Genomic DNA, 72089 nt, shown 5'->3' with positions numbered 1-72089 from the left:
GTGTTTCCCTACAGGGCTCAACAGGCTCAAAATTGTCCATGTAGATACTACAAAAAGAGTGTTTCCAAACTTGTAACTCAAAACAGAAGTTCCATCCTATGAGATGAATCCACACATTACAAAGTATTTTCTCAGATAGCTTGTATCTAATTATCGCAAGATTTCAGTTTTTCGCTATGGGACCCAAGGGACTCAAAGACATCTTTTCGTAGATAGTACAAGAAGTGTGTTTCCTGCCTGATGAATAAAAAAAAAAAACAGTTGCATTCTGTGAAATGAATCCACTCACCACAAAGCATTTTCAAAGGCAGCTTGTTTCAAATTTTTATGTCTGGATATTTGGTTTTTCACTATAGGCTTCAATAGACTTGGAAATGTTTTACGTAGGTACTACAAGAAGAGTGTTTCCAACCTAGTGAATAAATTCCAGGTTTCATTCTGTAAGATAAACACACACATCTCAAAGCATTTTCACAGAAAGCTTCCTTCTAGCTTTTATTGCTCAATATTTGGTTTTTCACCATAGGCCATAATGGGCTCGGAAATGTCCATTTATAGATACTACAAATAGGGCGTTTCCAACTAGGTGAATCTAAACGCAGATTCTATTCTGTAAGATGAATTCACACATCACAAAGCATTTTCAAAGACAGCTTATTTCAAGTTTTTATCACACAGGATACTGGGTTTTTCACTATTGGCTTCAATGGGCTGAAAAATGTTTCACTTAGATAGTACGAAAAGAGTGTTTCAAACCAGGTGAATCAAATTACAGGTTTTATTCTGTGAGATGAATCCACACATCACAAAGAATTTTCACAGGTAGCTTGTTTCTAGTTTTCAACACGGGATATTCAGTTTTTACTATAGACCTCAATAAGCTCAGAAATATCCCACGTAGGTACTACAAAAAGAGTGTTTGCAACCTGGAAAATCACATCCCAGGTTTCACTCAGTGACATGAATCCAAAGCATTTTTACACAAAACATTTTTAAAAAGTGCTTGTTTCTGGTTTATACTGCACGATACTTGTGCAGGCTCTGAAATGTCCATTCATAGCTATACAAAAGGAGTGTTTTCAACCAGGTGAATCAAAATAAAGGTTCCATTCTGTGAGATAAATCTGTACATCACAAAGCATTTTCACAGATAACTTTTTCTAGTTTTTATCGCACGATATTCCGGTTTTCACTATATGCCACAATGGGCTCAGAAATGCCCTTTGTAGATTCTACAAAAAGAGTGTTTCCAACCTGCTGAATCGAAACACAGGTTCCGTTCTGTGAGATGAATCCATATATCACAAAGCATTCGACAGATAGTTTGTTTTTAGTTTTTATGGAGGGATATTCAGTTTTTCACTGTAGGTTTCAATGGGCACAGAAATGTCCCATTGCAGATTCTACAAAAATAGTGTATTGAAACTGATGAATCAAAACACAGGTTCCATTCTGTGAGATGAACGCATATATCACAACACACTTTCACATAGAGCTTGTTTCTAGTTTTCATTGTGGGATTTTCTGTTTTTCACTCTTTTCTGAATAGGCTTAGAAACGTCCCTTCATAGATTCTACAAAAAGAGTACTTCAACCAGGTGAATCAAAATACATGTTCTATTCTGTGAGATGAATGCACACATCACAAAACGATTTAACAGATAGCTTCTTTCTAGTTTTTATTTTGGAATATTCTATTTTTTACTATAGGCCTCTGTGGGTAAGGAAATGTTGCTTCATAGATTTTACAAATAGAGTTTCCAACCTGGTGAATCAATGCACAGGTTCCACTCTGTGAAATGAATCCACACATCACAAAGCATTTTCAGAGATATCTTCTTTCTAGTTTTCATCACTTGATATTAGATTTTTTCTTATCAGCCTCAATGGGTTCAGAATGTTCCATCGTATATTCTACAAAAAGAGTGTTTCCAACTTGGTGAATCAAAACACAGTTTCCATTCTATGTGATGAATCCATACACCACAAAACATTTCACAGAGAGCTTATTTCTAGTTTTTATCACGAGATATTCGATTTTTTAATACAGGCCTCCGTTGCCTCAGAAATATCCCTTCGTACATTCTATAAAAAGTGTTTCCAACCTGGTGAATCAAAACACAGGTTGCATTTGTGAGATGAATCCACATATCAAAAGGCATTTTCAGAGATATCTTCTTTCTAGTTTTAATCACTTGATATTTGATTTTTCCTTATCATTCAAAATAAGTTGAGGAATGTCCCCTTCGTAGAATCTACAAAAAGGGTGTTTCCGATATGGTGAATCAAAACACAGGTTCCACTCTGTGAGATGAATCTATATATCACAAAGCATTTTCACAGATAGCTTGTTTCTAGTTTTTATCATGGGATATTTTTTTTTTCACTGTAGGCATCAATGGGCTCTGAAATTTCCCATCATAGAGTCTACAAAAGGAATGTTTCCAACCTGGTGAATACAAACATGGGTTCCATTCACTGAAATAAATACACACATGACAAAGTATTTTCATAGATATCTTGTTTCTAGTGTTTATCCCAAGATTTTCGATTTTTCACTGTAGGCCTCCAGAGGCTTAGAAATATTCCTTTGTAGATGCTACAGAAACTGTTTCCAATCTGGTGAATCAAAACACAGATTCCATTCTATGAGATTTAACCACACAGGATGAAGTATTCTCACAGATATCTTGTTCTAGTTTTTATCATGCAATATTCGATTTCTCACTATAGGTCTCATCAGGCTCAGAAATTTCCTTTCATATATTCTATAAAAGTGTGTTTCAAACCTGGTGAATGAAAACCCAGGTTCCATTCTGTGAGATGAATCCACACAACACAAAGCACTTTTACAGATAGCACGTTTCTAGTTTTTATCACGGGATATTCGATTTTTCACTATAGGCTTCATTGTGCTCAGGAATTTCCCTTTGTAGATTCCACAAAAAAAGTGTTTCCAACCTGCAGAATCAAGCCATGGATTCATTATGAGTGATGAATCCACACATCAGACAGCATTTTCACAGATAGCTTGTTTCTAGTTTTTATTACCAGGTATTCGATTTTTCCTTATGGCCCTCAATGACCTTAGAAATGTCCCCTCAAAGATTCTACGAAAAGAGTGTTCCCAACCTGGTTAATCAAAATACAGGTGCATTATGTGAGATGAATCCACACATAACAAAGCATTTGCAGAGATACCTTCTTTCTAGTTTTTATCAAGAGATACTTGGTTTTTCACCATACGCCTCAATGGGCTCAGAAATGTCCCTTTGTAGATTCTACAAAAAGAGTTTTTCCAACCTGGTGAATCAATACACAAGTTCCATTCTGTGAGATGAATCTGTACATCACAAAGCTTTTTCACAGACAGCTTGTGTTTAGTTTTTATTGTGGAATATTCAATTTTTCACTATGGGCCTCAACGGCCTCAGAAATTTCCCTTCACAGATTCCACTAAAAGTTTGTTTCCTACCTGTTGAATGAAAACCCAGGTTCATTCTGTGAGATGAATCCACACATCACAAAGCATTTTCACAGATAGCTTGTTTCTAGTTTTTATTGCAGAATATTCGTTTTTTCATTATAGGCCCCAGTGGGCTCAGAAATATCCCTTTGTAAATTATACAAAAAGAGTATTTCCAACCTGGTAAATCCAAAAACAGGTTCCATTCTGTGAGATAAACTTACACATGACAAAGCATTTACACAGCTTCTTTCTAATTTCTATCCTGGGGCATTAGATTTTTCACTGTAGACTTCAAAGGCTCAAAAACATCCTTTCATAGATTCTCCAAAAAAGTGTTTCCAACATGGTGAATGAAAACACAGGCTTCATTCTGTTTGATGAATCCACACATCTTGAAGCATTTTCAGAGCTGGCTTGTTTCTAGATTTTATCGCAGGATGTTCGATATTTCCTTATGGGCCTCAATTTGTTCAGAAATGTCTCTTTGTAGATTCCATAAAAAGAGTGTTTCCAACTTGGTAAATCCAAAAACAGGTTTCATTCTGTGAGAGGAATTCACCCATCACAAAGCATCTTCACAGATAGCTTATCTCTAGTTTTGTTTCTAGTTTCTATCACAGGATATTTGATTTTTCACTATAGATCTCAAGGGGCTCAGAAATTTCCCTTCATATATTCTACAAGAAGAGGGTTTCCAACCTGGCAAATCAAAGGACACGTTCCATTCTGTGAGATTAATCCACACATCAAAATGCATTTTCACAGATAGCTTCTTTCTAGTTTTTTCTCAGGATATTCTATTTTTCTTTAGGGGTCTCAATGGGCTCAGAAATGTCCCCGTAGATTCTTTAAAAAGAGTGTTTCAGCCTGGTGAATCAAAACACAGGTTCCATTCTACGAGATGAATTCACACATCACAAAACTTTCTTACAGAGAGCTTGTTTTTTGTGGTCATTGCTTGATATTTGATTTTTTCTTATCGACCTCAACTGGTTCAAAAATGTGTATTTGTAGATTCTACAGAAAAAATGTTTTTAACCAAGTGAATCAAATACTAGTTCCATTGTGAGATAAATTTATACATCACAAAGCATTTTCACAGATAGCTTGTTTCTAGTTTTATCACAGGATATTCAGTTTTTCCTTATGGGCCTCAATGAGCTCAGAAATGTCCCTTCATAGATTCTACAAAAAGAGTGTTTCTCACTGGTGAATCAAACACAGGTTCCATTCTGTGAGATGTATCCACACATCACAAAGCATTTTGACAGATAGCTTTTTTCTAGTTTTTTTTCACAAGATATTCTTTGTTTGCTTATTTTTTTATAAATATATTTAAAATTTTATCAAAACCTTTCCCTTAATTTAAATTGTAAAATAATTTTTTCATTTATTTCTATTGAAGCGGTTAATTATTGTGATTTTTGATTTCTAAACTATTCTTGTATTTCTGAATTAAATTCCAGTTTATACATATTTCTGGGTTTGATTTACGAATATTTTGTTTGGAATATTTACATCTATATAATGATAGATACATTAGTCTGTATCTTTTTTATAGTAATGTGTTTGCCACCTTATAATGGTAAGGTTATATTACCCAAATAACGAATTGAGAAGTGTTCTTTATTTTTTCTGTTTGCTGGAATAGCTGAATGATATTGACTCTTCCCTCTGGAAGAATATACTGTTGAAACTGTTTGACTCTGTAGTTTCCTTCATGGGGAGGTTTTCAAATAACACCTTTTATTTCTCTAATAGATACGTAATTATTCAGACCTAACGTTTATTTTATGTCAGCATCTATAAGTCGTATTTATTTTATATAATATTGTTCCAATTCATCTAAATAGTAAATATTTTATTTATTTATTATTTTTAATTTATTTTTACTTTTAAGTCGGGGTACATGTGCAGATTTGTTACATTGGTAAATGGGGTCATGGGGGTTTGCTGTACAGATTATTTCATCAGGTATTAAGCCTAGTACCCATTAGTTATTTTTCCTAATCTTCTCCCTCCTCCCACTTTACAACCCTTGATAGGCCCCACTGTGTGTTGTTCTCCTCTATTTGTCCATGTGTTCTCATTATCTAGCTCCCACTTACAAGTGTGAACTTGCAGTATTTGGTGTTCTGATCCTGTATTAGTTTGCTAAGGATAATGGCCTTCATCTCCATCCATGTCCCTGCAAAGTACATAATATCATTCTTTTTTATGGCTGCAGAGTATTCTATATGTACTCATTTTCTTTATCCAGTCTATTGTTGATTGACATTTAGGTTTATTATGTTTTCTTATAGGCAAGGTTTTGCTCTGTCATGCAGGCTGGATGCAGTGGCACAATCTTAGCTTACTAAAACCTCGAACAACTGGGCTTAAACAATCCTCTTGCCTCAGCCTCCTGAGTAGCTGGGACTACAGGTATGTGCCACTACAGTTACAGATTCCTGGCAAAGGTCCCACCCTCAAGCCTGGAAACTTACAGTCCTAAATGGGAACAGGCATTCCTGTTTTTGTGTCCGTAATTCCCATTTGGTTCACTACGCCCCCTATCCTGTACCCATGTAAACCCCAGACCCCAGGCTCCAGAAGCAGATCAACAGATGAAGAGATGAACAGAGGAGCACAAGAATGCCAGAAAAGAATGGCACAGCAGAGAGAAGAGAAGGAACATATGAATGCCGAGAGGAGTTCAGCTGGGGATGGTTGGAGAGGTAATCAGCTGCTGGACAGCCAAACTCCAGGGGAAGATCATCTTCCCACTCCACCTGCCCTCCAACTCCCCGTCATCCCACTGAGAGCCACTTCCACCACTCAGTAAAACCCTCACATTCATCCTTCAAGTCCACATGTGACCTGATTTTTCTTAAATGCTGGACAAGGACCTGGGTCCCAAGAGCACACTGAGCTGGTTAACACTTAAGCTCTCCGTGGATGGCAAAGCTAAGAGAGTGTGCTGTAACACATGCTCACTTGGGTTTCAGGAGCAAAAGGCACACACCCCCCAGACTCTGCTGTGGGCCTGGAGCCCAGGGGCACTTGCCCTGGCTCCTGCACCTGCCCATCTGCATGCTCCCCTTTCTATAATGGGTTTGAGCAGCAGCGGTGGGCAAACAGACAAGCCACACCCCTGTCACATGTCCTGAGAGGGGATTCGAGGAACTCTCCTGTTTCGACACCTGGCTAATATTTTACAAAAATTTTTTTTTATAGATAGAGAATCTCATTATGTTGCCAAACCTGGTGTTGCACTGCTGGCCTCAAGCAATCCTTTTGTCTTGGCCTCCCAAAGTGCTGGAATTACAGGTGTGGGACACTTTGCCCTGCCATTAGTAGTAAAAATTTTAGTGCAAACTTATTCATAATATCATCTTAATATGTTGCTATCCTTTTAGCTTGACAGTGAAGTTTAGCTCGTTCATTTTCAGTATTTATTTCTAACAAATGCTTTAAGGTTGATTTTGATAATTTATGTCTTCATGATTTTTCCATTCAAAAATTTTTTTTAATTTCTGTTGAGATTTATTGTTGTTGTTAATTCTGGTTTAATTAGAAGCATATTTCTAAGGAGTTGAACACTTCCTAATTATGTTTTGTGTGTGTGTCAGTTATATTCTTTTAGCTTACTTTTACACTTTAAAAAAAAATCTTTGAAAGAATTTATCCTTTGAAATTAGTTAATAACTTCTTTATAACCCAGCATATGGCCAATATTGATAAATGATTCATGCACACATGAAAAGAACTTGTATTTTGTCACTGTTGGATACAACGTAACAGGCTTCGTTAACACACTGTGATAATTGTGTTGTCTACATCTTTCATATCTTACTGTTTTTTCTTTTGTTGTTGTTGCTTTATCAGTTTTTGAGAGATGTGTTAAAGTTTCCCAGTTTGATTTTGGATATATTTATCTCCAATCTCCATTTTTATGTGTGCTTTTTTTTTTCTTTTTTGCTTTTTTGCTTTAGGTCCATGGATGTCTACTTTGGGTGTATATGGATTGGAAATGTTATATCTTCACTGTGAATTAATTCTTTCATTAATAAGACATGCCCATTTTTATCTATAATAATATATATTGTTACAAAAAGTTACTTTGTCTGATAGTTAGTTATAATAGCTTTGTTTTAGTTGATATTTGCATGGCAAGTATTTTTGCTTTCAATAGCTTGTGTCTTTATTTTGAAGATGTGTTTCTTTATAGCAGAATACATTTGACTTTTAAAAATTAATTCAGTGTTGATATACAGTGTGAAAGAAAGATTTCTGTGGTCATATTTGGAAGATGTTATATTTCAACTTTACTAGGAAATTTCTAATACCCATTAGCATATTAATGGTGCTAAGAAGTTTTGCAGTAACAAAATCTATTTCACTTTGTACAACCCAGCATTTCCAAGAATTTCCTGGAGACAAGACCCTTTTATTTTGTAATATTGATTAAAATGAAAAAACTGCTGTCCCAAATAGACACTCTGAGAAAATTTGTGCTGTGTCTTTCCAGACTCATTTAACTTTTCTTGCTGAACTCATTGGTCTCATTAACTGTCCGGTGGAGCACAGAGGAACCAGGCAACATGTTCCTTAACTGGTCCCTTCTATTCCTGGAATATACTCCATTCTCAATAACCTGTTTTTCTTAGTTCTGAGAGTACCACAGAGTTATCAACTCACATTGCGTACCATTATTTGTTAGGGCAATAGTCACTGCTATAATAAAATAGCTAATGTGGTAGAAGTTAGTGTTTATGAGCATATAATACGAAACACGTTTTCTTGAGTAGTACATGGCTCTCTTCCAAGGGGATTCAAGGACCTAGAGTCCTTCAGTCTTGAAGCACTACTGTTGTTAGCATTGGCTTACTGGGTCACCATGATTATGTGCTTCAAGTAGGCTGAAGAGAAAGAATGAAAGTAGGAACGCATACTAATCTTGATCCAGAAATAATAATACTTTTGCTCCATTTCCTATCATTATGTAGGACTTGGACAGATAATGGAGGGAAAATACAAATGAAGAGAAATAATCAACAAATTGAAAAGCATGTTAGAGACTTGAAAGGTTTATAGTAAAAGCAGAACTGCAGGTTACTGAAGTGAGGGGATGGGTAAGACTGATGAGATATAAGAAATTGATTAAGTCAAGCAATAGGTAATAAGGACCAGTGAAGAGCTTTGAGTTAGAAAGAAACAGGATCAGAGGTGCATTTAAAAAATTAATTTGATACCAGTATTTTACATGAATTGAAGCTAAGAGAAACTGAGACCAAGACACGTCATAGTGTCTGCTTAGTTTTTCTTCGGTGTCAACACTGTTCCAGACATTGTGATAGGAACGTTTGATTTATCAGTTAATCTCCACAATAATTTCAACGGGTAGACATTGTCTTTTTTTTTTTTTTCTAATAATCATAGTATTAACAAAGTAAATTGCCCAGAAGCATACAGGTACATTATGCTGCTGATAGATAGTTAACTAGTTAAGATCTCATGACCAATGTCCCATTAATATATAATTAAGCATCTACTGGCTGTAGTCAAATTGGGAATGGAAATAGGTGAAATACATGAAGATACAAAGCAGACGTAGAAAAGAACAGGCTTGTCAGGATGGATTAGAATATGTTTTTTTAGTCTCCCGTCTCAAAGCTCTTTCCATTTTACCAAACATCTCTTCAGCAACTCCTGGGGTCAGTTCCAATCCTATCGCTTTATGATTCTTGAACTGAAAACAGATTTATGCCAGCTGAATAATAGCAATTATTCAGAATTCATTTCACCACTGAAATGTTCCTGTGGTCTGCACGATTATGTCATGCTCATGTAAGGAGCGATACATCAACATGGATGAACCACAAAGACAGGAAAATAAAATCAGATTGAAAAGTGTAATAGCCCAGCTGTTCCATGAAAATATCAGTTTTCTTTCCAAGGGTTTTTTTAGACAGTTTTTTTTTTCAACATTGATAAGGCAAAAATTATTTTTGCTAGGATGTTGATAGTTTCTTTTCAACATTGATAAGGCAAAAATTATTTTTGCTAGGATGTTCAGAAGACCAAAATCTATTTCTTGCTGTCTACCAGGAAGGTTTGCCAGTACCACCTGCAGGGTCAGATAAAAGTCAGAATTTAAGTCAAACTATTTATACAATCCCCCAAAGATGAAGAATTAGGGGGTGATGTGTCTGTCATAAAAGAATTAAAACTCTACTTCCCTCAGTACTGTTTGAATAGAGATTCATAAGCCCCATATATTTTACCTCTAATGATAGTGCTTTAGTATTCAAATAGCTTTTCTTCTTCCTTCCTCTTCTAACCTCTCCAACACATTTACGAGGTGTTAAGGCACAGATCATTTTCCCATTCTGAAGATGAGAAATAGAAAGTTTCAGAGGAGTTAAAATACTTGCCTCTCACAACATGTATAATTGATGATGGAGAATGTGTATTAGTTCCTGCCTTACTCCTCTTGAGAAAAGGTTTTGTCATTTAATTGTCTGCTATCCATACCTTGCACCTTGTATTCTTGAGTGAGCTCCCTGCACTCTGGAATCTTGATGGTCGTAGAGTTTTCTAGTGCTAGGAATGCTGAGGATTTTACGAAGACTAAGGCAATACAGTAGCCCTGGGAGGGGTGAAGGGTGGGAATTGCAAGATGAAGAAGGATCTGAGTTTTAATCCATGCTCTATTTTCATGTGATCTTATTCATAATGCAGGGAAATATAGCTTTGGTAGGCTGGATAATGACCCAGGACCTAATTCCAGAAATCTGTGAGTGTAACCTTATATGGCAAAAAAAAAAAAAAAAAAAAAAAAAAAAAAATCTGCAGACATGATTAATTTAAAAATCTTGGGGAGGTTAGCCTGGATTAGCCAGGTGGGCCTTGATTTCAATTGCAAGTGTTTTGAAGGAGCCAAATAAGGTTGTAGAGAGAAGAAGAAGGCAACATAATCACTGAAGCAAAATACTGTGTTAATGGCCTTGAAAATGGAGAAAGAACCCCTGAGCCAAGGAAAGCATAGTATGCAGTTCTTGATTCTGGAAAAGACAAAGAAACAGATTATCCCCTAAACATTAAGAGAGAGCCTGGTCCTAATGACACCTTGATTTCAACTCAGAGCAACAGATTGTTGACATCTGACCTCTAAAAAATTTAAGATAATATGTTGATGGTAATCTGTTACGACAGTAGGAAACCAATACAATGGCTTTTCAGGACTGTCATTGGGATTAAATGACCTCTTGCAAGTAAACGATGGGCAGAGTGCAGGTGCCAGACCTCACATTTTCATCTAGTCATATTGCTCTGAAAAATCTAGAACATAGCAGAAACTTTAGGTAAATATATTCTCTTTATCGCTATTTTCTCCCAGAAATTTATCTTTAATTTTCTACCCTTGAGAACTTGTGTATCATAACAAAAATCAAAAGTTTCTTCTAATCTTTGCTGAAACATCCTAAAAGAAAATCAATCTCAGATTGTCCAGTCTACACTTCTTTTGTTTGATCTATACTGATCTTATTAAACCTTCCAAAGACATGAGTAACTTCGAGGCCCTGTAGAACTCCCGCAGAATTATGACTTGGAGAGGGAAAACTGTAAAAACAGAAACAGACATTGGACTTCTCAGTTACTCCTCATCCTGATCCAGGACAGTAGCTAAATTTAATGGCTTATCTATATTCTTAACCTCTATCAGATACGGTTTTCATAAGAATGGAACTACACAAGATGGAATGAAGGAAGCCGGAAGAAATCTTGTGGTAACTCAGAGAAAGCAACACCTAGTACAATGTGAATGTTAGCAATACTCATCACTTCCTTCTTTCCTATCTGCTTCCTGCAAAACATCTAGATGAACACTATGAGAACCAGATAAACACTATGAAGCTCAGTTAGTTTGAATTCAACTCTTTGTCCTGCCATGCTATGCACTTTTCCATGTCAATAGAATTGAATGTCGATGCCAATACATCCCAAGATGTTGTCCTTTTATGAATGGACATATGTCTTGGCATTCCTGTGCTGTTGTGTATCAGTCTTGGAACATAAATTGTCAACTATGCTACCCCTGCTTCTATACCCTATCAAACAGAATGAATATGTTTTCGACAGTCTACTCCAAGCAAATTACTGTGACCTTGATAGACTCTTTGGACATTGTATGTTGGGCAGCTACCTTCTCTTGTCAGGATTAGTCTCTTTAATAGGATCAAGTTCCCTAGCTTCTTTTTTCATACTGTAAGCTTTCTCTGCCCTTCCACTTTTTTTTTTTTTTTCCTGAGACATTCTCACTCTGTTGTCCAGGCTCTAGTGCAGTGGTGTTATAATAGCTCTACCTTGTTTTTAACTAGCCTTCATGATGTTTTTTATGCCTTATAATAACGCACCCGCTTCATTTTGCCAAGTTGAAATCAGATCTTCTACCTTAATTTGTAATTCAAAATGTCCTATTAGCAAAACTACCCTGGGATGCCACTTGGGGAAAGACTGATTTTAATCTCAGTCTCTCTACTTGCTCTCTATGTAATATTGAACATATTCTCTAAAATCACAAATTTAACAATTACTCCTGATACACTGTGATAACTAACAGCAGTCCCAATTTCTTTGGTGTATATTGTTAGAAATATATGGAAAATTGTGTGTACTCATTTTTTGTAAAGTCTGACAAATTGTAATCGGTGATAATCATCATTCCCCTTTACTACCAGAGAAATCCCAAACAGAAGCTCTCCTTTCTGCTAGATATTAGACCTAGAATAAAAACATTATATGATTCAAGTAGATACACCTCCTCTGTCTTTTGCTTTGTCTCATCACTAAGTCACTACTTCTCAAGTACTACTTACTGCTTATATTAGTCATGGTTCTCTAGAAGAATAGAACTAATAGGCTAGATGTGTAGGTGAAGGGGAGTTTATTAAGAAGTATTGACTCATACAATCACAAAGTGAAGTCCCACAATAGACCATCTGCAAGCTGGGGAGCAAGGAAGCCAGTTTGTGTCCCAAAACCTCAAAAGTATGGAAACTGACAGCACAGCTTTCAATCTGAGGCTGAAAGCCTGAGTGCCCCTGGCAAACCACTGGTGTAAGTCCAAGAGTCCAAAAGCTGAGGAACTTGGAGTCTGATGTTCGAGGGCAAGAAGCAACCAGTACAGGAGAAAGATGAAGGCTGGAAAACTCAGCAAGTTGGCTTCTTCAACCGTCTTCTGCCAGCTCTATTCTAGCCCTGCTGACAGTTGATGAGATGGTGCCCACCCACATTAAGGGTGGGTCTGCCTCTTCCATTCCAAGGACTCAAATGTTCATCTCCTTTGGGAACACCCTCACAGACACACCCAGGAATAATGCTTTACATCTTTCAATCCAATCAAATTGATATTTAATATTAACCATCCCATTGCTCATCACTAAAACTTGAACTCTTTTCTTAGAATAAACTTCATTGAGAATGACTTATATTAGGGGTAGAGTTAGAATAATCATAGCTTTAAATCTTAATTATATGCTGTGTTTGCTGTGGCAATATATTAAAAAATGATCCCAAAACCCTTTAACATTTTTCTCACTGAAATGTAAGTTCTATTAATTTCTCCTGTTACCACTGCTACTACTGCCTTGCATTCATAGACACATAATTGAGCATGCTCAGCTTCTCCTACTCTGCTTAAGGTTGCCTATTTACAGAAAACCTCCTACCTGACTAGTCACTCCCCATCCCTTGAATTTGAGATCCGTGACTACTTGACCAATAGAATGCAATAGAAATGGTGACTTTTTGGGCCCAGGCTGTAAGAAAGTGGCAGCTTCCTCTTTTAGCCTTTTGAGATGCCCACTCTCAGACCACAGCTGCCGTGCTTTGTGGAAACCGGAAACACAAGTATTCTGGACCACAGTTATGTGAATGGGTGAACCACTCTGTGATTTCAGCCTCTAACACTGCATGGTCCTTAGCCTTACACTGGTCAAGCCAATGGCGCAAGGAGCAGAGATCAGTTGCTCTTTGCAAGCCATTGCTAAAATTGCAAATACATAATGTCAATGAAAAGAGTCAAATGCTGTAAAATATTTGAAGAGATTGATTCTGAGTCAAATATGAGTGACTATGGCCAGTGACACAAACCTCAGGAGGTTCCGAGAACATGTGCCCAAGGTGGTTGGGGAGCAGTTTGGTTTCATACATTTTAGGGAAGCATGAGACATCAATCAAATACATTTAAGAAAAACATTGGTTTGTTCCGGAAAGGACAACTCAAAGTTAGGGGTGGGGGTTCAGCTACAGGTAAATTTAAACATTTTCTACTTGACAATTGAGTTGTCTAAAGACCTGGGATCAATAGAAAGGAAAAGTTCAGGTTAAGATAAAAGGTTTTGGAGACCAAGGTTCTTTTGAAGTCTTATAGTTGCTGCCTTTAGAGACAATAGATGGCAAATGTTTCCTATTCAGACCTTTAAAAGGTGCTATATTCTTAGTTAATCTCTTTAGAATTAGGGGGGCCTAGAAGAACAAGATCTAGCTATGTTAATAGAACTTCTTTACTCCCTCACAAAGGACGTTTTTGCAGGACCATTTCAAGATATGGCAAATAAACATGTTTTGAGATAAAATATTTTTATTTTCTCCCTTGTCTCATAATGTTATGCCAGAGTCAGTTTGGAAAGTAAGTCACTATATATAGGGTTAAATAAAAGCCATCTGAGGAGAATTTATGGATTGTAGGGCATGACTCCCCAGATCCCTCAGGTAGGAATTTGGGCAAGATAAAAAAAAAATCAGAGCTTAGTTCTCAATGATAAAAGTAAATGATGACAGTTATTTTAAACCACTACATTTGGAGTTTTTTCTTTTAACATAGTAATACAAAATTAGAGCAAAAGGTTGTATTAAAAAGACCAACAATCTGCCCATTTTCTTAGGACAGGAGGACTTTTCTGTTTTAGTAGTTGCCTGCAGGACTCTCAGAGGCAGTGAAAGCAGAATTTAACAATTTTGTGTGTTTGTGTGTATAGATAGGGGAAATAGCGAAATTGTGTTAAAAGGAATGGTGTTGGACTTAAAGTTGAGGAAGTATACTTCAAACCAAAAACAACCTTAAGAAGAGAAACAGAGCCAAGAGGTGGTCAAGTCAAAGTAAGCCAGAAGACATGAAATAAGGTTAAAATCAGCTAGTTGAAGTGTCACTTAAGCAAATAACAGAAATGACAATTTCTTGCCAATGTTCCTCTTTTACATGTTTCTCATGCCTTTTGTGTTGGCAGGACAGATGAGATTCATAAAAACAATCTTAACTGACGTGTCTTTAATGTTCAAGGTATGCTATAATGTGCATAACCTAAGAATGCCCATTGTGCTAGCCCCAACCTGGTAACTTTGCAGGAAACAATTGTTCTTTACAGTCCAATCTACATTTTTCAACAACACAGCAGGGATACTGACCTATAAAAGTGTGCCCCAGAGCAAAATAGATTCACAGTAAAAGGAGAAGATGTTGCACTCAGCAAAGGGATAGTTACAGTTCCCAGAGTTATGGGCTGGACTGAAGTGCAAGATCAGTCTACTCACTACGGTGATAAAAATTGACTTACAAGAAATATTTTCAGTGGATTAAGATTCTGAAGCAGAGTCAAATGTATTTCATGACTTGAGCTGCTTGTTAAAACTGCAGGTTTCTGAGACCGAGCCTCAGAATTCTAGATTTATGATGTGGTGACAGAGATCTACATTTTTGACAATTATCCAGGATGATTTTGACAGACAATGATGTTTGACAAACAATAATTTTGATACTGAATTTTTGTGGGTTACAGGATTTACTTACTCAGGAGGTGACTGTGTGTTTATGTTCATTTTTACTTAGTTCATATCAAAAGTTAATGGGAACCCCTTCTCCTTTTCCTTACTCTATGGCAGACACAGACACACACTTCTAAGATCCCTCTTCAGGAAATAACTTATTGTCAGGCTGTGAGTGTTGTCCTTAGGTGACATTTCCCCAGCTGTTACCTCATTCAGTTCTGCCTCAGATTTTAAGTTGAAGTCACACTTTTCTTAACTGGGAAAGCTTAACTAAGCAAGAAGTGTCCTTGCTGTACACTGATGCCCAAGTGGGAGAGGAAGGATGTTCCTGATGGGTGAGGGGGTGGGGAGTGAGAAGCATGGTGTGAGCCCAGCTGAGTGAGAAGGGCATCTGATCCATGAGGATGTGCATGCCAACTCAAGGACATACCCATCCACTCCTCCACGTGGGTGTGGATACTCTACCATGCAGATGCTCTCATTACCCTGCTTGAGTCTGAAACCCTAAGCCGAGTCATCCACAAACAGGGATGCCCTGTTGGGCTGTTTCTCCATAGCAGTCCATCCTGTACAGATACTCTCTTTCACGTGTTTGGATTTGTGGGAAAAAATCACCTTTAGCCTAGGGTGATGCTTGGAACAGAATTGGTTCTCATTACATGTTAACTGGATCTGAATTTTAGGAGCTCTGAGTATATGTCAGAATAGATGATTGGAATGAACAAATATTGGCTTCATGTTTTTATCTGATGTTATTACCACTCCAGCTCTGCTAACCTTCCAATCAATAGCCTATTAGGCCCTCAGTAGGACTGAAGAAGGTTGATTGACCAGATGTCACCAGGAAGCTTGAGGCCATCAAAAGATGAGGATGCAGCTAGAGCTTATGTTAACAGGAAAGAGACACACTTCGTTTTCTTAATCCTTTCCCTGGGTAAAAAATGATTTTATTTCAAGACTGACACTTGAGCTGCTCATTTAGTGTTCCTCCTACACATTCTGGCCCATCAGACAATCAATCAAAAGCTAATCCACCAACATACTGACTTGCTCAGGCCAAGACCCTCCTGAAAATTCTTGCCTGGTCACTTTGCAGATACGTGAACATCTATCGATTGACTGCAGTATCTGCAAGAAAAATATATAAACCTCCTCAATAGAGGACAAATATGACAGGATACCATCCACCTAGCTTTTAAGATTCCACAATCAAATTTTAAAATCTGGGCAAGTGGTAGCTATTTCTCTCTTTCTTATTGTGCTGAAAACTTTATCATAAATCACAACACCTGAAACATACTTTTGAACTTACCTGGAAGATGGATGATTAGCCTTTTCCCTGAGGGCAAGTGAAAGGTTGAACAATTTTATCTCAAGGAATTAAAAAATGTGTCTCAGCCATAACTCTGCTGCGAAGGTTGGCTAAACTTTCCAAAGTATCATTTGCTAGATTATTTCTGACTTGGGTTTTAAATTTTTTTCAACCATTTACTGATTTACCACTTTCTAGGTTAGAGACACAGGATATAAAATAGAAGCCAATGAATTTCCATTATATGTAAGGTAGTATTCATTGTGGGAATGAGAATGGGATATAGAATGAAATACATTGACTAATTTCATGCAATTAGATAACTGTTAAAAATAATGTATTTAAAAGCACTCTGAATAGGAAGCTTTTTGTTTATCTGTTTGTTTAAAGAAAGGAGTCAGTAAGTTTGTGTTAAGGTATTGAGAATGCTTTTCATTGGATGCAATATTCAATTTCATCAACTAGGATGACTACAATATTATTTTCCTTTCAGAGAGAGCTGTCCATGGTGACTTCCTTATGTACAGAGTGTTTATGCCGAGTTCCAGAAGCAGGTTGCTTTGTTTAAAATCCCAGTTACGCTGCTGCTAGCTATGAGGGTTTGGGCAAGCCCCCTTTCTTGGGCCTCAGTTTTCCACCAGTAATTAGCAGGACAGAAACTTTTTTTTAGGAACAGGGATAATAAGAATTGCTCTTGTTCTCACTTCTTCACATTCGCTATTAGATGGGATGTGTTTTTGTGAAAGGGCAGGATATTCTTTCCCAGAAGCTCTGCAGCAATTCCTCTGCCATTCAGACCTATATTTGAATCTCTTAAAGTACAACCACAAATAGGATATCATTTGTCTTTCTTAAAATCCTCCCAGGGGACAGAAAGCACACACACACACACACACACACACACACACACACACACACACTTCACTTGTCAATACTGTTTACTATTTGGTAGACTAAATGTAAATTTTATGTTTACCCCAGCAGTTGCTGATGGCTTTTCGTGGACAATGACATATCCTTGGACTCTTTGACATTTCATTTTGTGCTCCTGGGGCTGCCAGCTCTTTTCTGTAACTGCCTGTCAAAATAACAAGATTTTGCCTGCTTATTTAGAACAACCTGCTTAATAACTGACAGTCTAATCCTGCCCCAGCCGTTTAGTCGTACAAGCTGGCTTTCACAGCGAGATTGGGATATTTTGTCCCTAGAACATAAGGTGTACACTTAAAATATCCTCAACAATACTGACCTAGAATGGCAACTTGAAAGGTGGGGGTTCTTTGTGAAATCACGACATTGGTATTCTTAGAGCTTTACAGATATAAATAATGAACATGAAATCTTGAAGCGAAAGTAGAATCACAGTGAGAGTCGAACACACCCAAGAAATATTTGGTGTACAAAAATAAACTTCTCCCTAATTCATTCAACTAAAAATATTGTTGAATGACAAAGATGTATACTGTTCTACCACAGAATTTCCTCTTTGAGAGGCGGCTGGAACTAGCAATCGTGGTTAAGGACCAGTCACATAGATTTCAACACCTTCTCTACCTCTCATTTAGCTGTTTTATCTTGGGCTGGTTACCATCTCTGAGCCACAGCTTTTCTAACATAAAATGGGAAAGTCACTCTCCTTACATGCTACTTGAGAATGATAACTAAGAATTCTGCATACAGAATACTTAGCAAAATATTGACACATATGAGGTACACACATTGATTTTTTGTTTGTTTTTTTTTTTTTTTCTGGTAGAGTTATCATCATCATCATTGGCAACATCGATATCATGCTGCCGTTCTCTTCCTCCTCTCAGCCCACACTCGGGTCTAAACGGTGTTTTAGGATTTGGCTCTTAGACCTCAGATCCCACACTCTACCTCCATCATTATTTTCTAACAACACTTGCTTTCTTTCTGGAGGCAACATATTCCTGCCTGCAGGCATCTTCACTAGCTGATGCCAGAGCCTGAGATTCTCTCCCTCGGGTTTTTGCAGAAGTAATTTTTTTCATCATTCAGGCCTTGACTTACAAACCAGCTTCTCTGCAAGGTCTCCTTTGACCATGTAATCTCTTTTAATCATATCCCTGCATTTTACTGGAGCTGAGTCTTCATCCTAATTAATTTGTTTGTTGGTTATTTACACATCCCCGTGCAGTCTCCATGATAGCATTGCTTTTTTACTCATATTTCACTTTGTATTGCCTACGTTTAAAAGTAACTCAGGGTAGAAAAGTTTCAAAAAAGCAGCTTATTAAATGGGTGATACAATGAATCAATCATCAATGAATAAAATGTTTACTTCAGCATAAACTTCAAAGAGATAATACTTCACTGCTATGCGCTATGAAGCTAGTGGTATTTGATTCAAATCTGGATACACGCTAATGGAGAGATTTTGGACTAACGTCTTAATCACTAAAGCTTCGAGATTTCCATCTGTAAAACTGAAAATTTTATAAATCATCACAGAATTTTATGAAGATTAGATGAAAACATGCATGTAAAGCACTCAAAAGATGTCTTGGTACATAAAATTAAAAAGTGTCCACTATTTATTATTGTTAAAATTGAATACTACCTAAAAACACATTCGGCCCAATATCAGCAATTTTCTGTGGATTCCTGGCATCTGTTTGCATCTTTGTATATTTCATATATGTGCTTCCAGGAGACTTTGATTTTGGAGGTCAGTTATTTAGCATTATGTGCTCCCAGCATTTTTAAAAATTGAGATATACTTCATTCTTTTAAAGTTATGATAGTCATCACTTAAAATTGGATAATTCGGTGTTTTTGTTATACTCACAATGTGGTGCACCTATCACCACTATGTAATTCCAGAATATTTTTCTAATAGCAAGAAGACATCCCACATCCATTAGCATTGAACCCCATTCTCCTCTTCCCACAGCCAATGTCAACACTGATCTCTATCAATGGATTTTCCTCTTCTAAACATTTTATGTAAATGAAATCATAATATGTTGCTTTATGGGTTGCTTTTCTTCAACTTGTACTAATGTTTTCAAGGTTTACCTATATGAATTACCATAAATCAGTACTTCATTTCTTTTTATTGCCCAATAATATTCCATTTTGTAGATATAACCATATTTTGCTATTCCTTTCTTCAGATAATAGACATTTAGATTGTTTTTACATTTTAACTATTTTGAATAATGCTGCTATGAACAATAATATATGTTTATGTGCAGATGTAGATGTTCACTCCTCTTGGGTATATATCCAAAAGTGAAATGGTTGGTCATGCGGTGGTCATATTTAATATATTGGAGAACTACAAAACCATTTTCCAAAGTGGCTGAATTATTTGACATTCCAATCAGCACTTTGTGAGAATTCAAATTTCTTTGCATCTTCACCAAAATGTGTTTTGCCCGCCTTTTTTTATTATAGCCATGTAGTGAGTATGAAATGGTATCTCATTGTGGTTTTGAATTTCTTAGTGACTAATGATGCTAAGCAAATTTTCTTCTTTTGCCATTTATTTTTGGTTCAGAAGTACACGTGCAGGTTTGTAATACAGGCGAACTTCTCATCATGAGGATTTCGTGTACAGATCATTTCATCACCCAGGTAAGAAGCATAGCACCCAATAGGCATTTTTCTGATTCTGTCCCTCTTCCCACCTTCCACCTTCAAGTAGGCCCCAGTGTCTGTTCGCCTATTAGTGTCCATGTGTTCTCGTTGATTAGCTTCCACTTGTAAGTGAGAACATGCAGTATTTGGTTTTCTGTTCTTGCATTAGTTTGCTTAGGATAAAGGTCTCAAGACCCATCCATGTTGCTGCAAAGGACATGGTCGCATTCTTTTTTAAACCTGCGTAGTATTCTATGGTGTATATGTACCACCTTTTATATATATAAATAGTCTACCATTGATGGGCATTTAGATTTACTCCATGTCTTTGTTCTTGTGAATAGCACTATAATGAGCATACATGTGCAGGCATCTTTCTGGTAGAACAACTTATATTCTTTCAGGTATATATCCAGATTTTCTATATATATATGCTTCCTTCTAAGAGTTTTAGATTTTTCACCCTTACATTTAGATCTTCAATCCATTTGAATTATTTTATATGGTGTAATGTAGGGGTAGAAATTATAGATAGACAGATAAACACATAGATAGATAGATAGATAGATAGATAGATAGATAGATAGATAGATAGATAGATAGATAGATAGATGCAGTTTTTCCAGCACTATTTGTTAAAACAAAATAATAAAATATTATTTCTTCACTGAATTTTATTGGCACCCCAGGTGAAAATCACTTGACCGTGGAAATACAGGTTTATTTATGGAGTCTTCATCGTATTCCATTGATCTACACATTAAACCTTATACCACTACTACACTGTCTTGACTACCGCAGTTTTTGAGATACGATATCAAGAAGCATGAGTCCTCCAACTTTGTTCTTCTTCAAGATTGTGTCGGCTGCTTTGGTCTCTGGCATTTCTATATATATTTTAAGATCAGCTGGTCAATATCAGCAAAGAAAAAAAGCATATGATATTTAGACAAGGAATATGTTAAAACTGTAGATCTAATTGGAGACTGTCAATCTTCAGAATATAGAGTCTTCCAATCTAAGAACATGAGAAGTCTTTCTATTTATTGAAGTCTTTAATTTCTCTCAACAATGTTTGTGATATTAAGTGTGCAATCTTGCACTTCCATCATTAAATTTATTCTTAAATATTTAATTATTTAGATGCTATTTTAAATGACATCAAGTTCATTTCCAGCTTATTCACTACTAGTGTAGAAAAATACAATTAATTTTTATGTATTGATCTTGAATCCTGCAAATTTGCCTAACTTTTTATGAGCACTAGTGGATTTTTTGCTATATAATTTAGGATTTTCTATTTGTAAGCTCATGTAATATTCAAATAGAGATAGTTTTACTTCTTATCTTGCAATCTCGATGTCTTTTATTCATTTTTCTTGCATAAATGCCAAGGCTAGAATCTCCAGCACAGTGCTGAATAACAAGTAGTGAGACTGAAAATCTTTATCTTGTAAATTATCTTAGAAAAAAATATTTTAATCTTTCACCATTGTGTATGACGTTGGCTGTGGGGTTTTCGTTAGCCAGCTTTCCAGGTTCAGGTAATCTTCTGCTATCATGAAATAGTTTAGGATTTTATCAAAGGCTTTTTCTGTGTCTATGGGATCATCATGAGTTTTATTATAGTTGTTTTTCTAGTATGGCATATTATATATATTTTTGTTGTATGTTGAACTAATCTGTATTCCTTTGATACATTGCATCTGATCCCACTTTGCCCTACCTGGTGTAATTCTTTTAAGATATTGCTGGACATGATTTGCCAGTATTTTAGTAAGCATTTTTTGTGCTTATATTCACAAGGGATATTTGTCTGTAGTGATAATTTATTGTGATGTTCTTGTCTGATTTTGATATGAAGGCAGTGCTGGTCTCATAGAAGAAGTTGAGAAGGGCTCACTTCTAATATATTTTTGGAAAAGCTTGCAAAAAATTAGTATTAACTTTTTAAAAACTAGTTGAATTCACCAGTAAAGACATCTAGTCCTAATTTTTTTTGTGGAATGTTTAAAAATATTATTTCAATCCTTTGACTTGTTATTGTTTTTTTATTTTCTGTTTCTTTTGAGTCGTTTTTGAGTAGCTTCTGTATCTTTCTAAGAATTTGTCATCTTTATCTAATTTAGCCAATCATTTTGTACCCAGTTGTATATAGTAATCCTTTATCTTTTTAAAATAAAGTTGGTAGTATTTTCCCCTTTTTCATCCTGATTTTAGTAATTTGAGTATCCTTTCTTTTGCTTGGTTATGCTACCTAAAGATATGTCAATTGTGTTAATTTATTTCAAAGTCCCAGTGTTTGTTTTTTGTTGCTGTTGTTGTTGTTGTTGTATATAGTTTTTCTATCCCCATCTCATTTACTTTCATTCAAGTTTTTATTATTTATTTATTTCTGCTTAAGGTTTCTCTTGATATTCTTTTTCCATTCCCTTAAGAAGGAAGATTGGGTTACTGATTTGTGATCTCTCTTCTTTTTTAACACAGGTATTTGCAGACACCCATTTTTTCTCTAATCATTCCTTTAGCTTCATCTCATATGTTTTGTTATACACCGATCTTATTCAAATTCATTTTGAAGTACTTTCTGATCTGTCTTGTGACTTATTCTTTGATTATTTAGAAAGATGATTATTTAGAAAGATGAGACTTAATCTTGTGACTTATTCTTTGATTATTTAGAAAGATGATTATTTAGAAAGATGAGACTTAATCTTGTGACTTACTCTTTATTTAGAAAGATGATTATTTAGAAAGATGAGACTTAAATTTCCACACATTTATAAATTTCCGAACTTTTATTTTCTTAATTTATTTCTAATTTTATTCCATTGTTATTAGGAAACATACACTGCATGATTTAAATTCTTTAAATTTATTAAAGCTAATTTTATGGCTTAATTTATGCTCTATCTGGAGGAATGTTCCATGTACACTTGAGAATAATTTGAATTCTGTTTTGTTGGATGGATTATTTTATATGAGATGTCTGCTCATTCTGGCTGGTTTATACTGTCATTCAAGTATTCCATTTCCTTGCTTATCTTATGCCTAATTGTCCTATCTGTAATTGAAAGTTGGTTATTAAAATCTCCAACTGTTACCATTAAATTGTCAAACTGCCCCTTCAATTATGTCAGTTTTGTTTCATATATTTCATGGATCTGTTGTTAGGCACATTTATACCTCCTTGTTTGACCATTTTATTATTATAAAATATAATTTTTGTCATTAGCAATAACTTTGTGGTCTTAAAGTATATTTTGTTGGAACTATACATAGATCAGGATTGCGTCAGTGCAAGGATCACACACACATTCATAAAGCATCCCATAACTTTTTTAAAGCATATTATGCCTTTTATTTGTCTCACTACCTCAGTTTTCTTTATGTTATTGTTTGTTTGCCTGGGATATCTGTTCCTATCCTTTTTCTTTAAACCTATTTGTATCATTCAACTCAAAGTATGCGTGTTGTAGCAATATGCAGTTATATATATATTTTTTTCATTCTGGTAATTTCAGTCTATGACATGGACAATTAGAATACTTGATTCATTTGCATTTTGTGTAATTCCTGACAGTTTGAGACTTATGTCTGTGATTCAGCTATTTGTTTTTACATATCTTTCATAATTTCTGTTTTCTTTCTCCATTTTTTTCCCTCTTTATTGCCTTCTCTTATGTTGTACAAGTACTCTATATCACACTTTCGTTCTCTTGCCATGTCACTTATTATATTTTTTAGTTATTTTCTCAGTGCTTGTCCTGTGACTTCTCATTATCATGTTAACTTATAACACTCTATCTTGTATTAATAATAACTTAATTACAGTAGTAAACAAAATTTGTTTCTATCCATCTATATCTTCCATCCTTTGTTCTGCTGTCATACAAATGATACAGTTTTGCATTGTATCTCATCAACACAGATTTATAACCATTGTTTTATGCAGCTGTCTTTTAATTCAGAAAGGAGAACAGATGAGATATGAATAAAAATACATTTGTGCTATCTTTTATATGCTTCTATGTAATTCTTCAATGGTGTTTTTTATTCTTTCTTGTAGATTTCAGTTACTGTCTTTATGTATTTCTTATAGGGAAGCAGTCTACCAGTATTTTTGTTGTTCTTGTTTTGTTTTGTTGTTTTTAGCAGTTTGACTGTGTCATCCCAATCCTCTGCCCCCTAGGCTTATGTTACAAAGTCAGTTTTAGTCCTATAGAGAACACTTGATGCATCATGAGTCATTTCTTCTTGCTGATTTCAAGTTCAGCCATTGTGGAAAGTAGTGTGGTAGTTCCTCAAAGAACTTAAGAGGATTACCATTTAACCTGGTAATCCCATTATTTAGTATATACCCAAAGGAATATAAATAATTCTACCATGAAGATATGTACATGTATATGCTCATTTCAGCACTATTCATCACAGCAAAACCATAGAATCAACCTAAATGCCCCTCAATAATAGACTAGATAAAGAAAATGTGGTACATATACATCCTGGAATACTACGCAGTCATAAAAAAAACAAGATCATGTCTTTTGCAGCAAGATAAATGGAGCTGGAGGCTGTTATCCTACCTAAGCAAACTAATGCAAGAAAAGAAAACCAGAAACTGTATGTTCTAACTTATAAGTGGGAGCTAAATGATGAGAACACATGGACACCAAGAAGGGAACAACAGACACTGGTGCCTACTTGAGGGTAGAAAGCAGGAGGAGGGAAAGGATTTCAAAAACTACCTATTGGGTGTTATGCTTATTACCTGGGTGACAAAATAATCTGTACACCAGACACCTGTGGCATGCATTTTACCTATATAACAAATTTGCATATGTACACCTGGATATAAAAATTTTAAAAAGATTGCCTTGCAAGTGAGGTCTTCCAGGAAACTACCACAAGAGTTCAATAATGTCAGTTCTCTGGGAATGAAGTTTGAAGAAGATGCAGCACAGGTTTGCCTCTTCCTTTGGCTATCAGACTGCTGGTTTTCACAGTAATCGTGATCTCTTAGTTTTCAAGCCTACTGTGGAGCTGGGAAGAGGTGGATGGAAATAGAAAAAGCCAAAGTGGCACAAAACACACTGATTTAACTGAGATTCAGCATTTTTCTCGGATGCACACTCTGAATTGCTCCCAGTCTATGTTTAATTTCCTGTGTTCTGAAAGCTGATTCTGACAACTTCCTGCCAGTGTTCTCATTCATTTTATGGAGAAAACAATCACTGAAGCTCCTTATGTAACCATTTTCACTGAAGTCCAGCGACACGTAAATTTACACAATATTTTATATACCATAAATCTCTAATGAAAGTCTTTAAAAACTAAAATATAAATACGTATAATATAAAATGTTTCACATAAAAGGACAATAATTTCTATAATATGTTAGATTGCTTTATCTGATGAACAAGACATGGTATGCAAATGTAGAAGTATCTGTCATAGCTATTTTCTTTTAAAATATCTCATCAATCATCAACTAATTCATCTCAACAGAAATGAAGGCTAGAAAAATAGCAACCATAGAATACCTTAATTTCTCAACCTGATTGTTTTTGCCAATTTATTTGTTCATTTGTTTATCCCACAGATACTAACTATGCTAAGCATTGAAGACACAGTTCTCAAGAAGACCTTGACCCACATGTTTCTCATTCTGATTTAACAACACTACTTCACTACCAAATAAGTCAGAGGCCTGTGAACCAGAGCAACTTCATCCTGAATAGGAGTTGGGTAAAATGAGGCTAAGACCTACTGGACTGCATTCCCAGATGGTGAAGGCATTTAAAGTCACAGAATGAGATAGGAGGTTGGCCCAAGACATGGGGAATAAAGACCTTGCTAATCAAACAGGTTGCAGTAAAGAAGCTGGCTCAAACCCACCAAACCCACGATCGCAACTAGAGTGACCTCTGGTTGTCCCCACTGTCACACTCCCACCAGCACCAGGAGAGTTTACGAATGCTATGCCAACATCAGGAAGTTACCCTATACAGTCTTGAGGGGGAAGGCATAAATAATCCACTCCATGTTGAGCATATCGTCAAAAAACAACCATAAAAGTGGGGAACCAGCAGCCCTAGGTAAACACTTTATAATGATTTCAGAAGAATCATTCAAACTACAATTCTTACAAGTGTTAGTTAAATCAGCCAAATCAAAGATCTGGCTTCCAGTTAAAGAAAGATGTAAAAGTAGAGAAATTAAAAGATGATAGGCATTATCAATCCCCCTTTTGATGGTAATATTCCTTCCAATTATTACCAGTATTTTACATACTTTGCAGGACTAACATCTTGCTTGTCCTATAACCGAGGCTGGAGTGCAGTGGCAGGATCATGCTCACTATAGCCTTAAACTCCTGGGCACAAGAGATTCTCCCACCTCAGCTGTGCGTGTCTGGGGCTACAGGCACACTCCACCCAAACTAAGTATTTTAACTTTGTATAGAAAGAAGGTCTCACCATGTTGGCCAGTCTGGTCTTGAATTCCTGGTCTCCAGCCATTCTCCCGATTTAGCCTCCCAAGACTCTGGGATTACAGGCATGGGCCACCGTATGTGTTTCCACTTTTTTTCTATCCCCACAGGGTTAGCAAAGTGCCATGTATGGGGTTGGTGCACCCCAAGTTTTCACAATAGGAAAGAAAACTATGGAACAACTACATAATATCCCACAGCTAACTCTGAAGTACATTGTAAAATTATTGAGTTTGGAATGAATTTTGTGGCCATACTTATGCAAACCTCAGCATCTTCAATTCTAATCACAGTAAAAATTGTTTTGGATATAATGGTAAACAAGATCATCTTCAACAGTGAAGACTAATAGAAGAATGTAGGATCCATCCTTAAAATAATCAGTTTAGATGCTTTTGTTTGCCTAACACTTATCCTTAATTTATAATTTTCGTAGTCTAATCTTAAAGTGAAATTCTAAATAAAAATTCATATTGAACATATCAAGAATATCTTTTTTCTACCCTGGACATCAGGATTCCTTCAAATAATGTTGTTTTTATTTGTTATTTACCATTCATTCTCAACAGTAACATTTAAGAGAAAAGGTAAATGAAACGTTTCACATGCCCTCTAGTTATTCAGAATAGAAGGCACAAACTAGTTACCAAAGGGAAGTATTTAGTTTTATTTGCACAAAGTTAAAATATTTTTTTCCAGCGTGTAAAAGTTAGGAGATTGCATATGAAAATCTAGTTATGTGACCTCTCTTTTAAAAATCAGGCTATCTGAGAAGTGGAAAAAACCTCCTGGAGTGGAGGAGCATTTTCTCCCTCCCGTGTCACAGTCCTCAGAGTTTTCTTCAGTCTTTCAGATGCTGAGGGTTATGTCAGTTGTAATTCATATACATGCTATCTCTGTTTTCATAAAAGATTTAAGAGCAAAGTGAAATGTTTTTCTGCATGCATTTTTATCGAGAGAGGGGAAGTTAAATGTGGATGTTTCAAGAAAAACGTGAGAAAATGTATTTCTCTTTTGAAAATGAAAAGTATTCCTAAATGCTTAATATTGAAATGAAATGTTTCTACACATATAAATCAATGTGTCACTAATAAACAATGCATATTAACTAGTGTGACTGGAACATGCACAAACAACTTAATAACCACAACAAAAATGCCTGAAATTTAGCTGGGTTTGTTTCTGAATTAGATTAAGTGACACTGCTTGCTATAAATGTATTAAGTGAAAAAATGGCTGAGTATCAAAATCACTTACTGTAGGCAAATGTATTAAAGTCTTCTGAGTATAGCAAAAATTATAAGTCCTAAACTAAAACAAGCATTTGTAAATGTAAATTTGTCCAATAATGCAATTGTGTAGCATGTTGAAGAAATGGGAGAATACCCACAGCACACTAGCTATTTTTGTTTTAATGGCAAATTATAGGTGACTAAGAAGCTTATATATACATGCACTGCCTATAATAAGTATGTGTCCAAATGGCTTCTTCTTGGTCGCTGAAAATTGAAGGTAAACAAGTCTGTAGTGGTTTGGAATCTGACTGGTGATGATACCTTTGTACAAAACAAACAAAATTTAAATCCACCCATTGCATCATTTACCAATAACTGCCTTGCTAAAGCATTACATATGGACCCTATCAGGCATACAACAATGAGAAATGCGAACTAGAAATGTTCCCATAGTTTTAACCATAGACAGTTGAGGCCACATGTGATGATTGTACAGACATCTCACCCGCCATTTATCAACCTCAGCATCTTAGTGAGTGCACAACTCACTAAGGAATCTTGCGGGGATAATTTTTGATCTTTGAAAGAAATTTATTTGCTCATGTCAAACAAGAAAGATCCCCACTGTTGGCTCACCAATAAAAATCAAATTAACATTTTGGCATTTTTTTGTTTGACATTATAACCTTACAAACCCTTTGAATATTCATATTTAAGGGCATTCAGAAGTTATTACATAAATGCATTTTTCACTCCTTTCTAATGAAATTGAGTTCTTTAGAAATTCATTAAGTAGTGAATTATCTGGCACACTTTCTTGTACTTAAGTCATTTCTAAAGGTCAAATAATAGTCTGAGCTGTATACACAAATTGTGAAGTTGAAAATTGATTTTCAAAAAATATTTCTTGACTTTCAGTTTTATGAAAATGAACTAAACAGGACCATTTTTCTTTGCCAGTTAATAATGGTCAAAGAACGAGGAGTTCCAAAATGAATTTTTTGAATTGCAGTGTGACATAGTCAGAAACAATAAATATGACCATTTGGGATATCACAAACTGAAACTACATCTTGAATCATTATCCAATCTATTAAATAAACCATTGATCAAATAGCATTCTCCACAGTCTATATTTAGGAGCACCTGTATTATATGTGTGCAGCATTTTTCTTACACAAAAAATGAATATATGTCATTCCAGATAAATAATTTGATGCTGAATTTTTGTACTGCACATGTCTACAGAAAATTCAAGAACTGACATTCACATCTTGATGCAAAAGAAAAGCTGTCAGGTTTTTAGTTTCAAATCAAAGGAGGCATAAACTACATTAAAAAAACTAAACATTTCTATTTTTTCAACTTATATTTTGTAAGGTTTAATTTTAAAATAATCTAAAAGATACTGTTTATATAATTTGGATATGTATGCCCTAATTAGGTAAAATAATGAATGTTCAGTTATGTTCAATTGTTCACTTACGTTGAGAACGTTCAGTTGACATATGTACGCCATAATTAGGTAAAATAATGAATATTCAGCTATGTCTTTGACAATTAATTTTATTGATCCCTGGCCATTCTTTATGAGTAAAACTCTTTTGGCACTCAATGTGAACACCATGCTTTTACATGTGATATACATATTTCAAACTATTGCTGTATTAGTAGACCTAAAACGAAGACTTATTAAGTAATTTAATAGGAAAAAAAAAGTTCTAGAAGACTTTGAAGATATTCAAAGGAAGGACCTAGTGTAAGACTGATGTGTGCGTTAATCAGTTCAGGGTACTATTAAAAAATACAATAGACTAGGTATATAATAAACAACAAAAATTTATTTGTCACAATTCTGGGGACTGGAAGTCAGGGATCAGGGTCTCAGCATAGTCAGGTTCTAGTGAATGACTTCTTCCTGGTGGCAGACGGCCACTTCAAGTGGCAAAACAACAACAACAACAAAAGAACTAGCTATTTCTCTGGCTTCTTACAAGTGCACCAATCCCCTTCACGAGGGCTCTACTCTCATGACCTAATCACCTCCCCCAAAGCCTCTAATACCATTAAATTGAACATTAGATTTCAACATATAAATGTTTGGTGGACACAAATATTCACGCTACAATAGGATGATATCAGAAAAGACTGAGTGACTGAAATTGTAAGAGGGTGATATTGAAATTGGTTCTCTACCAAAGTACAAGATCAAATGACCATTTTTATATTTTTAGTAATTTATTAACAGGATAATGACAAGAGTGCTACCTCTTTCGGTTACAGTCACGAAATCAGTCTCACAAACAAACCAGTATAGAACATTCTGAAGTAACTAATAAGTCAATGAAGCATGGATGGGAACAACTAGGTGTAAGAGCAGTGGAAGGGAGCTAACGAAAAGCTACCAGGAATAGGGGAGCACCCACAGAGTCTGCCCAATGACTAAGCAGAGATGCATGAACAAAATAAATCAGACGAAGACTTCATCACCACTAGTTTCTGTTTTATGCTCTCATCCATATCCTGCATGCAGGAGGTATTTCAGGGAAAAGATTGATAATTTCAAAGATATTTTTGAAGCTAAGTGAAATGGGTATAGCCCTGGTAAATTATAGAATCCTGGGACAACATTCCTGCCTTCCACTAATGTTTCCTTTGCCCAGAATCTGCATTCTCACGATCTTCAGCCAAAAATAAAACTCCCAAGTTGTTATAAAACAGATGCATTAACTTTAACTGTGTCTCAGTAATCAATTAATATTTGATATTAAATTATACCACTGACTTTTATTCTCCTCTAATGATAATAAAATGACTTGGAGTAATTACATGGACAATTATCTGTTAACATTTCAATTATAGCTTTATGAGGTTTGCTTAATTGTCTTCACCAGGGGTACCAAAAGTCAAACTTACAAGTCGTGGTCCACCACATTAAAAGTGAATCTACTATTGGCAATTTGTGTTCAGGTCAGTGGCTACAAGGGAGAAGACTAAAAAAGTAACGTTTCCAGAAGACACTCAATTTTAAAGTGATCCAGGACTTTACAATCATCTTTATTGTACTGTATATCCATGAAAGGAATAAACAAAGGCCAGTGGGTAGCACACCATCTTTAGACTTCTCGGTGGAAAACCTCAGTGCTCTAGAATCTAAATAGCTGAGAATAAAGAGCCATGTGGGCATTTGAGCTTATTTTTAAAATTTAAATTATTTTGTTTTTACAGTAATATTGGTAAACATAATGGAAAGTGCCCTTCAGAAATTCACCTATATTCCCTTTAGCCTAGTACTTACTACTGTACTTCATAAAGATCCATCCCTGAGGTCATCCCACACTATGCGGAAGGTCATGAGGCTGTGAGTCCTCATTGCAATGGCACAATCACACACCGAGTTTAGCATATGGTGCAAACCTTTCAATGAATGTGGAGACCCTCCTGGACGGGTGTTTCAAATCTTGTCTCTCTTGCTTCTCCTGTACTATTCTCCACCTCTAACTTCTTCACTCCTTGTACTTGTCGTATTCTGGCGAGGTAGCCTCTAGCTTATAGTTTCTACACTTTAATGGAAAGACTTTAAATCCTACAACTTCTTCATTGGAACATCAACAGAATAAGATCTTTCCTCATTTGTGGAATATTGATTGTTTTAATATATTTTTAATCTTTTTCAGTTTCTTTCCCTTTATCGTCTCTTGCCAAGACCTCTGGAGACATGGAAATCAGCGGGAATGAGGAGGAAGATAAAGGGATGCTGCGTTTGCCAAAACCAGGCTCACAAATTCTCTATATTCCACCACAAACTTTAGCCTCCAAATTATTCAGAAAAGAAAGTTTGCTTCATAATGTTTATTGGGATTCTTAAGCATTTAAACAACTTGATTTAGTATGTGAGAGAATAGGCTTTCCTGAGTTTACAGGAGGATAAATTTTAAATTATAAAAAGTAAAAATAGGAGACTAGTAGGATACTCTCTACTTATTGACATCACTCTGCACCAGGTTCTAGATAGGAAGCTGTAGAATTTATTTCATTTAAATTAGAGTCAATTCTCCTATTAAATTGTAAAAGAAGAAGAAGTAGGATAATTATCTTCTGTATTTTAGTAATACTTTATGAAAACCCACACAACACACATACGTGAAAGAGGAGAATGGGCTCCAGAGCCTGACTGCCAGGGTCAACGCCAGCCTCTACGACCTACTAGCTGTGTGACCCTGAGTCAATTAATTCTTGGTGGATTCATTTCCTTTATAAAATTGAGATAATAATGTCATCTGGCTTCTGAGGTTATTTTAAGGAATACAAGAGTCAATAAATGTAAAGGGCTTGGCCCAATGAACTGGCCCAGTGTAGACACTCTATTAATGTGTTAATTAAGTTAGAGTCATAACTTTAGCCCCTGCTTGCTTCCTTGATTGGACACAAACTGTAAAATGATATGTGGAGGCAACAGGAGGGTTTTTTGTTCTTTTTTCTTTTGGTTTGATTTCATTTGGATTTTAGTTTACTAGTTTTTTGTTGTTGTTCATTTTTTGTTATTATTGTGTTTTGTTTTGGATTTTTAGCAGATGGAGGAACTAAAACTAAGAAAAAATAAATAAAAACCTATGAAAGCCAATTTTCTTTCTAATATCTTGCTGGTTTCAAATTAAGACTATTGTAAAGAGGCAGGAGTTGTCATTAACTACTATATTCTTAGAAACATGTATTTATTGTTGTGTATATTTCCAATGGAGAAAACCGCTTAGATATGTTTGCTCTGACATTTCAGAATATATTAATGGATAATGGGTTTCTCTTCGTTCTTCAGAGATTTCATTTGAAATGTTAGGATCATATAAAATATTTTAAAATTAAGACTATTATTTGTTTTTTAATTCCCTCTCATTGGAATTTTTAAATTCTTTAATATTTGTTTTCCAACTGAAAAAGGGCAGCTTAGATAGTCACATAGCTTGTGTGTTTACATCCTCAACTTTCATAACTACAGGGCACTTATATCTAACTCAGCTATGATTTCCAACTTTTTGGGGATCTGAATAAGTTCTCAAGATCCCTGAGGCATCAACTGCGTTTATGAAAGAGCCAATGAGGCTATCAGATTCAACCAAGCTGAGCTTCCCACCCAATCTAATGTTTATAATTATTAAAGAGATACAATAGCAAATCCTACTTCCACCACCCAACAAACCTCCAACCCTTCAGACAATGGAAAAGTCACAAAAGATGGCATCAAAACCAATAAAGTTTTACTCAACTCTTCTAGGAGAAAGATAGTCATAAAGCACCTATTTCTTTTCTCTTTTATTCATTTTCCCCTTCTATTGCAAACAAAATAATATTGAATCAACAAAAGCTGGAGTCAAGCTTGGAGTCAAATTAGAGTAGGCATGAGCTAGATTAGGAATAGGATGACAAGTTCAGTTTGGACAGCACAACCTACATTTAACTTTATTTAACTTTGTCTTTAGGAAAAAGGAAATAAATACTGATTTAAAAGGAAAACCAATAACATAATTAAACAAGCTCTCATTATCCTGTTTTGTTAATTCTAAATTATTTTCTGATTTGATTTTCTGTTGCCCATTTTTGGTGTTTTTAAAAAAACGTGGTATGCTAGAGGTCATTTTTATTTGCTGATAGATAATATTCAGTGTTTTCTACCATCAGACTATGCCTGCTCCCAATACAGGCCCCCAACCATTCAGTCACTGAGAAAGTAGTGATTTTCACAGGTGTGACTTCCTCCCAATGACATTCCGTTCAAATAAGAAAATCTGTGTGAAGTGGCTTTGTGCCTATGAGTAACTTGCTTGAAGTTTAAAATGTCAAATACTGGCAATAACCATGTTAATTTTGTAAATTGGGAAAGTAAAGCAAAATAGATGTTGATGTTTCATTTCCCATGGAGGACCTAATACTATTCTAGTAATCCCCAACCCTCTGGCTACCCTTTCTTAAACTAAACCTATGCCAACTGGAATGAAAATCACAGAGGTATGCAACTCTCATAACACAGGAGGTCTTTTAATCATAGTCAAGAATAAAAATAGAATCACTATCTATTTTCTTGTCTAGTTCTTCATTTGAAGGCCAACCCTAGGGAGAAAATGCAAAATTCACTTATTTCTTTGTGACAACAATGAAGAAATCTTTCATTCCATTTCAGATGCATCTTCAAGTGACTGCCCACACAACTGAATGTTGTTACAGAAATACCGTATTTATGAATAGCTAAAAGTTGAATAGATGAGTTCCAGTGGTAACTAGCATATGTTCATGTGAGGAAGATGTCCTATAAGAATTTTGCAAAACATGCAGTTTGTGAAGCATTGAAGGGTTAATTTATGTTTAAACTGGAGATAAGATGTCTTGGGTAGGATAAGTTAGTCGCTTTCAAATATACGAAGAGGTGACACATTTAACATAACATAACTAACTAACTAACTAACTAACTAAATAAATAAATAAATAAACAAACACATTTATTTATTTAAATGACTGGTGTTCTTTGTTCTTCCAGAAGACTAATCTGGGATAGGTGTATAGAAATTATAATGAAGATAGTTTATAATAATTGGAACAATTCAACAATAAATTGTCTGCCTTATGAAGGGCTGTGTTCCTGCTTTCCTGGTGATGTTCATGTCAAAGCTGAGGCCCAGCCTGACATAGATTCATTATTATGATTATTTTTTGACTAGAGCTGTTTTATCCTTGAGCACAGGGAAGATACAATATATGATGACTGCCATTGTATTCATTTTTACGCCCTTTATCTGCATGAAACATTTAATCCAAACACCTAAAATGAAAAACCTAAAGTCAAGTGAAAAACAAATATAGTAAATCTCTCCTCATGTTGGAGAATTATCGTCAAATATAGAGAGGATCCCAAAAGGGGTAAGAGAGTGAACTAGGTTTGAGGTCCCAAAATTTGTTCCCCCCACCTCCAAAAAAAAAACCCTGTAGCTCCTTGAAAGATTGCCAGATATTTTACAAGAAACCAATTGCATCCCATGGTCCAATTCAGATTTGGGAAATGTAATAATTGAAGAAAGGCATAAATCATTTCTTTATTACTGAAGTTATGAAAGTCATTAACATGTAAAGGAAAATATGAATCCTTGAAGGGAGGTAAAGAAAGGCAATTTTCTCAAATTATATTAAAAATTTTTTTAACCTTTCTTGAGGAATTCCTTTAACAATTTCTGACACTCTAGTTCCATGCAATGAAATCTGGGAAGTTATGAATAAGTTTAAAATGTGATGTTTATTGTGACATATGAGAATATATGACAGCAGGTGGTGAGTGAATTCATCTGGGAGATAGAACAGTGATGAAGTTTTTAATTCTAAGAGAAAACCAGAGTGAAGATAATTCATCTCTAACAACCAAAATTATTTGTCTCTGGAAGTGTGGATAAAGCTGTAAATCAAGCACGGAATCCAACATTCAAATAAAAAAAAAAAATTAGAAATTATGTCTAATGGGAGGCCAAAGTGAGATTAAACGAATTGAATGAGGCTGAGACACAGGACCAAAGGCAAGGAGTTGAGACACACGGCTTAGAAGTGTTGATCATATTTGTGTTTTGTTGCAATGGGTCAGTTGTGACATATTACAAGGCTGACAGTATTGAAAGATCAAAATGGAGTAGGCGAACGGTTAGAATTAGAGAGCTCTAATCACAAGGAACATGGTCCCAATCAAGTCTAGGAATCGCTGAAATGTTCTAGCACCAGAACTCATTAACGTGTGAGGCAAAGCAGGTCTTGGTTCTTGACAACCTAGGTGGGTATTTCAATTTAGGTCAAGATCTGCAGAAAACATACTCTGAGACAGAGGTTTGTGTGCAGGAATTTTTCTGCAGAGTACTCTCTGGATCAGAAGAAGAAATTGTGTCTTTAGTTCTGTTTCATCTCAGAGATGAACAAAGGCCTTGACAAATTCCAGATTCCACCAAGAATTCTAGAGTTGGTTTGGCTTTCAGATTTTCCCCACCTTGAGATAAAGGGATCAATCTTCTATACCCCTTTATGACAAGTCATAGGATATGAGGCGCCTGCAGAAGGAGGTGTGACATTGGGTTTAATGACTCTTTTTGGTCGAGGGTAATTCTTGGAGATCAACTCATCTGTAAGCTGCGGGATAAATTGGATACCAACATACCCAACAGCTTGCAAAATGAGTGCCTCATTATGGAAGGAAGGCTCAGGATAGTGCAAAAGAGCATCATCCACTAAACTTGGCCAAGGTGCATATTATAGAAATAAAGTTTTAGACAAGAAGAATCTCTTTTTAGCTTTTTACACATGTAGGTGCCCTGTGAATGCACAAAAAGCATTACATCTAAAAGCAATTTCAAGAACAGAACCATGTGATATCCCAGGGAATACACTCCAGTTTTCTGCACCCAGTTGTCTTCCCTTTTTTCTGTTTTTTTTTTTAAATTTTAATCTATATAGTTTATATAATGTATACATTTTTATGATTAAAAAAAGACCTTAAGAGTGTTTGTTGATGTCAGATAATTATTAATCACTAAGTTTCATAGATTTACTACATTAAGTATATTACCCACAAGTAGCAATAGTTTTTATGTATAGAAAATTACAAATTATACAGTGAAAAAATAAGAAAAGAGTCAATCTCAGAGAAGTAGAAGATTGAATCAACATTGTAGGTTCCGGGCTCTTTTAATGTGTGTTTTAGGCAACTTAATCAAATTTGAGGACCACAACACTTGTCCAACCAGTATCATTGTTGGAGAATGTGTGCAATGGGTTGAGTGTGTACCCTCAAATACTCAGGTATTATCAATATGATAGTGTTAAGAGGTGGGGCCTTTAATAGGTGATTATACTATGAAGACTCGTTCCTCCTGAATGGGATTTGGTGCCCTTATGAAAAAGCTTGACTTAGGGAGTTGATTCCCTCTTGCCTTTACCCCTTCTACCATGCAGGGATGCAGCAGAGAAGCCCTTACCAGATGCTGGCCCCTTGATCGTGGACTTTGCAGCCACCAGAGTAATAAGAAATAAATTTCTGTTCTTTATACATTACTCAATTTCAGGGATTTTGTTTTAGCAGCACAAGACAGACTAGAACACTTTGCAAAATATTAATAATAAAGTTAATAATAAAAATCATATAAGAATAGTAAACTTGTATTGGACATGCATGTGCCAGGCCTTTCACGTATATTCTCATTTAATCCCATTTTATCATTGAGGAAATGCAGATTGGGACTTAAATATAGCATAGTGGTTAAGAGTGTGAAATCTGGAATTATACTGTTGGGTTCGAATCCTGGCTCTGCTCTCTACCTTGGGTAAATTACTTATTCTCACCACAATCAACTTTCCAGCTCTGCAGAATGGAAATCTTAATGCTACCTACTAGGATTGTTTTGAGTATTATCTAAGCCAAGTGCCTAAAAATGTGGCTGTCACCTATGGGATCAAATAAATATTAGTTAACAATAAGTAAAATAAATATATAAATGTATGTTTTCTAATGTCATAAGATCATATAGTTAATGGGTTAAGGAGCTGAGACTTGAATCTTGGAAGTCGAACTACAATATACATGCCTAGAACATTATTCTAAATATTACATGACTATGCATTATTATTAAATGACAAGCGCGCCTAAAAAGGCAAATAACAGGAAATTCTATTATAATAATAATTTTGAAAATAGCTCCCTGACTTCTTTGAGATTTTATACAGTGCTAGCTAAAACCATGGTTTCTCCAGGTATTCTTCCTGAGTCCAGGTCCCAACATATCAGATCTCAGTTTGCTCCTCCACATCATGGAATTAATCATAAGACTCACCTCATACTGTAATGATTAACTAAATCAGGTAGAACATGCAAAATTCTATGCATACTTATTGATTAGAGTCGTCACACACATCATCATAATTCTTTATATTGGCAAGATGTCTGGTACCAAAGAGGAAAGAGAATGTATTGTACTACACTATGTGCTCTCTGAGTTGTTGGTTGGTTTGTTTTTCTTCACTGATTCTTTTTTTTTTTTTTTTTTTTTTTTGAGATGGAGTCTCGCTCTGTTGCCCAGGCTGGAGTGCAGTGGCCGGATCTCAGCTCACTGCAAGCTCCACCTCCCGGGTTTACGCCATTCTCCTGCCTCAGCCTCCCAAGCAGCTGGGACTACAAGCGCCGGCCACCTCGCAGGGCTAGTTTTTTGTATTTTTTAGTAGAGACGGCGTTTCACCATGTTAGCCAGGATGGTCTTGATCTCGTGACCTTGTGATCCACCCGCCTCGGCCTCCCAAAGTGCTGGGATTACAGGCTTAAGCCACCGCACCCGGCCTTCACTGATTCTTACAGCAACACTGTGAACAAACTATTTGCCACTTTAGTAGGTCAAAAATGGTAAAACAGTAGTTTTACCATTCAAACCAACCTGTAACACCTTACAGGTAAAGAAATAGGCTGAGTGGATTTATGTGGTCTCTATGCCTTCCCATTAATACAGGGTGGCTGAGGCAGGAGTACCTTTCAGCTTTGACATCTTCTTTCCATGTTTGTTTTCAAAAGCACAGTTAACATATTTGCTTCCAGAGGAGGCATAATCGTAAAACTTCTTTGTTCTAAAATCATCTGAAACACAAACTCTAATTCTCAACAAAGAAAACTTGCTGAAAAAAATTTTTTATACTATTTTCAATATAACACCCTACAGTTATTGTATCCCTGCTTTTCGATATGTTTGAGATCATCACTTCACATTCTTGAGTTAAATTGTATTGCTTGGCAGCTTACTGAGCATTTGAAGAAAGGCTGAGGCAAAATTTGAACTTTGTCTTTCCACAGACCTTCCAGTGCAATCAGAAATAGAAGCTTTATTTGTATTCTATATGCCCTGCTACATCACAAAACCACATCCCTGGGTTCAATTGGAATTCCTCAGCCTACATTGTGCGGGCTACTGTACTGAACATCATATTGTTTGTGGAGAAATCTCTCACCTTTATGATCTCCTTCATTTCTGCCTAATCGTCTAAGACAAGAATAGCATGCTGTGCCTAAGGGGGAAACTTTCCATTACTACTGAAAAGATAAATTGTAGGAAGCAAAATGAACCAGGCTCATTACAACCTTACCAAAAAAAAAAAAAAAAAAAAAAAAAAAGCAAATTGGTCTCCAAAAATGATAGAATAGGGCTGACATTTTTAATACTTTTTCTTTGAATTGTGGCATTTTATATCAAGGTTTTCATAATGTACAATATAAACACTTACAGACATTTGGAATAATGCATGATGCTTAATACATTTTCCCTGGAATTTGTACCACCCTTCAGAAAATGTCAACTATTTTTTTAACTGATACTGACAAAACGTGAACAGAAAGATTATATTTAAGGAAGTATAATGATCATTTATTTTGCAGTAGCTGTGTTTTTAATCGGTATAATAATGGCTGTAATGTCACTTGATAAACTGTGAAAATGCCCCAATTTCTAAGAATGGTTAAAGGCAGACAGCTCATTTGATGCTTTAAATATCTGATGAGCTAGTAGATGACAGAGCTGAAGGGAAGATTGATTTTTCAGAACCAAATACAGTCTACAATAACAAGCCAATTTCTTGCCAGTGATTCATTTGCAGAAGCAATTTCTAAACATATTTTCATTAGCTGCAATGAACATTCTCAAGGTTTCACATCTTTGACATCAACTTGATGGGATGCTAATTCACTAATTGAGATGGATATTTTATGAGTGGAAAGCATGGTAGTTATGGATCATCAAGTGTGATTCCTACATAGATAAAATCCATTATTCACATGAAGCCTATGAACTTGAAGGATGCATGTGTAAGGGAGGCTGAGCTTGGTTCTACAACAAACTGGGCTGAATAAATGAAACCACATTTAAGTCTCTAATTTAATGAGGATGCATGCAAGCCCTGGGCTCAGAGGATGATGACCTAATTAGTTGAGATGCTTTTACTCTGAGTGACCCAGATGTTGAAGGACACTGGCCTTCTCTTGTGCAGAAGAATGAAATAGCTATTATTATGCTAGAAACTAATGCTAGGCCTTATATTATTCAAAGATATCTTGGTAATTATATTATCAATATAAAGATAGATAGATGCAATATATGTATCAACACATGCAGTATGATAGAAAGTCAACATATTAGATAAAATCTGAGATTCTAAGAGATGAATAAGTCTATAAGAGTAAGCTACTCTTAATATATTTTGGTTTAATAGATCCAGAATAACGCATTCAAGACTCTTTCTGCCCACCTCTTTTTGCCATCTTGTTTGGTTTGCAAGGGGCAATAGAAAACGCATACTACAAAAAAAGCACACTCATAATAGTAAGGTAAGATCCTCAGGCTCAATTCCAACCCGGATCACCATCCTGGTGAGTGGGGCTGGAAAGGTGACAGGGCTTGATAGAGTTTCCAAGGAATCTCTGGTCCCTTATATTTTATTTTGCTAAGAGAAACAAAAAAATCTCTCAAGCAAATGGTAGAATTTACACAGTGAAAAAAGAGAAGGCATGAAAAGAAAAAATTATAAGCCCCTTACTGATTCTTGATCTTAGTATTTTTGACTGTTCACTGATTTCCAGTGATAGGGAGCTCATTACCTCCCAAGACAGCCATTCTAACTTTTAATAGATCTCTAAGTTCAAACTATTTCTCTGTGTCATGGACTCTATTGAAAAAGTCAAAAGTCTCTTTGTTAGGTTGGCTCTTCAAGTATAGTCAGAGCTCTTTAAGCTAGTTTTCCTCTCCAGGTCAAATATTCTCAGTTTCTCACATAACTTCATGATGATTTATGTCTTTATGGTCTGTTTTTTGCTCCATTTTCAAGAAGTTCAATTCTGATGTAACAGGACTTTGTCAAATATTCCATTGTCCATCATGAAACCTTGTCTTTAGGATAAAAATTATTAGCCAGAGTTCTACTGATTCTGTTCCTCAAAGTTATAGGAGTGATGAGGAGAGAGTGTGTATTATTGGAAGACTTTAAACAGTTCTAGATTTTAGTTGGAAAGGTAAGGTACCATAATAATATAACTAGCAATAACAATAATAAAAGCAATAGCATTTACTGTGTACTTATTCTGAAACTATATTGAGCATACTAATTTTAATTAGAGTTAACTAATTTAACTTGTACTGTAATTCTATTTCCAATTTTATGGATGAGGAGACTAGAGTTTAGAAAGGTCAGGTACCTTGCAAAAGATTACACAGTTGTAAGTCACAGAACTGAGGTCAGAGCACAAACCTATTTGAATCTCAGCTACTGCACAATGTTTTTCCAACACACACAAACACACATACACACATACCTGCACATAAACAATTATTTGCAAGTATAATATACTCTTCTTGACTATTTCAACCCTTGTAAAGGTAGGCTAGTTTCACAAACACCGCTTTTCTCATTGGGTAGATTTTATATGAACAGGATTTACTGAATTAGTGGTTTTGAATTCCAACTCTGAAGCCTACTGTGTGGATTTTCAGGCAAGTTATTTAAAAATTGTTGAGCCTCAGTGGTTTCAACTGTAAACTCTAAGGTCTCAGATATATTCACAGATATTTATTATAATAATTAAATGAGAAAAAAATAACAAGATATTCAACACAAGATTCAAAATAAAAATGATTGGATAATGACCCTGAATTTCTGTCCACTTTCCTGGTAGACTCTCTTACTTTGTCATTTAAAAATAAAAGTGTGTTTCTTATCCTACTTGACTAACTAATTTATGTTGAGGGATCCAGTTATTCATATTTCCCTGCAGAGCCTGCCAAGATCCTGACATCCTCAAAGACTGCTGTGGTTTTAATGTCTCCTGCAAAACTCATGTTGAAATATAATTGCCAGTGTAACGGTGATGAGAGGAACAACCATCAAGAGGTGATGAGGCAAAGCCCTCATTAATGGATTAGGGCTGTTGTCTCAGAAGTGGGTTAGTTTTTGCAGGGGTTGGCTCTTGATTAAAAAATAAATTTGGCCTCCAGCCTTTCTCTCTGTCTCTGGTGTTTGTTCTCACCCTTCCGCCATAAAATAATGAAGCGAGAAGGCCCTCACCAGATGCTGGTGCAATGCTCTTGGACTTTCCAGATTTGAGAAGAGGTAGTCAAATAACTTTATTTTCTTTATAAATTACCTAATCCTAACCCATATTTTTCCTGGCCCCACTCACAGTCCCAGCCTTATACAATGTGTGGTCAGCTGCTCACCCGCAAGCACTGTAGTATGTGAGTCCCTATGAAGCATGAATCTATTGAGCTAACACCAATATCAGTAATACAAATAAAGTCAGAGTTCATAATTCTATGGAATAAATAATCTTATTCTAGTTTTACTGAAACAAACCAATGACGAAGCAGTGGAGACGGGTATTCTTGACATGGAAAGAACGTGAGAACTACAGAAGACATTCTAGAATGTCTGAGGAAAACAGAGAGACACCTCTGTTGTGATTGGATTCAGTCAAAGTTCAATGCTTGTCAAATAAATAAAAATAATAAAATGCAGTTTGTTCTAAATTTCCAGGTCACTAAAAACTTTTAATGAGGGAAGAATTACAAAGTGTCAGAGATAAAAGAGAGGCTGAATGCATGAATACACACTTCCATTTTTTCTCCTCATGGTCTTATTGTACTTATCAACACAAACCACACAGTGGTGCCAGCTCAGTCTTTTATCCAGCTCCCAGCTTGCAGCTGACCCTTTCTTAAATTGTCATGGACTGCTTAAAAATTATTAAGGAAATCTAGGTCACTCAGGTGTGTGGCCTGCTCGGTATGAAAAAAACTACAATGAAAAAGGAATCCTATAATTTTAAATGTTACAAAATGCCTTTTAATGTTCTCTATATCCATTAGGGCCACACTTTATTTGAAGTAAAATAAAAACAGAAGACTTGGGATGATACCTCATCTAACTCAGTCAAATTTGACATCTGTTTTATTAAATGTTCACTATTTGGCAGGAATTGGAGTAAGAATCCTAATAAGATTTAGGTGACCTCAAACTATTCAGGAAAAGAGAAAACCTTTGTGTTTTTTGGTACTATAAAAAACACAAAAACTTTCTGTTTTTTGTGTGTTGTGATTGGTACTATAATTTTGGTGTTCTCAGACTGCTTTAAAGGAAAGAGGGTCATTAAACATTCTATAAATAGGCAAAAGGAGGCTCATAAAAATGGGATATGTGAACCAGAATACAAAAGTATTGATGAATTTGGCTTACAGGGTATGGTAAACTGAATAAAACTCTCATTTCCCCAAATATGCCCATGTCTTAATCTCTGCAACCTGGGAATGTAACATTATGTGGCAAAAAGGACTTGGCAGATGTGATTAAATATCTTGATCTGTGTTGGTCCAATGTAATCATAATTGTCTTTACAAGAGGAACCCATCAGAAATCAGCCTCAGAACAGAAGGCAACGTGATGATGAAAGCGGGTGTGAGAGCGACGCTCTCTGAAGATGGAGACTTCCTACAAGTCCGGGAAACAAGCAGCTTCACCAGAAACATCATAAATGTCACAAAAATCCATTCTCCCCTCAGGGTCTTCAGAAAGCAACAACAACAACAAACTAGCAACGATGACACATTGCTTTCTACTGGTAAAACTTCTTTCAGATTTCTGACCTCCAGAATTTAAAAAAAAAAAAAAAAAAAAAAAAAGAAATTCATTGTATGAGTCAGGGTTCTCTAGAGGGACACAACTGGTAGGATAGATGTATACATAAAAGGGAGTTTATTAAGGAGAATTGACTCACACAATCACAAAATGAAGTCCCACAACAGGCCACCTGCCAGCTGAGGAGCAAGGAAGCCAGTCGAGTCCCAAAACCTCAAAAGTAGGGAAGCAGACAGTGTAGCCTTCAGTCTGTGACTGAAGGACTGAGAGCTGCTGGAAAACCACTGGTGTAAGTCCAAGAGTCCAAAAGCTGAAGAACTTGGAGTCCGATGTTTGAGGGCAGGAAGCATCCAGCATGGGAGAAAGATGTAGGCTAGAAGACTCAGCCAGTCTAGTCCTTCCATCCTCCTCTGCCTGTTTTTATCCTAGCTGCACTGGCAGCTGATTAGATGGTGCCTGCCTAGATTGAGGGTGGGTCTGCCTCTCCCAGTCTACTGACTCAAATGTTAATCTCCTTTGGCAACACCCTCACAGACACACCCAGGAACAACAGTTTGTAACCTTCAATCCAATCAAGTTGACACTCAATATTAACCATCACACTCATGTTCTGTTAAGCCACTTCGTTCACCGTAATTTGTTAAAGCAACTAAAATAAACTAATGCAAAATATGGAATGACCACTCACTCTAATGAGATCTGTTCCAGCAGTTTAATGCAGATCATACTTGGATATGTTAGAGAGACCATTACTTACTGCAATCTAAATATGTTTGTTGTCTTATACTAAAAAGTCCCACTATGATTTGTTTAAAGACATTTCAGCTCAGCAATTTTCTTCTTACAAGATTTTGCTTTATATGTATCATTGAAAACCCAAGTTTGCACTTTACCATGCCTCTTTATTTTATTTGGAGGGAAAACAATATTGCAAGATGATAATAGCTGGAGAGTGAAAATTTTGTTTTAATTTTTCTAGTGCTTCTAATTCTTCTTTTAAGTATGAATGAATCCACCTCTCCAGAGAAAAATTTAAGACTTGAAGAATAACTTAAATTTCAGCTTTTCCAGCAGTGCAAACATCTCATAACCAGTTTTTAAATAAATTTTTTCTGAATACCCTAAAAATTAATAGCTTGTCTTCTTACTCTCTCAACCAAATCTATCCACAGTGCTTCATAAAGTCCATTCCTTCTAGGAAATAGTCATTCTTGGATAAAGCAATTGGCCTTTTACATCAAGACCATGGCCTATCCAACACAGTTGATAGTGTGGGCTTCTTGAAACAAATTTTTATTTTCTTGTTGTCTTGATTAAAATGTAAAGAAGGGCAGTTATCTTCAGTGCACAAAAGTGTGTATGTAAAGGAGAGGATGACATTATATTTGCATGAGGGCTTATCTTTTCCTAATCATGCACCTAAATGTTCTTCGCCAAGAAAGGTCTTATTGCAGGGGAGAACAATTCATAACATTGCATTCAAAATTATATTCTTCTTAACCTGACTTTGTAGCTCATTTATAAATCAAGCCTAACCTCATTTTGAAAGGGAAAACAGTCAAGGTGAGAGGTTCTGAAAACAAATGTGAATGCTGCCTCTTTTTATTCTCTGGACTTTCCTAAAGTTGAGATGCTAGTTTCAGGGTTTTATTATACTACTCTTCATCAGGAGGTTCTGTGTGCTAAATTATTCTGTGAATGTCCCTGGGTCGTACTTCTGTATAATATGTCATTTTGATAGCCTTTCATAGGGTTCAATCAAGTTTTTGCATTTGCCTTTTCATTTATTTTATTTTGTAAAAGGGAAGACAGTAGGTAAGAATTGCAAAATACAAAATATAAAGCACACTTCAAAGGAATCCTAAGTGTCTTTTACAAAGTAAGTACACATATATGTTTATCAAAAATACTGCTGGAAGGGAAATGAATGCCAGGAAGTTACCTTAGGATTCCCTGACTTATTCTTCAGGGCATAACTGAGGGGACAGAGAGGAAAATAACAGGGTTATGGTGCATCAGTCACAGTACAGGCCAACCAACTGTTCACAATTTTCAAGTATGATTGTATCTAACCCTTTCAAGAATTCTGTGAAATCTCCTGTTTTGTCATCCATAATTATCGATACTTACACTGAGTGTATTTATGAATTTATATTTCTAAACCTGTGCATATATAATGTCGTCCTGTCCCGTTATCTGTAGGTTCTATCCCATCCAGAATTCCCATGGCAATCCTGGGAGCATAAGGAGTCCATAAAAATCTCAGCTTTATTATTATCAAAATCCGAATCATATTTCCCCTGTTGGTACCCAGGAGGCAAGCCCCATCGCTGGGATTCTGTGGGATCCACATAGAATGAATATTTCAATATGAAGACCAGAGAGGACACCAAACCCAGAGTGATAAGCATTGACAAGAACCAAACTGGAATTCAAAGTCAAGAAAAAAGCCCAATGGGAATCCAAGGGGCGTCCCTAAACTAGAGTGTTTAGAGGTAGATTTTAAAGCTAGGAGCTCAGAAGTAGAAAATCAATAACAAAGGAAATGTGAGTAAGCAATTAAGTCAGTGACTGCATAAGGGCCTTGAGCTGGTATTTAAATCTTAATTTTATCCTCCATTTGGAGGACATAGCTTTCTCAATTTGGAAGACCCCCAAACTTGAAGAGAGACTTAGAGCCCTTCAGCTAAATATGGTGAATACTAGAACTCTAGCATGTTCACAAAACTCTAGATTTCTCTCTTACTCTTGTGGCGGTACAGCAACACTAATTACTGGAATCCTGCCTCCATTTTCAGATGGATGCTTAGCTCCCAACATAACACAGAAGCCTGTCTCTGAAGCTCTGTCTCTACATTAAGACTTTATTTTATTTGTCAGATTTGTGAAATAGAGGACTGCAAGTGACAGCTGCTTTTCAGATTTATGTTATTTGGCCCAGCCAGATTTTTAAATTGTGATTTAGGTCCAACACCCAAACAATTGATATTTATATAAATTTACATACATGTTATATAAATATCTTGAAATACGTCTAAGATCTTGTGGTACTGGTCCACTTCTCATAAGAGTGCAATCGGCTGTGGCTGAATTCTTGCTGACGTCTTCACATGCGGTTGCATATACTTGCCACTACATCACTGTTCTCACCTGAATTAGTCCGTTCTCACACTACTATAAAGAATTACCTGAGGCTGGGTAATTTTCAAAGAAACGAGGTTTAATTGACTCACAGTTCCACAGGCTTAACACAGAGCATGGCTAGTCGGCCTCAGGAAACCTACAATCATTGGAAAGGTGAAGGGGAAGCAAGCATGTCCCACCATGGCAGAGCAGGAGATAGAGAGAGACAGGAGGAGGTACCACACACTTTTAAACCATCAGATCTCATGAGAACTCACTCAATATCATGAGAACAACATGGGGGAAATTCACCCCCATGATCCAATCACTTCCCATCAGGCCCCTTCTCAGACACATAGGGATTCCAATTTGAGATGAGATTTAGGTGGGGACACGGAGACAAACCATATCATTGCCAATCCCTTTGCAGCAACTGACTTGAGTCACTCATTTACCTTATTCACCTGATCCCTGTAGGTGTTTGATTTATTGACCCCTTTAACAGAAACGTGCTAGGTCTCTGGCTTTCAAATACGGAGACCACCTGGAGCCACTCTTCTGCCACTCACTTGAATTTGAGCGTTGTTTCTGTTATGGAAATGTCTATTGTTCTATCCTGTCTAATGGATTGGGATTGATTTTATAAAATATAATCTGAAAAATGTCAGATTCATTGTACCAAATAAGCTTCCCAATACCCTCTAGGATGGTCATTGAATCCCTCTTCCAGACCATTTACTCCTTTTAATGCATTTCTTGTCCTTGGTCACTGCCTTATCTTCTCACCCTCCTATACCAGTGTAAAATCCCACTCCAGTCTTCAGGATCCTTCTCTACTGTCCTTCTCCTAATAATCTTAGGAATTTATTCTGCCCCTACATCACAGAAAAAAAAGTCATAGGCCTGCACAGACAAAATTATCTAAGAGTTTGAAGCAGGTGCTGCAATTACCACTTCACTGATCTCAGGTTTAGTTAAATTCCTTTGATTGGCATGCAGGTGGCCCCTTTCTCTATTCATTCCCCAGCTCTACCCCTTTCTAAATATAGACACTCAACACAGAAGCTGATCTCCAAACGCAGAGGAATCATTTACCTGTTAAATGCATTGAAAAAAGCTGTTCTGGCCAGGCTTGGTGGCTCAAGTCTGTAATCCCAGCACTTTGGGAGGCTGAGACGGGCGGATCACGAGGTCAGGAGATCGAGACCATCCTGGCTAACATGGTCAAAGCCCGTCTCTACTAAAAATACAAAAAGAATAAAAAATTAGCCGGGTGTGGTGGCAGGCGCCTGTAATCCCAGCTACTTAGGAGGCTGAGGCAGGAGAATTGCTTGAACCCAGGAGGTGGAGGTTGCAGTGAGTTGAGATCGTGCCATTGCACTCCAGCCTGGGCAACAGAGCAAAAATTCCATCTCAAAAAAAAAAAGAAAAAAGCTGTTCTGTCTTGTTAAAAATTCTAAATATAGGCTGTAATATTCAACAAATATTAAATGTGTGGTATAAACAAAGTATTATCTGAGGCACATTCATAAGTAATATCTTTATCTCTCACAATAGCTCATGTCAATTCTTCCTTACATCTTCCCAATTGTGAAGATGGTGACTTTCTCTTACACAATGGAGAAGGGAAGAATATGTTTGACAGTCGTGATAAACTGGAGTGTTTCTTGGTGTTCTGTGATCATTTTACTGACAAATAAACAAATACAGCAGCCAAGATATGAGACAGGCACAGTAACTGAAAACTCAGAGCCTTCAAGAATGGGAGTCTGGGTCGCCCCACCAGGTGAGTCACCTAGAGCAGTAGAATCACCATTGAGCTAGTAGAATACGTGGCAGAGGAGGCGGAGGGTGCATCAGTTACAGTCTTGAGATCAACTACAACATGAAGAGCTCTAGTTTGTCCTACGATCCCTTTCCTTGTAAGTTTACCAGGAAACATTAATCAGAACTCTGGAGAAGCTGTTTCCTGATGGGCAAATTTACTATGAATGGCTTGAGAGGTAACCTGTTAGTGGATACTCAGGCATTATACCTAGATCCTATCTTCAGGAACAATACATCCATCTTGTGACCTTTGGGAAGATGGGCTACTGGCAGGTGACAGCAATTTCTTCACTGGTGATTACTTCTGACTTCAAGGTCACATACTTCCTAGGCAGCATCTGGCCAATGACTGGCAAATATCCAGCTTCCCTGATTCCATTTAAGACTATTATAGGCTTTCCTGGCAGACTCTGATGAGGCCTCAGTTTAAACTGCATTGAAGGTAACTTTTCCACCTGCCGGCAGTCTGCCTTCCTTCACTTCCTTACAAAGTTTGTCCCAAGCATTCTTCTCCTGCCTGCAACTTCACCTCTGCACTGCATGCGACTCTGTCTCAGACTGTTTCCAGAGAACCTAATCTAAGTCAATTTACTATGAGAATATATAGAATAAGAAGACATATATTCATTTTCCCTTTATGTATTTCAAATCAGGTTTTTAAATTAATTTAAGATTTTATAAAACCTTAATTTGTGCATGTTAAAAAAGCCAGTTTTTATTGTTCTTCAATTCTCCACTGAGTAGCTCATTAATTAGGTTTTCTCTAGAAGTGTCTGGAACCTCTTTATTATTCCAGGGAATCAATGAAAAATAACCATTTCCAAAATTATCACATCATCATCCAGTTTGGAAAGTACAGAAAAATAATTTAAAAAGAGATAGTGAATTTCATGGAGTTTGAACATTGGGGAATGTTACAGATTTATTCATAAATGAACATGTTTTATAGTTTATGTCCATTAGTAATTATGAGACTGGGGATATTTCTAGTAGCTTTAAACTCTGTTCTATACATGCTCCTACATAAGTTCACTTCCCTCAAATAAGAATTGCTTTTTCTTCTTTTGCAGCCAGATTTCACTGAAGTTAGTAAGTGAGCATTAGCCTGGAAGTCAGAAAACTTGGTTTCAATCTCAGCTTCATTGATTCATATCTTAGGCAAATGTGTACTTCTTCAAACCTCCAAGTTTGTAAGATTGGCATCATGATCTCTGCTTTTCAAGTTCAATATTCAGATTAAAAGAGTTTCTAATGTGAAACTGACATATGGCAGGTCCTCAATAAATACTGGTTTCCTCTCTGCTTTTCTAAATACTTTCAAAAATGTTATATAAAAGGCTGCCAACAAGAAAAATGCTAGCCACTTAGTTTTTGTGGACATCTGTAACATACGTAAATGCTGTTAACAACAGTATATGTGGAGTCTCTTCACTCTATAAATTAATAACAAGTAAAATATTTAGTTTTTATGGCCTAGGGTATTTTACCATTAGGTATGTGACTGGTTTAGTAATTTCATGAGGTTTAGCAAAGATTTCTTGGTTCTATTTACATAGCAAAAATGAAAAGTATTTTCAGGGAGCCTCCAGCTAAAGAATATCAGAGGTCCACTGAGGCCTGCTCCCAAGATTTGGTTATCTTTGATAGGTTTCCCAAAATATTTGGATTAAAAAAATATTTGTTTCATCCTTTTGAATAATGAGGCAAACTATAAATTCAGTAACATGGGGAGCTAGTAAGTAAAAATGCAAAAAAAAGGAGGTTTCTTCTTTCTTCTGAGTCTCAATAGGAAAATTAGACGTATCCTATAAGAAGTGTTTTTGATCTAGTTTTTACATCTCACTGTGTTTACTACGAACTTAGGTTAGGGTAAATTCAATAACTTCCACTTCCACCCTTCTATTTAGGTTCCTGTACCTGTCACCTGAAGTACTTCATTTGCTTCCCGAACTAACCCCCACGGCATCTTGTCTCTATCTTACTCAATCTATATTGATGCCATCTACACCATTACCAAATTACCTTTCTTATGGCCATGTTTTTTATATGCTCAAAATCCTTTGATTACTCTACTTTACCTTTAACAAATGTCTAAATTTTCATCCAAGCATACCTGCTATGTGTTAAACAAACCCCAAACTTTATCATCTCTACAATGTTTATCTTCTTTTTTTTTTTTTTTTTTTTTTTTTTTTTTAAGACAGTCTCACTCTGTCACCCAGGCTGGAGTGCAGTGGCCAGATCTCAGCTCCTGGGTTCATGCCATTCTCCTGCCTCAGCCTCCCAAGTAACTGGGACGACAGGCGCCCGCCACCTCGCCCAGCTAGTTTTTTGCATTTTTTAGTAGAGACGGGGTTTCACCGGGTTAGCCAGGATGGTCTGGATCTCCTGACCTCATGATCCGCCCGTCTTGGCCTCCCAAAGTGCTGGGATTACAGGCTTGAGCCACCGCACCCGGACCAATGTTTATTCACACTTTTGCTTCTTATTAAGTGATGCTTCACCTTGTACATCCCTTCCTCTTGAAATTCAGTCATCTAAGTGATACTTCATATGCCTTCTCCTTCATCAAGCTTTGTCTGATTTCAATGGAAAAACACAGGCTTTGGTCCCTCTGTGAACCTTAACAAGTTACTGTGTAGATGTGGGTTTCAGTTATCTGTTATTCTTAAGACTATTCATTCTTGATGGGAATATCACCCCCAAGGGAATGAAATTGGTTCCTAGAAGGCAGAAATCCTAGATACTACAATGATCTCTGAATCTAAAAAACTCTGCAAAATCTGATTCCTTAGAATTTAATTTCTCTCATTAGGAATAATATAAACTTGAGTGTTTTTGTTTCCTCTTCAGCAGGGCAATGCTAAAAAAAATAAATAAAGTTGAGAAGTACTGCCCTACACCATAGACATATTTTGTGCAGATAATTGCACAGATTAATCATTAATCAATATCTCCTCTATGGAGTCCAAATGTTATATTTAGCATATAGTAAATCACTAACAATTGTTAGTAGAATTGAATAGAAACTGTAATATTCAAATTAAAGTGGCAAATTGCATTACATAGCATAATTCTTCTACTTCTTAAAGGCAATAGCATTTCTATTATTTTTTTCAGTATTAATGTTTATTTTTTCTCCTCAGTAGACTAAATCAAATACTAAAGTATTAGCATATAAAAGAATCTTAATAATGTTCTATAATGAAGGCCAGGCAACTTGCTTATTGCAATGGGCTCATCATAATGATCATATGAACCATGGTGAACGATATGCAACTATTGTATAGTAAGCTGGAGTAACCATACATGACCTGTAGTTTCACACAAATCACCATATTCTCTTGATGTTTACTTTAGTTTAATCAAAGCTGAGGTATCAGAATTTGGAGTGAAGAGATTTAAATCTCTTTACACCTCAGTTATTCCAAAACAAGTTTAATTAAAAATTGTTATTGAGAGAAAAACTATAAAGTTTTTTTAACCTATTTTTTAATATTTGGAAGAACCTTTCAAGGTAAGCATTACTTTGACTTCTTTCTTAATTGGTGAAGAATGCAAGTTTCAGAGATGTGGAGTAATTCACCTAAGGCAGTGCGTAAAAGTTGATATTGGAATCTCGATCTGCTGTATTCCAAATCTTCTAGTGTTTCTACACCGCATTTTCTCATAGAGTGTGATTTATAAGCCTCTGTCTAAACACTCAATAAGATCACGATGTCCTTAAGAAAAAGTGCAGGGTTTCATTCCTGTCTGAGTCTACACATTTCAATTCACCATTTTTGATTCACTGCAACAAACATCCACTTTTATTCCATTTCAACAAACCTATGAGTTGCTGCTCATCTGTAATTCTGGCCTCAATCAGCTAGCTTACAAAAATGACTAGATGAGGAAACTAATTATATAAAATTCAGTGTTAAAATAATTGAGTCCCAGAGACGTTAAATGAGTCCCTAATGGTCACATACATAAACCCAAGACCTGGTTTCAGTGGCTACCGAATCTCCCTTCTCTCCTGCCCCACCTATTGGGGCGACTTTTCTGGGCTCATCCATCCTGGTTATAGAATCACTGTCCTTTCTACCACCCTTCCCTTATGCTTTATTCATGGTCCCTCTGTCTTGTTAATTATGCTCTTAATTTTCCTTAGTAATGGTTTAGACATTATCATAATGTTAAAGTAAATAAATTGTATAATATTTTTCCAATATGAAGTACTTCAAAGTACATAAATGATCACATGTATATATTGCTCTACTTCTTTCCAATCCTTTTGTATACATGTAAATGTTAAATAATTTATAAAAGTACATCGTAGTGTGGATTTTGTTGCTAACAGTAGAGAAACTTTTAGCATATCAATACTCAAGTGATTTGGGTTGAACCCAGAACCATCTTCAGGGAAATGATTACAGAACTCTTCCATATATACTGAAAGGAGATAGAAGCACATTGTAAAATAAATGTATGTCACAGTCAAGAACTAGAAAAAAAACATACTATTTAAAGATAAAATGAGCTGTATATTATGGCTGGGCATGGTGGCTCATGCCTATAATCCCAGCACTTTGGGAGGCCAAAGTGGGCAGATCACCTGAGGTCAGGAGTTCGAGACTAGCCAGGCCAACATGGTGAAACCCCATCTCCACTACAAATACAAAAATTAGCCAGGAGTGGTGGCAGGTGCCTGCAATCCCAGCTACTTGGGAGGGTGACGCAGGAGGATCACTTGAACCCGGGAGGTGGTGGTTGCAGTGAGCCAAGACCACGTCATTGCACTCTAGCCTGGGCAACAAAAGCAAAACTACATCTCAAAAAAAAAAAAAAAAAAAAAAAAAGGAGCTCTATATTGAGATACTGTAAACAAGGAAGGTATTTATGTATTTATTTGAAAACCAGTTTTTGAAATCTTAGTACATGTCTTAAGTTGAAGAAAAAGATAAACAAGAGACAGGATTTATTATCTCAAAGAGCTCAGTGTCAAGTGGAAGAGAAAAGCAGGTAAATGAAGCATTTCAGTTTAATAGAGTAGGTGGTATGACAGAAGTGCAAGGTTTTAGTGACAGAGAGATAGCTATATGGCTTAGTGTAAAATGAATGGACTTAAAGCCAAGTTACTTGATATCTCTAAACAACACTGGAACGTTGAATATTTAATTTATTTGTGCTAGGAAACTCTTAGACAAAAATCCCTTTTATAAGACTGAAATAAAGTTGTCATATATGTAATAACGTTTTCCTCTGTTTTAGGGAAAAATAAGATATGTAAATAAAAATGGCTTGTAATATTTCTCAGTAAGGTGAATCTGAACATAACATTAAATACTTGCATAATTCCAAAAAAAACCCAAAATTCAAACATCTTGTCAGCTTGTCATTCCGTATTTGTTTAACATGCCAAGTAAAACTGCATCCAATGAAGACTGAAATTTGCATATTACCACTGCCGGCTCTATATTCTACAGAAATAATAAGAAGGGCCAGCCATCTCATTCTCCTTTTGAAGTAGTTACATATATAATATCTAGTAAAATGCTCTATACCTATGCTCCTTTCTCCGAAAAATTCATGCCCAACTATCCTTAGTCCCAGGAAAAAATAATTTAGCTCATAAGCAGAATGCTGGAAGCTTTGTGTTCATTTCTGAGGTTTGTTAACATTGATCTGTGTAGGAAACAAAGGAACAACATAATATTTCTCTTACAACTCTCCTGGTTCCTTGGTGTCCTGATATTTCACATGTAACTCTTCTTTCAAAAGAACTAAATAACGGACGCTGGCCCAGCCTACAGAAAGGCACTACTGAATATTGACAATTAACAAATGAGCTTTCCTGCAGTTTCTTCTATAACACACATGATGTGCTGGATTTAGATGATCACTAAGAATCTTACCAGCTCTAGAATTCCATAATTCTAATAAAACCATCTAGGAATGGGAGTCACTCTAAAATTTGGAAAATAAAGTAGATTATGCATGTATCTGTATGGATCATCAAATCAATTTTTGTATTCATTGCTATCAAATTTATTATCATGGATAACCCAGAAGAATCACTCAATCTCTGTGTTTGCTTCTAAACTATCCAACGAGATTATTTTTTTCTGTGAAACTACTTGTGATTTGTAATTCCCATGGTAATTTTCTTTCTAAAATCTTTCCACACTCCCCTCAGCCACTGTCATTTGTGATTCAATTACTGCACATCTTTCTCACATATATTTTTGGAAAAATTTAAGATGGAAACAATCCTATATTATTATGAGTGAAAAGTGTCAACACATTTTTTCATGTGGATGTCATATCTGTGATACAAGAATATCATACTTTTTGCTATAAAAAATGACAGATGGTTGACTGTGAATGATATTAGTGTCAAGTCATTTAAAGAGGAAATGGCCACTTCTGTGAAATTGAAAGAAGAAAATAGTGACCTCTTCACACTCATCACATAGGTATCATTCTGTTTAAGCTGCCATTTATTTCAGATCTTTGCTCCTCAAGTCAGAAAGGTGAAAATAGTTATAACTGAGCATAACCCCACCACCTAGTAGCTATAGAATAGAATTGGGTAAGGTAAATCTGGCTTCCTGGTTCCTGTAGGATCTACCTAGGTACCATGAAAATAGCATCCAATAGAAAGGAGTGCTCAGCACCTCAACCCTATCACTATGATCTGAACGCGTCCCATCCAAAATTCATGTCTTGCCAATGGGATAGTGTTAAGAGGTGGTACCTTCAAGAGATGATTAAGACGTGAGGGCTACTCCTTCATAAATGGAATTAAGGTCGTTAAAAATACTCATTCAGCATTTATCAAGCTTTCTTTCGTGCTCTTCTGTCAATGAAGATGCAACAAGAAGGCCCTCACCAGAAGCTGGTGCCTAGATCTTGGACTTCCCAGCCTTCAAGACTATAAGAAATAAATTTCTGTTATTTATTTATTTACTTTGAAACAGGGTCTTGCTCTGTCACCCACACTGGAGTGTAGTGGCATGATCACAGTTCGCTGCAAATTTGACTTCCGTGGCTCAAGTGATCCTCCCACCTCGGCGTCCCAAGTGGTTGGAACCACAGGCACATGCCACCATGCCCAGCTCATCTTTTATTTTTTCCAGAGACAAGGTCTTTCTATGTTTCCAAGGTCGGCTGCTCTTTGGAAACAGCCCAGTCTCAGGTATTTTGCTATGGCAGCACAACTGAACTAAGACATCTGCCAAGACAAAAGTTCCAAATTATTGGGTTTCCCCTCTTAATACCAACTTGTACCTAAAGTTGCTTGTGCTCTGAACATTTTTAGCTTTACATTTCTTTAGCTTCGTCTTACATTTGCACAATACTGCTCCTAGTTGCAACCACAGCCTTTCACTTAGGTATGCTTTTGGGTCATTGCCTCCCTGCTACATTTTTGTCCACTGTCCATCTCAGTCTTTAAAAGGTGGTACCATACGACTATACTCTTATCTTCACTATACAGATATGGTCATGTAAGAAGCTTACAGCCACTTCTTTCTTTTTCATAAAGACTGTGGCTACTGGCCCCATAATCTTCCTCCCCACCACATTCTTATAACAAATTACAGAGATGTCAATATACAAGTAGGTAAATCATACACCACTTGGCCTCTCAATTCTTTATCTTCCCATTCCTCACGTTATTTTCCTTTATGCCTCCTCAGCCTCTTGCTGCCATCATCACACACCTGGACCTCATACCACTAGAGCGGCTACTATTGTCATGCCATAATTACATGACTCCAACTCTATTATCACAGCTTCCCTGTTGCGGGATGTCTATCACAATTCTTCACCTTCATATCATCCAAACGCATCACCTCTAGTCTTTTCTTTTTGGTATGAAACAATCCCTCCTATTTTTCATTCCCTCCAGAACCAGCAAAAATTCTATTGTATTCCATCCCTTGAAAATATCTTCTGTTTCTTTTCCCTGTTGTTCCTTCAGAAATTAAAAGAGCTAACTTTGTTTGGCCAAGACTTCTTACCAGATCAAACTTTTACTATGTTTAAAATTATCCTCACATGGTAAATTATAAAGAATCTTTGTTCACTGTGTCACCTGGGAGTCCATTTTTAACCCACATAAGCTGCAATGCCTTGCAATACAAAACTGGGACTCATCCTATTTTGTGAAATGTATATAAAAATTAGGTGATTAAATAGAAAATAAATGGTATACTAATATACATATTTATTTTTGACCTAAGTACAAGAAGTACCAACTAAGAAAATCAAATTTTTAGGTGTCTGTGTAACTGTGTTTCTGTATTTTATTTTGTTTTGATCTTGGTTTTGGTTTATTACTCTCTTCCTTTTGTCCTGAAATACTATTGCTTGAGACTTATTGTATAATGAGATGTGTAATTTTATGTGTTAACTTGGTATGCTATGGTGTTCAGTAGTTTGCTCAAACAACAGCCAGAAAATATTGTGATGGCTTTATCCAAAATGCTGAACATTTAAATCAGTAGACTTTTTGTAAAAATCAGTTTACTCTTTATAATGTGGATGAACCTTAGACAATCAGACGGAGGCCTTAAAAGAAAAGACTAAGGTTTCCTGAAGAAGGAATTTAACCTGAGGAAGACTACAACATAGAAATCCTGTCTGGGTTTTCAGTATTCCATTCTGCTTTGTGAGATTTGCACTTGCCTATCCCCCAAATCACATGAGCCAATTTCTTAAAATAAATTTTTCTTCTTTGCTACCTCTTTTTATCTCACTGTCTGCATCTCTCTCTGTATTTCTCTTTTTATTTTTCTCTCTGTTGCTGTAGAGAACCCTGATTAACCCACAAGGGCAAAAAGTAAGACGAGACTCCAAGACAGTGAGAGCCTATCTTGTCTGGATACAGATGCTGGTAGAGGGAACAGAGTACACAGACGGTGCCTAACTTAGGGTGGTTTGACTTATAATTTTTCTACTTTATAATGGTGCAAAAGCAGCACACATTTAGTATGCTCCTTGACTTATGATGAGTTTATGCCTAGATAAACGTATCATAAGTTAAAGTATCATGAGTTGAAGTGCACTTTTGATTTAATGATATTTTTAACTTTTGATGGGTTTACTGGGATGTAACTCCTTTGTAAATTGAGGAGCATCCGTATTCTGAAGTCATTCTGGTGTAGTTTCAGCCTTCAGATATTCCCAGCTTGGTAATGAGATAGCATTCTGTAAGTGAACTCGGCCTTGAAAATCTTAGAAACACAGGAATTGGAGAAAGAAGGAAGGGACTGGCAAATAAGTCAGTGTCAAAATGCGTAACTTAGCTAAATAAATACATAAATGTTGTAAAGATTCCTATAAAAATTATAGTGGAGAACCTAGCATTTTTAATAAAGATATTCCTGGAAAGATGGGACTTAATTTGGTCATATGTATCAGTTGTTTAATCACTCTTGTTTTAAGACAGCACCAAACTATCCAGAAGTCTAATTCGTTTGAAAATTAAGAACAGTGACATAAGTTTTCTTTAGTAATTTATTGTCACAACTTGTCTATTTGCTTTTCTATAATAGTTCATTAAAAATTACATTACATTATTTGATCTACTAATTTCAGAGTCAAATTTATGTATTTATTATGTCAAAGAAAAATTTCACTTCTACTACAGTAAGAAAAGAATGAAAATTTAATTAAGGTTTCAGAAGTTGTTTGATAATTCTTACCAGATGATACTGTACTGTTTCAAACAATAACAAGGCAAATAATATTGAGTTCTGAATTTAGGGGATTGAGAATACATTTATTAGCATGTGTAAAAAAATATTTTCTCACTGAAAAAATTGGTCAATATTTTAAATGAGTAGACCCTCTCAGTTGCCCTGGAATTGAGATATCTTTCCTACTGAGTAGCAAGTAGAGCAAAGTTTAGAAATAAGAAATTATTTTTAAGAAATAGAATAACCACACGCTAAAATATTAACAATATATAAATATTGCATAGCTTCACTTCTAAATGTATTTATATGGTATTATACTATAGCTGAAAGTTTACATTGAAATCTTTTCTCTCAAACTCCATTAACAAAAATTGCTGCTGTGACCACTTTATAGAACTCTTGTGAGGATGAAATGAGATTATAGATGTGAAAGCAGGCCGGGCGTGGTGGCTCAAGCCTGTAATCCCAGCACTTTGGGAGGCCGAGACGGGCGGATCATGAGGTCAGGAGATCGAGACCATCCTGGCTAACACAGTGAAACCCCGTCTCTACTAAAAAATACAAAAAAAAAAAAAAAAAAAAAAAAAAAGATGTGAAAGCATTACGTAAGTTGTGAAATTTAGATGTTGGCAGTAAAATAAAAAGAGAGAAAAGAAAATATTGACAGATAAATGCATCCCAACAAATATTTTAAAGAAGACATTAGCAGTAAATTTACAGGATAAAAGTGGCAAAATACTCTCGCGTACATCAAGTGTAGAAGAAGGGAATATAGGGAACATGTTACTCATAATCTCTGCTGAAGAGTTTAAGTTAGTACAGCCATGCTGGAGGGCATATGATAACAGTTAGGCTTATGTCATGATTCAGTAATTGCACTGCTTACCACCTATGCAGGGACACAGTCATTCCTCTGCAGAAGGGATCATACACAAATGTGTTCATTTTGGTACTGTTAGTAAGCACATAAAAAGTAGAAACAATTTACCCAAAGGCTGTACATTACTGTCCCTATATTCTAAGCAAATCTCTCAATAATTTTCATTAATTCAGCATAAAAAATAAAGATATACCAAAGGACAATTCCTTTCCCTTCTCCTTACCAAGTTACAACTACCTTATTGAAGATGACAAATTAAGCACACTCAATTACTAATACCAATGGAACTTAAATTAGGATTATTTCAGATAAGGCAAAAATCTTTGACCTTTAAATAAAAACATGCAGATTCATATTTTAAGACTGAGGTTTCAATAATAAATGCAATACCAAGTAATTCTAATTTGTGGATTCAAAATATCAAAACACAAAACTGCTTGTAAAAATCTGAAAACAAAACATAAAAGAGATTTCATCAATAAAAAGCTAATTAACTATGGCATATCAAAGGAATATAATAAAGCACTTACAAATGACAAGACGGATCTACGTATACAGACATGCTAAATTTTTCAACACGTTTTTGAGAAGAAAATAAAAAATAATAAAGTTGTCCAATGAAAAATATATGTAATATATAATTTATATAAAAATTACAAAAACAAAACCATGTACTTTTCTTGTGTGTCTGTGTTTGTGTGCATGCATGTGTCTGAAAAACATGATGTGCAATGGTAGTAGTAAAGGTTATCTTTGAGGTAAGGGACTATATTTTTTATGTGCATCTTGGTCTCTGAAAGAGGTCCATATTCAGATCACTGTTGCAGGTTGGGTTCTTTGGAATACAGTGAGACCCAGTATCCCGGGACATGTGAGAAAGCTGATGAGAAGGCTCAGATGATCCCTCCTGTGGCACACATAGGTAGTTCAAGCTAGACAGGAGAACCTCTATTCCAGCTAATAAAACCCTACTCAGCCTGCTTATCTGGCTCTTTTAAGTCATTTTGGATTCTGCTCTGCTTTTTCTAGAAAGCTTAATTATCATTAACCTCTTCATAACCTCCAGGTACATGAGTGCTATCATTGATCTCAAAATCCAAACCAAATGTGGTGACTGGGGGGCTCCTCCTTCGTCTACAGTGTGACTACAACAATCTAATGAAAACATTGACAAAATATTGAAATAGACACTTCACACACACACAAAAAATGGCCAATAAACACATGTAAAAGCTTTCAACATCCTGAGTTATCAAGGAAATGTAAATTTAAAACCAATGTACGATAACCCTACATACCCAACTGAATAGCTAAAATAAAAAAAAATAGCAAAAATTCAGGAGGCAGTAGGACAACTAAAACATTCATATATTGCTAGTAGGAATTAAAATGTTACTACCACTTTGGATATCTGTTGGGTAGTTTCTTATAAAGTTTGTCATACATATGTTCTATGACCAGAAATGTAACTACGAAGTATTTACACGAGATGATTGAAAACATAAGATCACAAAAATATTCATATGTGAATATGTTACAGCTGCTTTACTCATAACAGCCCCAAATTAGAAACGACCCAATTTGTTTGCCTGTCAGAAAAAATATAAATTGTTTTGTAGTAATGTAATTAAATACTATTCATCAGTAAGTATGAGAAACTGTTAAAACATGCAACAACAGAGATGAATCTGAAAAACATAATGTAAAGTAAAAGAAGTAAGACAAAAACAAGTATGAGAATCCACTGCTCAGTTTAGCTACCACAGAAAACAGAGCAGCCTCAGCTACTGCCCTTTTAGGTCCACACCATATCTGAATCAAGACAATGAATGCTTCCGTGGACTGTTCCCAGCCCTGACTAAGCATGGTACAGTACTCATGCTGGCCCATTTCTGCAAAACACAGGATCCTCTAATAAGTCACTTTGCCCTGGGGAAATTTTATGTGCTTAGATCTATTTTTCTTGGAATATTTGCAAACGTACTATAGTAGGAGACTCTTTCTACACAACATTTCTTACTTTCTCTTCCTCTTCACATTCATCATACCTGCATTACAGTCTGAAGGCTTTCCATGTCTTCTCTGCATCATTCTCAATAAATAGTTTGCCACGTGTTAGAATGGCTTTCATCAAAAAGATGGAAGTATTAGAGAGGATGTGAAGAAGAGGAAATACATGAAAACTGTTGGTGGAAATATAAATTAGCACAGCCATCAAGGGAAATGGAACGGAGCTTCCCCTAAAAATTAGAAATGGGGTTGACATATGATCCAGTAATCCCACTACTGGGTATAGATCCAAAGGAAATAAAGTCAATATGTTGAGGAGATATCTGCACTCTCATGTTCATAGCAGCACTGTGCACAATGACCAAGACATGGAATCAACCTAACTGTATATTGACAGATGAATGGACTAAAAAAATGAGGTGCATATACACAGTCAGTACTATTCAGCCGGAAAAAAGAAAATTCTGTCATTTGTGACAACATGAACCATGAGTAAGTCTGGAGAGCATTTTGGGTTTCCTAGAACACAAAGCACCAACTAGCTATCACGTCTGTCTATCTAATACTTTGGACTTTATCAAAAGTAAAAACTCCTGCTCATAAACAACTCTGTGAAAAAATGAAAAGATAAATAAAAGAGTAGGAGAATGTACACAAAATACCTATATCTGATTAAAAAAAAACTCATACTCCAAATATATAAAGGATGCCTATAGGTAATCATACAAATATAAACAAACCATTTAAATAAAGGTAAAAATGAAACTTCACAAAGTTCAAAAAAGAAAAACATGAACGTTACTTAACAAATGAAAATTAACTCATCATTCATCTTCAGGAAATTGCAATTTAAAACTGCAATGAGATACCACTCTACACACATCAAATCGTTAAAATTTAAAAAGCCAGAAACACCAAATGTGGAGAGGATGTGGAATAACTGGAATTCATACATTGCTGACAGGTGTTAAAAAGATTATAGCCATTTTGGGAAATGGTGGGGCAGTGTCTTTTTACATAATTTATATGTCGAGCCTATAATCCAGCAATTTCACCTCAAGTTATTTACTTCTATCACCCCACAAAATACAAACATACATCTTAGATAAGACTTAAACAAGAATGTTCATGGAAAGTGTATTAGTCCTTTTTCACACTGCTATAAAGATACTACCTGATACTGGGTAATTTATTACCAAAAGAGGTTTGATTGACTTACAGTTCCACATGGCCGGAGAGGCCTCAGGAACCTTAAAATTATGGCAGAAGGCAAAGAGCCAGCAAGAGACATCTTAATATGGTGGCAGGAGAGAAAGAGAGAGCACAGGGAAAACTGCCACTTTTAAAACCATCAGATCTCATGAGAACTCACTCACTTTAATGAGAACAGCATGGGGGAAACCTTCCCTATGATCCAATCATCTTCCACTTGGTCGCTCCCTTGACACCTGGGGATTACAGCTCGAGATGAGATTTGAGTGGGGACACATAGTCAAACCATATCAGAAGAATTATTCACAAATAGCCCAGAATGAAAACAACCTAAATGCTTATTAACAGAATACATAAACTAGTTTTAATACATGTAAATAACGATATGTTACTTAGCAATTCCAATTCTAAAGAGTAAACTATCGATGAAAGCAACAAAATAAATGATCTCAAAAATATTGCTAAAATTTAAAAGCCAGGCCAAAATATATATATATATATATACACACTGAATGATCACATTCATATATAATTCAAGAATAGGTTAAACTAGTCTATGATGATCAAAATCCAGACAATAATTGCCTTGGGATAAGGAGGAAACACTCTGCGATTATAGTTATATTATCTTAACTAGTGTGGTGGTTACATGAATATATACATTTGTCAAGATTCATCAAAGTGTATGCTTAAGATCTGTGCATTTTCTTACACATAAATTATACTTCAGTTATTGTCTCCAAACTAAGTATCAAAACAAAGGCTAGAAAATTGCACGTGTAAAATACAATTAAATTAACAGAAGGAAGAAGAAGGAGAAAAATAAAGAATGTAAAGATTTAAGATAAAGGAGAAAAAAATGAAAACCAAGAGGTTTGATGGAAAGTGGAGGAAATTATGGAGTAAGAATCACATTATAATAAAATTGAAAAGGGTATTAGAAAAGAGAAATTGAAAAAAAAGTTTAGAGGAGAAAGAATAAATGAAAGTTTCAACACAAAGGTTTGAAAAAATGATAATTTTATTTACTCTCAAGAGAGAACCAGGAATGCTAGGAGAAAATTAATTCCCTGCTGAGTGACCATTTTATTCCATCTATTGATCACAGCATGTATATTATTCTTTCCTCCTGGGACTTTTAAAAACCTGTTTGCCGGCCGGGCGCGGTGGCTCAAGCCTGTAATCCTAGCACTTTGGAAGGCCGAGACGGGTGGATCACAAGGTCAGGAGATCGAGACCATCCTGGCTAACACGGTGAAACCCCGTCTCTACTAAAAAATACAAAAAACTAGCCGGGCGAGGGTGGCGGGCGCCTGTAGTCCCAGCTACTAGGGAGGCTGAGGCAGGAGAATGGCGTAAACCCGGGAGGCGGAGCTTGCAGTGAGCTGAGATCCGGCCACTGCACTCCAGCCTGGGCGATAGAGCGAGACTCCGTCTCAAAAAAAAAACAAAACAAAAAAAAAAAAACCTGTTTGCCTTACATAATCTGAATCCTAAAGCACAAATACAAATGCATTACAGTGTAATTTAAACTACAGTTCTGTAAAGACTCCCAATACAGATAAAACGTTTTTCCAGCCTTTAACCCTTATAGATCTTAAATCTATTAAATAGAGGCAAGAAATACCTTAAGTAGAAATGAAGAATAAAAAGGGTATTGGTGTTTATAGAAAATTTATTCTGCAAAACATAAAACTCTGTTAGGCAATTTACATGAGCTAACTCAGTTAACCTTTTTGATGTTCTTAGTGTTTCTTGATAGAAAAAATCCTCTGTGTTGAACATGTATTACTGATTGGAATCACTGACTCCCAAAAACAGATCATAAAATAGGCATTTTATAAGCTCGTTTATAGCTTGAAATTGGCCACAAGGGAAGTATTTACACCAGAAGAATCAGCACACACTACAAATTGTGAATTTCTGTTTTCTCCTCAGAGAGCTGGTCTACCAGCACAGCACTGTTTATATTCTTGTTCTTTGTAACAAATTAATTTTATTAAATTATTATGTGTCTTCCCCCATTAAATTGTTCTCTCCATGATAAATACAGCCTACATTTTATTTTATTTTGCATGTTATTTTGAGACACAGTGCATAGCAATGAAAGCACAGGCTTGAACAGTACATTTTTGTAGTTCACTGATAAAGATATGAAAGCACATGGGTTACATAACTTATCAAAATTCACAGAGCAAGGAAGTAATACAGCCAGCCATAAGGCAAATTTATCTTACTGGAAAACTCTATTCTACCCACTGACTACATGATTCTTCCAAAAAGGTAGCTGTCAACAAATAGTTTAAACAAAGAAACAGATTCAAACATATTATTTGATATAAGCATTTAAAGCAAATAATATGCCATCTGAATAGTTTTAATCAATCCAGATGTAATATTGATATCATTTTTATCATGAAGGTATAAAATGACTATTTTATATACCAATCAATAGTTATAAAGAACTCCCGGACATATCGAATGATAACGAGATTTTATTTTTTAACAGCATAATGCCTAAAAAGTTGGACTCTGGCCTCTATAAAATTCCAATCCCAAGTGTGACTACTTCCTGACTTACTAGCCTATCTCACGTTGAAAAAGTTACTCATTGTCTCTAAGCCTCAGTTTTCTCTTCTTGAAATCTCTAGTAACTAAATAAGAAAATTTCATACAGTACTTAGCCTGAACTAGATAACGTAGAGTGAATAAATAGTAGAAGTTATTTTAAAATAGTAAATACATTTTAATTATGAATTCTTGTTTTAAAGTAATATGCATCCACATAACTTGCAAAAATTAGCTTTTATGTCCTCAATTAGAGGTAAAGTGAATTATGTCTGTGGAAATAACTTAAAATGTTGCCATCTAATATAGTGGAGATGAATTTGGGGTGTACTTTGTTTTAATTAGCATGATGAAAGTGTCACCAGAAAGGCATTTTCTATGTAAAATGATGTATAAAAAGATAAAATGATACAGAAAAGGAGAAGGTCCTTGGACCTTCATGAACAGGGATGTGCATATATGTTTTTAGTACTTTGGTTTAGGTAGAATCTGCTGGACCCAAATATCACAGCAACCTCGGGGAGGGGGTGGGGAGGCAGCTGCAATTGTTTATCAAGACAAAGTATCCCTTGAGACCATCACTTTGCACTAATTGTATAATCAATAAATAGCTCTCTGATGATCCATTCTGCTTCCAAGATATCTCTTAGTAGGAAAGCCTAACTAATGGCTCTCCTTATAATGTTAGAATTTATCATAAACTAAATTTTCTTACATCAGTTTATTTATCAGTCTCTTCTGAATATGCATAGTTCCTGACTGAATATACGTTGACAAAATAGCAAATTTTTCTACAAAGCAGAAAAATAGATTTACACAATAGATATTCATTTTGAGGGCCCCTTGCCCCAGGAACCAGCAAGATTTCCTCCCAGAAATTTCTGTGTAGCCATATCTATATGCACAAAGACTTAGAAATGTGAAAGGTGCAGATACTTACAGACAACAATCATTATTATCTCCTTTGGGTCCCCTATCAAAAGTGTGAAGAAAAAAGAAAAAGCACACTATTCCAAATTTACATTTGAAAAAACTAAGGACCACAAACAGGCAATGAGTTGCTCAAAGAACACAGCTCGTAGGAATTAAAGCCTTGACAGAAAACAAGGGCTTTCTCTCCTGAGTTAAAGCTAAGCCCACAGCAGATTCTACCTCTACAGATAACAATTAAGAAGTAAAACAAAATAATGACTCTTTGATTGTTAATGAAGTTTTCTAAGAGATAAATAATATATCACAGTCCACTTTTTTAATGGACTGGGATATATACCCAGCATGGGTGATAAGGTTTGGATCTCTGTCCCCACCCAAAGCTCATGTCCAATTATAACCCCCAATTTTGGAGGTGGGAACTGGTGGGAGGGGATTAAATCATGGGGGTAGTTTTTCCTGGTTTAGCACCCCCCCCACCTTGGTAATGTATACTGACTGAGTTCCTGTGAGACTGGTTGTTTAAAAGTGTGTAGCATCTCCCTACTCTCTCTGTTCCTCTTGCTCCAGTCATGTGAAGTGCTGGCTCCCCCTTTGCCTTCTGCCATAAATGTAAGCTTCCTGCAGCCTCCCCCAAAGCCAAGCAGATGCTGCCATGCTTTCTGTACAGCCTGTGGAACCATGAACTAATTCAACCTCTTTTCTATATAAATTACCCAATCTCAAGCATTTCCTTATAGCAGTGTGACAATGGATTAACACAAGGGTGATAAAAGCAAACACACATTTTTCTCTTCTTTCTTAACATATCATTTTTATGTAACTTTTATATTGCATTATATATCTGTAAAATACTTAATCGTCATTAAATAGTTAATAATTAATGACTTGGTTATTGAAAATTTCAAGTGGATATCTTAGTTGCATTGCATCACTTAAAAAAATTATTTTTTCCTAAAGTGAGCCTATCTAGGACTAGTAAAATAAATAGGAAGATATTTCTTAAAACTTGTACCATAAACAGACTGCATTAAAGCAATGTTTCTAGGCTAAATTATATGATGCTGGTGCATATTTATTTTTTAAATCACCACAGTTATATTCTCTAGTACATATAAATACATTTAAACAGAATCAAGTAAAAATGCCTGAGAACTTTCCAAGTGTGAATTCATTTATATAACTCCAAATGCAGTTTTTTATTGAGCCTTTTTTTTTTTTCACAGAAACCTCATTAATTATAGTCACCAATAGTATTTTTTTATTATTATTTTTATTTTTATTTGAGACTGAGTCTAGCTCTGTAGCTGGGCTGGAGTACACAGGCGCGATTTCAACTCACTGTAACCTCCGCCTCCTAGGTTCAAGCGGTTCTCCTGCCTCAGCCTGTAGAGTGGCTGGGATTACAAGTGCACAGCACCATGCTCAGCTAATTTTTGTATTTTTGGTAGAGATGGGATTTCACCATGTTGGCCAGGATGGTCTCGATCTCCTGACCTCGTGATCTACCCGCCTCAGCCTTCCCAAGTGCTAGGATTACAGGAGTAAGCTATCTCACCTGCCAGTATTTTTTTTTAAACAATTTAAAATTATGTATATGCATTTATTAAATCTTCACATTTTTAGCAAGATTATTTTGGCTAAAACTTTCAATTATCCCTGGGAAAGTGAATTTGACTCCAATCCAACAGCACTAAATACAGAAGACAACGCTGCCCTTACAGTCACAATGGCTGTACAGGAAAGATATGCTCATCACTGGTTGACTGATTTTGACTTGACATTTTGACAGCCACAGTGGCTCCGTAGTTGATTGTCATATGAATAAAATGGCCTTAAGATAATCACATAATTTTAAAATGTAGAGATGTATTTGAGACATTTTGGAATAAGCACCTTGTTGCTTCTTGCTTTTAAATTAGCGCACACATAAAGAACTGGAGGTGAATTCTGAAATTCCAGAATTGTTGCAATTTTAAACGGCATGTGACCTTATCCATTTCCTTGCTTACAAAATAGAAATAGAAATGGAAATGCACTTCAGAGACTTTTAGGAGTCTCAAAGGGGATTGTAAGCAGGAACAAGCCTAGTCCCGTACCTAACCCAGTCATGCATTTGTTCACAAAGCACACATGATAGTGTTGGGAAAACGCCAATGAAGGAACCTGAAGCCATTTTCAAGGAGCATGAAATACTGTTATGTATCTATTCTCCTGAGTATACTTCCTTACCTCCCCTAAAATCATATGTCACATATCACTTAAGTGCTAATGATGCTCAAATTTGTGCTCTATTCTAGACATTGCTTTGGGCTCTTACATCAATTATTCATCTTTTTGCTGCCCACACCTCCACCTTCATCTGCAAACATCTTCCATCTATGGGCACCAAGCATTACTTGTTTGCAAACCATTAAATAAATTCTTTCCTATCTGTCTTCTCTCTCAGTCACACCAAAGGGATGACAGAGTCACATACGAATGCTTACACCAGTAACCATTCATTTTTCAAAAAAGACAATTCAGTTATTCTGAACACCCCCAAGTTCTGTAATGTTAATAAACTGAACACAAATACCCTCCAAAATGCTTCAAATGCGTCCCTTTGCTATTATTATTTTTAGTTCCATTGTTATAGTCATCTCATTTCTTCACAGGATTATTGACATAATCAGTTAATTTACATTCCCAGGTTTTCCCACTACAATCTATTAGTTGGGCCTCAAATATACTTAAAAGGAAAAGGAATTTACCCATTCATTTAACTGTAAAAGTGTCCCAGGAATAGGCGGAGCCTGCAGTGAGCCGAGATTGCGCCACTGCACTCCAGCCTGGGCGGCAGAGCGAGACTCAGTCTCAAAAAAATAAATAAAATAAAATAAAATAAAATAAAATAAAATAAAAATAAAAGTGTCTCAGGAATGGCTAGATCCACAATGATCTAATAGGGTCTAGTGTATGCAAACTTCTTTCAGACAGACTACTTGGGATCCAACCCCTGGCAGTTCCAGCTTCCTATAGTCCTAACTTTGCAGCTGTTGTGAAGAGAGCTTTGTTCTGTTGGTAGCTGTAAGATATACAAGAAATAGATACTAATTGTCTCTTATGTGATCACTGGGCCCAGTGGGTTAGTGCATTATAGACATTTCAACCTGAGTCAGTTATTTATCACTCAGAATAAGGTGAGGAAATACATGGTGATCAATAGCTCCAGCATAACCAGGTAAGAATGGAGCATGGCTTCACTGAAATTAAGAATGCTGAAACAACAAAAATAACTTACCTATTCTAGGAGACAATACTGTTGTTCTCACTGTTAGCTCTAACATAGTACTATGGTATACACGCCTTCTGTTTCCCCGTTGTGCCTATAGATGAAAGGGCAAACTTATTTGTATGGCAGAAATTCTACAACCTGATCTCATTGTTCTTTCAAGTTTTTTTTTTTTTTTTTTTCCTACAGCCACTGCTTTTCTCCTACTGTGCTTTTAAAATCTCAGATGATGAGTTCTTCCCCAGAAAATAAAAAAATCACACACAGACACACACACACAGACACACAACCATTTTACAATGCGTTTCTCTCCATGGAGGTTTTGCTTATTGTATCTGCTGATTTCTCTGTTTGGAATGCCACTTCTTTCTGACATTTCTGTCACTGTGGAGAACTCATAACTATTTGTCAGGGTTCAAGGATAATCTTACTGTTTTTGTATTAGTTTAGGAAAATTAATGAATTTCCTTATTAGCATTGCATACTGTATTAGGCAGGGTTCTCTAGAGGGACACAACTAATAGGATATATGTGTATATGAAGGGGAGTTTATTAAGGAGAATTGACACACAATCACAAGGTGATGTCTCACAATAGGCCATATCTGAGGAGCAAGGAAGCCAGTGTGAGTCCCAAACCCTCAAAAGTAGGGAAGCCAATAGTGTGGCATTCAGTCTGTGTGGCTGAATGCCCGAGATCCCCTGGCAAACCACTGGTGTGTGAGTCCTAGAGTCCAAAGCTGAAGAACTTGGAGTCTGATGTTCAAGGGCCAGAGGCACCCAGCACAGGAGAGAGAGGAAGGCTGGAAAACTCAGCAAGTCAGCTCCTCCTACCTTCTTCTACCTCCTTTATTCTAGCCCTACTGGCAGTTGATTAGATGGTGCCCACATTGAGAGGTCTGCCTCTCTCAGTCCACTGATTCAAATGTTACTCTCCTTTAGCAACACCTTCACAGACACACCCAGGAACAATACTTTGCATTCTTCAATCCAGTCAGGTTGACACTGAATACTAACCAACACACATATGCTGTATGTACGCCTTGATTAGAGCATGATTACTAGTACTGCTTGTATAGTTAATAAGAAGGCTGATAAAAGTATAGTCTAAAACCCACCAACATCGATGGGAATCATATCTCTACTATCTGTGACACTGAGCAATTTATTCACCACTTGGAGCCTTCCTTTCCTTATTTATTAAATTTTAGTGTTAATAATAATACCTACATATCTATCTGTCAAGGTGACTCAATACAAATGGCATATACTCTGTTTTTGGTTTCTGATCTCTCTGCTTCCTTGGAATTCCTCTGACTTCAGTACCCATTTTTTTCTTTAGTTTCCTTTGCTGTTTTCCTACTCTTTGATTCAACCTCAAGGTGCTTTAAAGCCCTCAAAGTTTGGCCCTAAATATTCTTTCTCCTATCTACATTTGCTCACTATAAGATTTAACTTAAGCTCATGTTTTTAAAGACCACTATATAATGATGACACACAATTATTTCACTTCTCATTGAGCTCCAGATTTGTGTACACAAGGAGATTTTAGATATGCATGCCAAATTCATCAATTCCAAAACAAAACCCCCTTACTCTTCATAACCAACCCATCAGTAAGTTTTATAGTCTAAACATTCTAACGGGTTCTACGTCAACAAATTTTCACTATCTCCAACACTACCAATTTGTCCAAATCATCATCATTTTCCATTAGGGACTCCCAGAAATAAAACCTTAATTGCTTTTCCTAGTTCCTCACTATCTCTTTCAGAATCCTTCCCCCTACATAATAGTCAGATTGAATTTATAAAGCATAATGATATTTTCCTCACTCTCTTGCTTAAAACCTTCTAATAACCTCCCATTATACTCTGAATAGCACCCAATTGCTTGCCATGCATGATCGGCAGCTGTCTAGTTTTCTATCTCCCTGTGCAGCAAAACACTCAAGCTGAATTCCTTATCATGTTTAAAGAAATAGCAGAAAATGACAGTGTTTAAAAAACAGTCCACTCAGTTTTGAATCCCAGCTATGCCACATACTAGTGTTGGCAGTTTACTTGATACTTCTCTGCCTCAGTTTCCTTACATGTGAAATGAGGATGAAAATGATGTTACCTACTGCATAGGGTTATCATGATGATTAGTTAGTGTACATTAGATGTCAATGTCAGTTCCTGTCACATGGTAAATGGCATAAAAAATTACTATTATTATTTGTCAGTTTGCTAGCTCATTGTCTTTTGCACTAGAATGTAAACTCTCCCAAATAGGGAATTTTTTTGTTTGGTGCTATTTTCTCAATATGTAGATATAGGTCTATCCCATAGGAAAAGTTCAAGACACGTTTGTGGATATATCAGCAGAAGAATAATACATGCAACTTGCCTGAAATATATGCAGTATATATTCAGTACATTAACTATTTTTTCTTTTAACTTCAGTTTTTTCACCAGTGTGAATTTATTAGTCCAGCAGAGAAGAAAGTTACCTTAAAAGGCACATATATTATGATCTAGAATCTGTGCTAAGCATGTTATACAAATTATTCTCCTTATTCCTCCTAACAACCATTTGAGGTAAATGTATGCCCATTATTTATAGATTAGGAAACCAATACTGGGTAACATTACAGGACTCTTATTAGGTTATGGGATTAGCAAGTGGTACAAGCAAGTCTTGAGGGCTTCAAAGCTATTTTTCTCTTTTCTCATCATGCTAAAATTTCAGTTTATTCATCCTTATATATTTATCCTGAAGCACAATGAATATCATAAAGTAAACTCATCATGAATGTTGGTAGAATTATTTGCACATAGAAAGCCCTGAACAGATAGATGTTGCCGAAAGAAACATTCTGGAATTAAAGTTGCAGAGGTAGTTTTGTATATGAAATAATCATTTCATGAGTTTGATTATTATTCTTATCTATGCAAGTGATAAAATTTATTTTAGGCATTCTGAGATAAATATCAAATG

This window comes from Rhinopithecus roxellana, chromosome 2, assembly GCF_007565055.1.
Source record: "Rhinopithecus roxellana isolate Shanxi Qingling chromosome 2, ASM756505v1, whole genome shotgun sequence".
In the NCBI taxonomy this organism is placed as follows: Eukaryota; Metazoa; Chordata; class Mammalia; order Primates; family Cercopithecidae; genus Rhinopithecus; species Rhinopithecus roxellana.
Note: the sequence above shows the minus strand (reverse complement) of the source record.